Here is a 72,089-nt window from a genome sequence, read left to right on the forward strand (position 1 = left end):
AAACTATTCAATTGTTTTTACTACGAACTCCCTATACAAATGGGAGTTTTAGGTTAAAGACAATCCTCTGCACGTGTGTGGAAATGGTGGAACAAGTCAATGCAGGTTTTATGACTGACATTACATGAGCATGTGATCCTCACTCTACAACGTTTCAGTAAATAACCGGGTACAGCAAAAGCTGCGGTGTTAATTCATGCACCTTATATACAATAGCGTCCTCATCATCCATTGTAGGTCGTTCATTGTAGGTAGGTGCTGCCCGTGCACCACAATTAAATACCGTAATTAATGACTTTAGATAAGCATGGCCGCATATCCTTGACACACATGTTACAGCGAAACAGCATAGGGCACCCCGTATCTCAGGCAGGATCCAGGCCCCCCTCAGCAACCGAGCAGGATTATTCTCCAGACTTTGAACATCCCAGGTGAAACACAGGTGTTCTCATATCTACCCGACTGCAAAAGTCCAAGAGGACCCAGACAGTCCGCAAGGTGTATGAGGTTCTGATTGGGACCATGATACAATCAAATCCGTTTCTGTGACGTATATATTTAGAGTGATGATTTGTTTTTCAGTCTAGGCTACCTATTTTGAACGTACGGAAGAGGATTAGGGCCACCATGAAAATATTATTTGAATTCTGACTTTAATGTCAGAATTCTGACTTTTTTCTCAGAATTCTGAATTTAATCTCAGAATTCTGAGTTTGGAAAAAAAAGTCAGAATTCTGAGATTAAAGTCAGAATTCTGAGAAAAAAAATCAGAATTCTGACTTTAATCTCAGAATTCTGACTTTTTTCTCAGAATTCTGACTTTTTTTTTCTAAACTCAGAATTCTGAGATTAAAGTCAGAATTCAAATAATATTTTCATATTGGCCCTAATCCTCTTCCTTATGAACGCGTTAAGGTGTTTAAAAAGCTAGGATTTGTTTTATCTGGTTTTAACAAGCTGCCCTACATATGTTCATCATCATGGTGAATTCTGAAGGACATTTTGATCAAAATGCAATTTTTACCCATGGTCATTGTATCGTAGCTCACACGGTTTTTCTCAAGCAAAACATTTTGCTACTGACATGCTTGTCGCATGAACACATACAGATTTAAGTTCATAACAGGTTTAGATAGTCGTGGTTTTCATAAACAGTGAACAAAGCTAAGACGACCATTGAACTTTGCTAAGTATAGTACGTCATTAATAAAGCCATGCCGATGCATTGTATTGCATAATTTTATCTTTTGCCAGTGCCAGTTAGGAAAATAAAACTTCTTAAGGCATAACTCACATCATGAACTCCCAATACCTGGTGAAAGTTTCCCATTGGCCAGAAAAAGAATCTCCCTCTGAAGTTTAATTGGATGTTGTGGAGTTGACTGCTGGCTATATTAACCAATGAACATCTGAGCTTACAATTCGCTTTTACTGCTTTTTGGTTGCGTATGTAAGGGAGGGGTACCGAAAAAAAAGATTGGTGCGTGTGAGTGTGGTTAAACCGCCAAGGGAAAGTCTTTGGCTCTGGAAGCTTTAGGTTCATTTTCCTTCTTCTGTTTAACGGCTTCTGTCAGAAGCTGTAAATATCTCACTCGGCGGACGTGTCGGTAAGTTTTCCGCCCTTGAGGCTCGACTTTCGGTCCGGTGTGTGTGCTCTTGGGCGCCTCGCGCTCGGCGTCACGGACCGTGGCTCGGGCTCCGGTGTCACGCTGGTCCGCCTGAACCGGGCGCCTGTGCTCCGTGGCGGGCTCGGCCCGCTGGGAAACCGGCCGGCCGGGGTTTACTGACCGGGGGAAATCGCGCTGTATCGTGGGGGAGAACTTATAAATATGCGTATAGTGTGTGACTTAGTGGCAGAATTTTGATTTACCGCAAAAGGTCTAGTGTTTCACGGTGAGGTGCGTACCGGCAATAATAAAAGCACTCAATAAAGATAGCGATCAAGTTTTCATCATTACACCTACGGCCGTATCAGGCTACCTAGCCGGTTTAAGTTCAGTTAGTTAACCCAGCCGCCTAGTTTAGTTACTTATTTCACGTTGCTGAGAGCTATGCGGATGATAACAGGAAACGAGTGGCTTGCCATCCGTTAAAGTGGATTCACCAGCACAGTGGAATTGAGTCATTTGGGTATTTGAACGTCCTAGCCAGCCTGTTTATTTTTTTTCCCTTGAACCTCCTTGGCTTTCTTACAATAGCAGTTCTAAATGATTTTTTTTTTTTGCAGCCGATTCTGATCGTATTTGTGTATCGCCGCCGGTTGTCCGCCTACCGGGTGCTTCTTACTGGTGGGCATTTTGTCTCCCTAAATAGGGATATACGTGAACACACAGACTCACAGACGCAGATAACCTTAGATGCATCCTTCTATCTGTGGAACCCTTCCTCATGTGCTTGTTGGTGTGTGATGTTATGTGACCCCCCCTGTCCCCTCCCACCTATATGCTTTGTATGTTTAAATGTCAGAGTCCTTCGCAAAATAATCATCAACAGGGCGGCAGTGACTGGTCGTAAAATCTCTTGTTTTTTGTTTTAGTTTGTACTGTAATCCAGGCGATCCACGTAGGAATTTATGTGGCTGCTGCTGCCAGGGTTAGTCCAGAGCAGCTGTTCTTTCCCTCAAATCCCCCTGCCAGGGAACGGCTGCGGCCTACCAGTCCTGGGAACGTGATCGGCACGTTACCCTGGAGGCCCATCAGCAGGTTCAGGACAGGCGGGACAGTGTGTGTGTGTCCTGTTTTTTTAAATTGTCGCTTGGATGATGTAGACGGGCATAACCCATTGCAATCGCTGGCAGGTTGCACATGTTCCGAGTCTCAGAAGTCAGATGCTGTTGTTGATCCTCTGTTTTGGAATGCTGTCTTTGGCTGGGGAGGCAATTACAAGAACAGCTGAGCCTTTAATGGTGACAACCTCCCCCCCCCCCCATTCCATTTTTTCTTTTGTTTTAAAAGTAACCAACAAAGTTAGGGATTTCTTGCAGATGTATAGTTGTAATTATCTCCTTCTTGGTCAGACAAATTATTTTGGGAAAAACACGGACCGACTGTATCTAAGAAATCCAGGGATGTTTGCTGGTCCCGTTGTGATGACTGTAAACATTTGTGTTGAACTAGTTCCACGCAGAATGTAGCATAATGCATTGTATGTAGCATTCTCAAATTTTCTCATGGTTTTGGTTTTCATGAGAAAAAGGTAAAGTTGAGAAAATACAAGAATGTAATTTCTTTGTGAAGTGTAAACATGTAAATGTATGTGACGACTTGTTATACTGGTTGTCATGAACTCAGTGGCCTCTTGGCAAAGAAAAAATTAAATGTGGCCAATGCGATTGCATTGCTGTGTTTGAGGAAGACTGACTATGAAGTGGTGATGTATACATTTTACACAATGTTTTATTTTAGTTGAGCGCTTGCCATTTTAGAAAACTTAAACAAGGCATTATCTATTAAAAACTACATTTATTTTAAATGTACACTATGTAAGAAGCAATTCAGGATAAGTATGTCAGTGTGTGGGAAATAGCTTCTCATGGTTCAGTTAGTGATGAGTCTGTGTGTGCAGTGTTTTTCAGGGTTTTCTGTCTGGTCTCAGATTTATGTAGCATAACAGGATGTGACGTTACAAAAATGTGATGCCTGACAGTGATGTTTTCAGGCCACATCTGAACAGACGCTGGGTAGCAGCAGCACTCAACGGTTGCCTACAAAAGGCAATAACCTTGCAGAAAATCTGATATAACTTTTGATTCATATGTTGTGCTGTTGCATACAATGCACATATATGGTGTATTTCTGATAAGGATTTTCCAGAATTTTGTCCGTTCATTCATTCATTCATTCATTCATTCATTCCTCTTCCATAGCTCCTTATCCAGTACAGGGTCACAGTCAGCCTGGAGCCCAACGTTAATGGCACGTGTTATGAAAATGGCTTTTAACCTAGGCAAGTAAATGAAAGAGATGTTTCTGCAGCATACTATTTGGTTGTAGCATCACAGTACAGTACCATGCATCCGTGCCTTGCTGCAGTCTGACTCATTAAGGCATTAGTTCATCAGAGTGATGATTATTGAATCTGCCTCTCCCCATAGCTGGGCTAGGTTCTCTAGGGAACTGGATTTCCCATCCAGTCTTTTAAACTGAGCCACAGTAATACCAAAGACTCAAAGGTGGTAGCTGTGATGTGTTGAAACTGGTTAGGTGAATGGGATTGAGTAGATATGGGTGCTGTCTGTTATATGGAAATATGTTGGTTATGGGCTCAGAATATTCTTAGCAGCATTTTTGCCTGATATGTAGAATGGCTCTGGGTTTGTCTCATGCTTTCTGCCATCAGTTGCACTGAACAGAAGTGAAATTGTGAAGTTATTTGGTGGGAGAACTGCAGACCTGCCAGTCAAGCTGATAACTAGGACAGATGAGAGCCCTTACAGCTCAGATGGCTAAAGCCAACCCCAGTGCATGATGGTGTTTGCTGTGGCCGCCAACCAGAGCCATCTGGATGATGTTCTAATCCCCAGAGAGCTGTTTCATCGGAGTGTCAGTCCCATTTCCTGATTTCTTGTTTTTTTTTTATATATGGTGTGTGGTGCCACCCTTTGGTGTTCATTCCTCGAATAGTTTTACCTGTTCAGGTGGAAAAAACTTTCATTTCGGGAGGTTTTGCTTTAAACAACATCTGAGCTTGTCCTCAACTGGTAGGCATCCATAATCAGAACTGAACTTGCAGCGTTATCGGCTTCCCTTGAGTCAAGATTCATACAAGTTTATTAGTAGAGGTAAAAACAGAAATTAGATGAGACACATTGTCCGTAGATGGTGAACGGCCTTGCTCCTCTCTGTCATACTTCTCCTGTTTTTATTTCTGCCTGTAGATCATTCAGCGAGCTTCCTGTTTTGTGGTTAATTTTTTTTCTGTCTTTGGCCTCTGCAAATCTTTTGTGCTGAAATGTCAGGGTCAATAGTAGGGATGTGCCCATTGACATTTTTCAGTTCCGATCCGATTCCGATACAATAGCTCTTTTTACATTAAGATCTTATTATAATAAAAATCAATTTTACATTATGAATATCTTTTAAACTAGTAAATACAGATGAGAAAATGTATGCCAAAAAATCTTTAATTAGGCTACTAGAAACATGCATATCGTACTATTCCACCTCATTTGTACATCTTGATTTAAGCGTTTTTGAGGCAGCTTACGGTTCAATTTGAATATATTTTAGGAGAGTATACGTATACGTAAGAGGTGAATGCTTAAAATTTCCCAAAATGTTTCTCCCACTGGCAACAGCGTCACTTACACTTTGCTGTGATCGCAGCCCCTCGTGAATCACAAGCTGTAGTGAGTGCACAAAACAGCCCAACCTAGCGACTCCCAAATCATCCATTGCTTTATTCATAGCACTCATGTTGTCTCGCACAATTGCGTGTGCTTTGTTTAGTGGGATTTTCCACTAAACGCTACTCTCGCCCCTTTGTTTTTACAAAGATTACAAATCACCGTGCTGCTACTTGTTAAAAGCGTAAAATACTTCCAGATCATCACCCTCTTATCTGATGTTCTTAAGCTCCTCGTACTGCCAAGGGTTTGCGCATGACGTTGCTGCAGGCAGAAGTCACCGTGCTCACACCCAATGACTAGCAAATAATTAGCGTTCAGATTGAATGTCGCAAAAAACACAACTAAAATATGAAAAAGCTGTTGTGCGATTGATTGTACAAATAGCTCCCATTTCGTGTTAAATCTGTCTTTTTTGATCTGTCACGTATGGCTGATGCCCGTTCCGTCAAATAGGTCTGGATCGGCGCCGATATCAGTCCGAATATCGGATTGGTGCATCTCTAGCTAATAGAGTAGGAAATTAGTTTTGTACAGTGGGTATTTAATTTATTAGAATTTGAATTACATGCTGTTATAAAATACTTTATTTAGTATTGAAATGCCTTGAGCATTTCAGAATTTTATGTAGTGATAATTTATAAAGCTTTGGCTGATTTCCAGATTTCACGCATTCACTTAAGTTTTCTTTGAAGTTATTGTAATTCTAATATCTGTACAGGCTTTGAGCAGTGAATCTGTCTGGAGGCAGGGTTCTTCATCTCATGGCATTAATGCCTTCATCGGAACCACAGCCTTGGATTTGAGATTGTTTGAAAAGGGTTCCCACTGGCATTTGTGCGTCTGTCATCCTCCGTGCGACCATAGGCCTTGTGCACCCACGCCTGTGAAACAGAGCCCATTTTTATGTGAACAGTCGCCCTTTTTTTTTTTTTCCTTCTTTCTTTCTTTCTTTAAAGAGAACACTAGGTCATCCTGTGAAAAAATACCTCAGTTCTTCTTTTAAGGTGCTATCAAAATGGTTGTGAAAGTAATCTCTCTATGAAAACATCTCAGTTCTTTTTCAGTGCAGTAGTTGTGGAAATTAACAGTGTAGGCCTTTGTTCCCTTGTATATGATTTCCAGTCAACAACCCATTATTAATTTCTGTTCCCCAGAGCCTGCTTTGGCAGTTGAATAACACAATACAATCTGCCTTTGAGACATTTTACTTTATTTAGTGTGATTGAGCTGAAAATGGGCTCCCGTTCCTCATGTCAGCTTAGAAACTCCAGAATGGTCATGGTATAGTGGAGTTGACACGGGCCTAGTTTTACAGTCTTTTTAAACGATATGCACGCGTACTCGCACAGTCACACATGGCCCCTTTGTGCTGGCGTGTTTCTGAGGCCTTGAGTCCCCAGAACAGAAGCACTATTGAGGCCCATTGTGGAATGTGGGCGGAGTCTTTCAGCCAGGAGCGCGGGCACCGGCTGCAGGCCTGAGCACCAGGACAGAAGCCCTTCGCTGAATACCAGCACTTGCATATTCAAGTATTCTGCATGTGGATTTTTTATTTTTTTTCCACTGCATGCCTGCCCCCACTTTGACTCCCACCTCCAGCTTCATAACATTTGTAGGGGGTCTTTTTCCCTAGGAGGTAAAATTGTTTGTGGTCATGACTGGGAATAGTAATAAGTTCCAGCAAGTGTTTTTGGGGAGAGTGGGTTGGTGTAATGGCAGGCCAGTGATGGTGGAGAGTATTTAGGGGTTTGGCCATATTAGGAACAAACTCCGCCCATATATATGTTTGTCTGGATGCAATTACTATCAAGTTTCATGAAATGTGGAAGGGATTCTGCTTTTAACACTGTCTGTTGTGATTTTCAGCATCCCTCTAGTGAGGTCTTTTAAAAATACATGTTGTGTCACTGTGTTTGGCTGTGAGTTTTGCATAATGCGTGAATTGAATGCGCATTAACCAAATGGAACATTTAGGTAACCCATAACGCTTTTATGGAGGGCTGGTTACAAAACAGCCTGTGTGTTAACACGGAGTACCAATGAGGTTGCGTTTTGGTCACCATGCCAGGGTCGGCCTTGCTCTTGGCCTGCACCTGAACTTGTGGTCTTTTACAATCATAGCATTTCCCCAGGGTGACAAACTTGAGCCACACAGCGTTGCTCTTTCGTATGTCGTGCATATTTGAGCTGTGAAGTAACATGCTTCAGAGCCAGTGTGATTCACAATGGCCTGTGCTTCTCTAAAATATAAATTGCTTCAAACCGGTGTCCTGTAAGTGGAGGGTTTAGCTCAGGCTTTGCTTTTTCAGGAATAATTTCTTTGAACAAAGAGAACAAAATATCTGGCTAACAGCAGCTTTTTTGTCTCTGTAAAAAACGCATTAGGGTGGTTTTTTTTCCTCTTTCATTTTCTGTGAAATTACTACCAGTAAGCGTGAGGCAATCAGACAATGTTCACACAGGCCTTTTTGCACAGGCTGCTCTTGTAAAAAGATTCTTTATTGCATGGTTAGAATTAAATGGTAATTATTTCATAGAAAAATAGTTCTTTTTTTGGGGAAAAGCATCAGTTTATATTCTGTACTTGTTTTGAATAACTGAATGTGTGTTAATTGTAGTGACAGCTGTCCGCCCCCTGCTTTAGAGAGGACCTTGATGTGTTGTGTGTCCTGGGTTCAATTTCTAGGTATTGACTGGACACACTGGAGCTAATCAGTCCACTAGTACAGTATTTCCCAACCCAGTCCTCGGGGAACCCTGGACAGTCCACGTTTTTGCTCCCTCCCAGCTCCCAGCCAATCAGAAACACTGAATATCTGGTACAGGTGCGCTGGGAGCTGAGAGGAAGCAAAAACGTGGACTGGGTTGGGAAACACTGCACTAGTATATGCTATCAGTGTGCTAGGCTCTGCTAGTGGGCCTCAGATGGACATTCAGATTGGCTTTTGGGTGGTGTTTCTGTTAAGATCCTACCACATATCCGTATGTGTCATATTTCTCATCAAAGGTGCAACAAGTCCTTTGCTATGTACTTTGTCATCTGCTAGGAATAGTCTTTTCACTAAGATTAAAATGGGCTACCTTGTTCAGATATTTATGCTGGCCATCAGATGTACTACCCTAAGTTATCTTCAGTATAATTTTTATTGGCCTGTGTTTTTTTCCTCTGATGTGATTGTGTTTGTTTAGAAATGACAACTTGAAGTAATGTTTTAGTCAGAGAAATGACTGAATTCCCAATTATCGCGTTGGCTGTGAAAATCAGGTAACCAGATCTAAATTTTTATTTTTATTTTTTTTAGTTTGTGCACCAATGTAGAATCTTTGACTGATACCGATTTACAGGGATGGGCATTTCAGGTAGTATTACTAGTTGAATTTGTCCTGTGATAAATCAAATCAAAAAATAATTTGATTATCCCACAACCCACATGGAGCAATTTTGTGTATGGATCAAAATATTTATTTTTCCCTTGTGAAATAAAATTTGTTGCTGCTAAAGGATAATATAAAATATTCTGTATTTGACTTTAAAACCTCAAATATAAAATCGACTTAAATCCATATCCACCACCCAAGGCTGTTACACAACATTCCTACAATATACTTGTATCATACAGTACAGCTGAGTGGACAATAGACTCCCACCTGCAAAATTAAAAGCATCATTACATTTCGACAATGTTAGCCTAAATGTAACCAGGCTTGCCACTTTTGGAACCATTCCTTCATGCATTGCAATGGACTGCAGTCCCATGGTGACCCTACCATCCTCACTGTAGGTAATTGTATTGTCATAGGTGATTAGGCATATGATTGTGGTATCAAGAACTTTGATGATTGTGTTGAAGCCATGCGATTATTGCATGTAAAGCAGTAATAGGCTGGAGGTGTCTGGCCGTGCAATTACAAGTGAGCAGTAAGTCCAGACAATTTTGCATATGTGAACTCGTGTCTTCCTCATGCCATCTACAGGAATGGAGAAAATGGGGTTATGCAACACACTTGGAGCTTGCATTATAAAATGTTGGCATACTCACAGTGCACATAAGCATAGATTATGTCTGTGTGTAAACTTCCGATGGATGAAATTAAGTTGAATTCTGGATTGTAATTTGTGAGTCTGAATCCCCTGTTGCACTTGATGAGCATTATAATGGTTTTAAAGTTTTCAGCAATGTTGAATTTTGTATGCTTTATTAGAAAATATCTCTATTTTTTGTATTAAAAGTTATTTTATTTAACCATTTCTTGGGAGTTACTAGATACCCTGGGAATGGGTGGTGAACTTGGACCCTAGGTCAGACAACAAGGTACAATGCTTTGGTTTCTTAAAATTAGAGATGCGCCGATCCGATATTCGGACCTGTATTGGTGCCGATCCAGACCTATTTGACGGATCGGGTATCTGCCATCCGTGACATATGTCGTGACGTGACATATGACCGATACATACTTATTTAGGTTTTGGCAGTCTCTAAAAAGACAGCACCTATTTCATGTGTATATATAGTATATTTGTACAATCGATCGCATAACAGCTCTTTCACATTTTAGATGTGTGTTTTGCGGCATTCAAGCTGAACGCTAACGCTGCCCCTCAGCGGGTGTGAGCGCAGTGACTTCTGCCTGCTGTGACGTCATACCCTTCTCATTAGGGGGAACATAAGAGCATCACATAAGAGTGTATGTGATTGATCTGGAGGTATTTCACGCTTTTAACTGCAACTAGTAGCACAGCAATTTGCAGTGAGAGTAGCATTTAGTGGAAAATTCCACTAAACAAAGCACACGCAATTGTGCGCGACAATGAGAGTAATATGAACAAAGCAATGTATGATTTGACAGTCTAGCATGGGTTGTTCTGCGCACTCGCTGCAGCTTGTGATACATGAGGGGCTGTGATCACAGCGAAGTGTAAGTGATGCTGTTTCCAGTGGGAGAAACACTGGGGCATTTTAAGCATTCGCCACTTGCATATTCTAGCTTGGAAGATATTCAGATTTAACAGCAAATTTCTCAAACACTTAAATCAAGATGTACAAACGAGGGGGAGCAGTATGATATGAATGTTTCTAGTAGCATAATTAAAGATTTTTTTGGCATACATTTTTTCCATCCGTATATACTAGTTTTAAAATATTAATAATGTATAATTTATTTATTATATTAAAACTTTGAAGTAAAAAGAACTCTTGTATCGGTATCGGAATCAGATCGGAACTGAAAAAATGTGGATCAGCCCATCTTTCTTTAAAAGGAAAAGCACCAGAGATGTGGCACTACCCCACAAAGGAGAAATAATTTGCTATCCGTATCAATCATTGACACTGATGAGGGTCGCTTTATAATAAGAATACACTGGGATTCAACACCACAACTTCATGATGCAGCTCATAACCTTCTCCACTTTGAGATGGGCAGTCAGTCTTTATGTACCTCATCTGTTCTCGAGGCAACAGCTGGCTGCCCCCCCCCCCCCCAAAAAAAAAAAAAACACCCAGAACTGCCCTGAACAATAACTATGTTCTGGAATGTAAATGACCTGGACAATACACAGAGCCGTTTGAACGTTCTGAAAGGCTAGTTAGATGGGCAGCTATTCACAGGTTTTCAATGTGGCCCATTGTTTGACAGTCACAGGTTTGTTTGTCACCATCTATCTGGAGCTTTTTGCTACCTCAAGCGAATGAAAGCTGTGTTTCGACCTTTAGTTATGCTTGAGGTGACTTATTACATGTTTTAAGCAGAAGTTACTCTGATGATGTCATTACTGAAAGTTCTCTAAAGATAACTGACGGATTTTGCATATGTAGGATGACCCTAATATACCACTTGCCGAGTGTCATCTGGTATAGTGACAGGCCAATGGAAAGGTCTTTCATATCAGCCTCATTTGAAACTGTACTCGAGGCATTAAAATTAGAGCTTGCCTTTCTGCAAAGATGTCTAGTATAAGTTTAACATGGCTATACCAGCTAAGCAAAAGCAAGTAATTTAAAGAAATTTGCTCACCCTTGTAAAAGTGTGCTTGACAGCCCTCCCATACTTAATGTTAAATTTTAAATAAGGCCTCTTGTTGCCATAGAAACCACCAGCTATTCATAAGGTGGTTGTGTTTACAGAAACAGAACTGGGTTGGCCAGTCTCTCTCCCCACCCTCCCCACCCCCACCAAACTCACTGTCAACCAATCTGTTACACCAGGTGCACTTGGTCAGGTGACATACTCTGCAAATTAACAGCTTCTCTAAGTAGTTTGTGTATGAACTTCAGTATTGTACTTTTGATGCATTTTATTGCCCCTCTGTTAAAGATTTAATTAGTGTGCTGGTGGAGGCAGTTGCAAATAGTTTCATTTACTCTTCTTTTTAATTAGAATAAGGCAAAGAGAATAACTTATCTGCTTTCATCATGGGGAGTGCTGTGGTTGTGGTGATCCTTGTTTTAGCAGCTAGGTAGGTGAGTTACTGTGTGGCTTTCTAATATACACTCAGTGACAACTCAGGCGGAGTGGTGGGACTGAGATGAATCTGTATGTGGTGGAAGGTCATGTGACTATTGCAATGATTATAATATCTGATCAAACAAACAACAGAGTTGGCAGTATGAGCCCACTGCTGGTCCTATGTCAGTAGGTTGTGACATGCCCTCGGGCCTGGATAAGGTGAGGAAGGGAGTCATACAGCCGTTGTATCCTCTCCTGTGGCAATTCCGCCGACAGCTGTTGTAACTAGCCCTCAAGATCCTGCAGATTGGCAATGGGTCTGAGTTGACGTCTGAGCTGTTGCCACGCATGTTCGATTGGGGAAAGGTCAGGGGGCCTAGCTGGCCACAGGAGGACCTCAACATGACGCAGGCAGTCCATAGACCAGGGGTGCCCAACTCCAGTCCTGGAGGGCCGGAGCCCGGTGTAGGTTAGTTCTTTCCCTGTTCCACCATAAATGATTCAGCTCAAGAGCTGTGTGATAATTGGCACAAGGAGTTGAATCAGGTGTGTTAAATGCGGGGGAAACCCAAAAATGTGCAGGGCTCTGGCCCTCCAGGACTGGAGCTGGGCACCCCTGCCATAGACGGGCGTCGTCTTGTTGAAAGACTGTACCAGGGTGCTGTCTCAGGAGGCATGTGGACGCAGGATGTCACTGACGTAGTGCTGTGCAGTCAGAGTCCCCCGAATCACTGTCAGAGATGACCTGAAGTTGTACCCTATGGATCCTCACATGAAGATGCCAGGAGTGATGCCAGTGTGTCTCTCCACGGCATTGGTAGGATTGGTCCTCTCCCCTCGCCACTGCCATACGCGCACATGACAGTCATCCGTGGTAATGCAGCACCGAGATTCATTGCTGAACATGGTAGGACGCCACTCGTCATCAGCCCATGCCTCCCTGTTACGGCACCCCTCCAAACGCAGCCATCTCTACGCTGGTGTTAACGGCAGCATACGCATGGGACGGCGAACCCGTAGTCCGGTTGATGCCAGTTGTCGAGACACGGTGCGGGATGACACGGGGTGTTGTAGAGATTCCAATACCTGTGCCCGGATGGCAGGCGCAGATGTCATGGGGTTCTATAATGCTTGGCATACAATACGACGATCCTCCCTTGGTGTGGTCTGTCTTGGGCGACCAGAACCTTCACAATGTGTGTGGGTGCCCTCAGGTGCCCATTGGTTCCAACATCGGGTGACTGTGACATCTGCATACCTTACGTGCCGAGCAATTGCACGATACGACCACCTGGCCTCATGCAAACCCACAATGCGACCCATATCAAACTCTGTCAAGTACTGCTAATGCTGTCTAACGCCTCTAAGAGACGTCCTCTGTGTCTGGTGACTGGACGTGCCAGCTTCTTGCAAATTGAATCATTTACATACCCATCGTTGGTCTGCACATGTACCAAATTACATCCAAATCAGACCATTACTTCATTTTTTTTGTCACTGAGTATATAGAAGTAATGTGATGAGAGGCAATTAGTTAGCAGAAAATACTTTGTTTTAATAAGGGGAACGTTTTGCTTAAGTGCTGACTAGATTATTAACCAAAAACTGTTTATCCCAAAAAATCAGTTGCTCAGCATGTGAGGCATGCTGATGTCTGTCGCCTGATGTTGGAATCAATGGGCACGGGAGGGCACCCACACGCGTCGTGAAGGTTTATCCCATCATGTTGATGGACTCGTGTTTTTCTTTGGGATTTGAATTGGCAACCTTTTGATCCAGTTTCTTGACCACTGTTTTAGATGGTTCGTGTAGTGTGATGCGGGAGCTCTGACTGGCTGTAATGTCACCCAATAGAGAGGGACAATTCCATATAAGGAAGGTGCCCCACTAGCAGTGCTCTTGCAGGCCGGTTGCCACAAAATCCGTTTGCCGCCTTTGTTATTCTGTGGTGTGCTTTGGTGTCACGTGTGCTATAGTGAGAGTATAGTACTTCTCCATTTATAAATTGTGAGTGAAGGGAGGGAAGTGGAGGACTGCTTTATATTATAATGAAAAGATCAGCCTGTGTTGGAAACATCAGAATGCTTTGTATTTAAAACACTAAAAAGAATTACATGTCCCATCATGCTTTTTGGTGTCATAAGGATTTTATCTTGTGTATCAGTGGTGATAAACTTTCCACAGAGAATTGCCGTTTTGAGAAGATACCTACCTGAGAGACTATAAATCCAGTTACATAAATTGAAGGTGTGAAGATGGCTTTGGAAAACATGTCTGAGCAGCAGCAACAATAAGGAATTGTCTTGTAGCCCTGCTTGAACAGAAATACCAACATGGATTGTCTTGCTGCTTGTCAGTAGTTGTTGATGACACTTGATCAGTTTGTGCAGCTTGTCTGTTCAGCTCAACCTGCAGTGTTTTAATCAATCTTTGGTTTAGTTGAGCTGGCATATCCCTGTATCCCCTTCATTTATAATAGTCTATTTCAGAATGGAGCTGAAATCCTGCAGCTGAGGCTTGCTTGCCTAGTGATTGGTGGCATCATTGTACCGGCAAATATAGCTTTGAAAACTTCCTTGATCAGCTTTTGTCTGTAATGCAGTGGCTGTCACTGCTTTTTTTTTTTTTAACCTGTATTATTTCGTTTTGATAAATTTGGAACCAGAAAACATGCAGAAAGACTGCAGCACATCTAACCTTTCTGTTCCTTTTGAGATACCCAACACTACTGATGATAACCGTAAATCATGGTATCTGACACATTTTATGTTTGTGGGAAATCTCACTAGAAAATTGATTACAACCTGTGACTTTTGAAAGCCACTTGTGTTTTGTAACCATTAACTTCTGTTCAGTAGCCCCGACAGTCATTTGATATTTGGTATGTGGGTAGGCTCAACATAGCCTAAAGAGGACGTGTTTCTAATCATCTCCTTTTGTCGGCAAGGACAGCGATATCACTTACACCGCATTGAATAATTTAGCGATGTGTTTAACCCGGAGGGAAGGAAGTCAGAGGAACAGCACATTCTGGTGGATGCGTTCCAGGTTATAAATTATTCCAAGTGGTAATGACTGAATTAACAATTTAATGTGCACTAGTGTGTAATGCTGTTGCAGTGGAATAACTTTATTATTATTATTTTTTTGCAGTAAGACGGAGCGAGCGAATGATATAAAAGAGGACCAGTTTACCAGATAAGGTAATGCTCTTTTGTTGTATTTCTACAGTTTGCGTTAAAACATGGTATGGGGTTGATGATGATATTGTTATGCCACTTCTGGCATTCGTGCAACATGTGACCAGGATGAAAGTTATTCAGTGGTGACCAGAAGTCCATTGGCTTATCAGGTTCCTTACAGCTTGGAAATTGAATATTCAGTGTGAAACTTTATGAAGCCATGCACATTGGTGTGATGTGATTGGTGAGAATTTCTTTGAATGGCAAATTCAAAAGGGACTGCAAGTAAGTGATGTTATTCCCTTAAAAAGGGGGTCCACCGGTTCAGCTAACAGGTCATTATCAGGAGTTAACTCGTTCAACAAAGCCCTGATTAAATAAGGAATGCAAGCTGTTGTGCTCAGTGCATCTGCAGAAGTTGTTGAAGCGCAGGTTGAATGTGCCTCAACATTGCTGAGATCATAAGTGAATTGAGAAGATTGCAACTGTGTAAAATGTTTTGTTCCCAAAATTAAATGTGTACCTCCATAGTAGGGACATATGTGGCTTGTTTGTTTATGACATACCCCTGCCTTTTGAGCTAAATCAAACCCCATCAGGGTTGGGTAGAGTGCTTTTGTCACTTCTGAGTATTTATGAGTTATTGGGAAGGATTGGTGCTGTAACTTTTTTGGACAAACTAACTTTGCTCTTTCCAGAAAGGGTTGGGTGGTTTTTTTGCAACTGGGTGGATCCATGTTTCTTTGGTTAATGTGCCCTCATCACATCAATGGCTGTATATGCAATTTCTCTTAACAGCACAGCACATGGCAGTCCCACCAGTCTTTCCTCTCGTTTGCAAGGGCTCATCATGAATCATTTGGAAGAAGAGTAGGCTTCTTAACCCGGGTCGTTGTCCTGTCTTTCCATCTTGTGCCCTAGGCTTCTGTCAGCAGGTAGTCCTGCATTGTTTTAATTGGTATGCAAGACAGGAAGCCGTTGTGAATCTGCAGTACTCATCTAAGCCAACTTAACCACACGCAGACAAAATGCTGCTGTTTCCATTTCCCTTTCCTTTGTGCTTGCATTAGAGGCAGACTGGCACCAACTTTTCTCATGAGCTGATCCTGAGTGCAAAGCAGAGATGTGTAAAATCATTTAAGTCCTTTTAGGGCTTGGGGAAACATTTAATGTCTTTGTCATTCTATGTTTTTTTTTAATATCTGTAGGCTCATGGAACATGGAAGACTACTGTTTATTTAACAATTATTTAACTTGTTGTTTAACAATTGCATTGGCACTTGCTGTTTGGTGGAAGACTGCAGAGTACTTTTTGTGTGAAAATGCTGATGAACCTGCCTGTATTTTCTTCTGGAAACAGCCCTTGTGTAGAGTACAAGGCTACCTCCTGAAAAGGGTAGACTAACAGCCCTCGCAGACAAAATAGTTTTAGAATGTGTAATTTTGCGCGTATCTCCATCTGACCTCAAATTGAGCTAGGACTTTCGGCTTCCAGTGATCTCCATTGACTGATTCGGTTTAGACTACTGTTTTTCTACAGTTTATGGAATCTCAGCAGTGCCCTCTTGTGTCTATTCAGGAAAAAGAGTAACAGCCTTTAAAAATCTTGGAAGATACATATGGTTATCAGGCATTTTTCATTCGTGCTAGATTCTGAGATTGAGTTTCTGTAAGGTTTAGTAGGCTTACCTTTTTAATATTTGACAACACAAGTTACGTATTGTACAGTCAACCCTGTCATTTCATGGGGGTTAGGGGTCCAGGCCCCCCGTGATCTGGAAAAACTGTCTTAAATTCTTTGGTACCCTTGATCCCCTTGGCGAGTGAAGCAAAGGAAACGCAAGATACACAGATCACTGCGAGATATCACATGACAGTCTGCCATAAACACTCTTGGGTTGTGTCCGAAATCGTGCACTTGCGCACTTTTAGTGCACGATTTTAGGGCGTAGTGCGTTCACCCTGACAACTAAGCTAAAATTCAGTGCACTGGAAGTACCCGGATGGTGCACTGAAAACGGGCAGAAAACGCAGTGCAGAATGATGGACACTACTCGCACTAAACGGACGCCATTTTAACTACATAGTGGAAGGGGAGGGACTTTTGACAAGTTTTCAAAGTTGAATAATGGTGGACAACAACACAGACACGCAAGCCCAAGTGGAGTAATGTTAATAAAATTATTTTACTGATGTATACTGCGGTGTGTAGCCTGTCACTCTCTGACGACAGTTATAGATAATTTGTTTGAGTTAGGGTTAGGGTTTTATCGATTATATCGACTTAGAAGAGTTAGCACACGTAAATGCTAGCAGTTTTTTTAGCTGGTTAGGCGGTCGGAGGTTATACATGTTATAAATGTTCTATGTTGAAGTTTGTAAATGTTACTTACTCGTTGTTATTGAACCTCCAGAATCGCGATCAATGCTAGTCCGTCACTTCCGGTAAGTGCAAAACGTTAGTGTTCCATTTAGGACAGCACTTACCCATGGTAGTGTGCACTACAGAAGGAAGTGCGCAGTACGCACTACATCTCAGTGCACTGACGCAAGTGCGTGATTTCGGACACACACTTGGTGTCCTTCGAAACAGCACTGTACACATTTTATGCAATAGAGAGATACTCAACTTTGTATCTGCTGGCCTTTGTGTGTTGCCTGCAGCTTTTGCAGAACTCCCAAAAAATTCCCATTTGATTTGATGCCAAAATTGCGATGGGGAAAGTTTTGATACAGGAGGGTCAACTGTATCTGTATTTGGGTACTTCTAGGAAGATTTGGCAGTACTCTGAACTTTGAAATACAATATACTCCATTACATTTTCTCTCTGGGATTCAATGACAAGTGGAATTTGATAATGTGATTTCCTTAAATTTAGTTTTTGGGCTTTGTAATTACACTTAAGAGTTGCGTCAGAGCTATGTGGAACAGTTGGACAACTTGGGTGTGTTAGAACCAGGGCTGTGGAGTCGGAGTCGGAGACAATTTTGGGTACCTGGAGTCGGAGTTGGCAAAAAGTTAACCGACTCCGACTCCTACTAAATTTAAATGGGAATTAAAAAAGTAAGTTGAAATGTCCCAATTCACAAACGGTCATAACGAACTACTTCTCTGCTGTAAGAATAAAGCCCAATGCATGCAGTGCATAATGTTACCACAAAACGAACATGTCAAGTAACCATGAAGCATGCTTTTCATTGACTGTATGCGTCACTATATGGGATGTAATGCACAGGTAAGGTGCGGCACCGCTTTCCATTGTGTCGTGTTCCACTGTTACAGGGAACTGTGAACCTAGCCTAAAGCCCCCCCATACATTTACAGATGCACTGCCGATTTTTCGGCCGTTCAACGAGTCATCACGCGTCAAACGCCTGAAAAATCACCTGGTGTGTTCTCAGCTCCGTCGGCTCCCCTTCGCTATGCGCTACCCTTGAAACCTTGTTTTCATTGTGTTTGTCTTTAATCTGGCATTATAGTAGAGTGTTGGCTTCCTAGCCAGTAGTTCTGTGGTGAAATGACATGTATGTTGCCTTCCTTTCCTTCAATGGATGTAGAAAATACATTAGCATAGTATATACATACAGAGGAGTCGGAGTGGGGGAGTCGGAGTGGGGGAGTCGGAGTGGGGGAGTCGGAGTCGGAAGATTTTGAAACTGAGGAGTCGGAGTCGGAGCATTTATCTACCGACTCCACAGCCCTGGTTAGAACCTTGTGATTATTCTTCCCTTCTGAAGCTCGCACAGCTTATTCAATAAAGGAGAATTTTCAGGTGCACTAAGGAAGGTGTATTAGACATTTTCCTCTAATTTTCTTTCCTGTTGCTAAAATTGTACATCCAGTTTACACAAAGCTCTGACCTGTTATATACCTGTCAGTTGTACACATTTCAAACAACTTTAGGATGAGGGCATTGCATAAGGGTCCAAGAGTGGCTTCTGCAGTCATCTGGATTATGGCTTCTGTACCTTTGCTGTTTGTCTAGCCACTGTCCTGTTGCAGCTCAGGAAATCATTCTGATGCTCTGTCTTTCCTATATGATCAGTGGTAGGGATCCGTTTTTTTTTTTTCTTTCTTCTTTTTCATAATCGTCATATAAAATTTCCCACAAAGAATCAGGAATATATAGGGGTTAAATTCCTGAACCTAAATTTTAAGCCTGATGCTGTTGGATTAACAGGGACAAATTTTAAGTCTTAAGTAGCAAGTATATATTTAATGCACGAGTTGGAAATGACAGGATACGAATAAAGAAGGCTGCCTTTAGGTACCTGATGTGTAGTGAGAGAGCCGCTGGCTTCAGAAGTAGCTGTGGTAAGATTGGTGGCAGGTTGGAGTGGACTGAAGGTGCTTAACCGCATGAGTAAACGTACAGAGTAGAGGTCGACCGATATTGAATTTTACCGATACCGATAGCTAGGTTGGTCCGTACTTGCCGATAACCGATTAATTAACCGATAGTTTTTTAAATGGATACTGGATTTAAAAAAAAAAAAAAAAACTAAATTAAAACACAACACTACATGTAAAATAGTACTAAACTTTATTACAAAAACCAAACAAAAAAACAGTACTGAATCATGAAAATGTGCTATATGAAATAAATATGAATATATTAATAAATATTGAGGTAAATTAAAGACATGCTTTCAAACTGAAAGAAAAAGTAACACTCCAAATAAATAAATAAAGTTACATACAAAATGAATTATAATAATAATTATATAATTATATAATATTATAATTATATATAATATTAATTATATAAATGTATATTATATGTGTAGTCTCCCACTATATTTGCTTCTATTTTGAAAACTTTTTTCTCTCTCCATAGGCAGAGGTTGACCAAACTGTTTGTGTAATCTGTTAACAACGCTCATTATATACCCGTCTTTTTAGGCAAGAACCAGATAATGAGTGTCACGTCATGAAATGGTTTTAATACGAAGGGAGCTGTATTACGTGATAACAAATTTAATAAAAACATCGTAAGTTAGGCCTATAATAGTAATGATTTCATTTCAAACAACAAATATATTATATAGAGAAGGTGAGCAAAGTATCAACAGAGCTTTTTGAAACTCCGAATCAGTAAAACACTGCGTCGCAAAAAGATTCACTGTTTCGAAGCGCTCCAGTCGGATCCCCCCCATCCCCCCGGCAAATCGCACCCTGTGCCTGAAGATAAAAAGAACTGAAATCGAATGCATTCCTGATGGTAACAATCATGACATTAAACATTTGGGTCGGACTTGCGTGTATTTTTGCCACATTATTTTAACCGCTTGATGTACTGCTAATGTTAGCGTCCTCTCAGCCTTGTCGACAAACATACTGCTGTTCTTTCTCCAATGCAGAATCTAATCAACAAATGAATTACTTTATATTGAGATGAAAACATGTACTGTAGTGTACTGTATACATACCTTTTCGCTGTCTGTGTTTTAAACGTGCATTTGAAGTGTCAGCGTTGTCCGTGCACCGCGCTCTCTCCAGGCAGCTTGCGCTCTCCTTGCAACTAACAGTATCACGTGTCAAAACAAAAGCATGTGCTTTACAGCGATTTTCGCCTATAGAGGCGGCTCTTGCCATAGATATATATGTTGGCTCTCGCACTGTATAAGGACAACGGACCGTTCTCAGCCGCAACCCGGAAAAACTATCGGCGTGGATTTTTGCCGATAACCGATAGTTCCGGGAATCAACTATCGGTGCCGATTAATCGGCAAAACCGATACATCGGTCGACCTCTAGTACAGAGGATCTCAGTTTTTATATAAACTTAGAAATCATATGTCGTACTTCCTTCTCAGGCATATTATGCCCCAGAATGTCATTGAAAATGCCCTTGATGTGTAATTACGAGGTATGGCAATCGCTGCAATGTGGAAATGGGTACTGAGGAAATTGCAGCCACTCGTAACCTTTCTGGTGAGTCTTCAGGGCATCACTGTAGCATCATTGAACTGCACTTGGGAGCCTCAGTGGCAATCAAAACCAGTAACTTGGGGAATACCACCACCACCCCCCCCCCACCCCCATCTTTAGGATGAAGAAAATCGAAGAAAATCAAGCGGATGGTTTAGTCTTCTTCCTTTTAAAGTTTTCATTTCTTGAGGAAAGTTTGTGTGAGTGTGTGTGTGCAGGGGGGTTTCGGCACATGACAGGACTTGATGGTCTGACTCAGACTCTGACCAGCTGCTCTGTGGCAGAGTGGGGGGTGGCTGTAGTGTGCCAGGGCAGATCCAACACTAGGAGTTCTGCCAGGAGTGAGTCCAGGCCAGCAGCGACGCCAGCCGGCGGCTTGCTGGGGAGTCTGCTGTTGGCTCTGACCACCCGCTGAAGCTGTGAAGCGGGTCTTTGACAGGCGGCCTGATTGACCCAGCCCCCTCCCCAGGCCCCATTGCCCCACAATCATGTGAGTTAAGCGTGGGAGGGCTTTGTCTGCCAGCTTGACCCATTTCTATTTTAGCTCTAGGTAGCAATGCATACATACATTTTTCATTTTTTTTTAATTATTGCAAAATAGTCGTTGTAGGTTCTCAAAGTTTTTTCGATTTATTCATGCTTTCGCCTTTTTTCTGGTGATTTTCTTAAATCTTTGCTTAATAGAGCAGTTGTCATTTTTAAAGAATCCCTTCCTGTATCACATTCAGGAAGATTGTTTGTTTGTTTTTTTTTTGTGGGGTTTTTTGTTTTTTTATTTTATTTTAAAGTTGCTTCCCTGAAAAGCACTTCTTAGCACCTGTGGACTTTTAAGTTTCCAAAAAGATGTAAACTTCTGTGCCTGGCCACCAGAGGGCGAGATCAGGCAGCAAGTTGTATCACAGAGCAATCCCATGCAAATGGCATAGGATTTATATCTACCATCAACTACCTGGGAACATTTTGCTTAATATTTTAAATTGCTGCTGTTCACAAATCCTTATACGAGGCAATGTACTGTTACTCTGGCTCCTCAAAATATGAAAGCTTAGAATGTAATTTTTTTGTGGAGTGAAAATCAGTCAATCAATCAATTTATTTGTATAGCACATTTACAAAGACAAACGTGTTGACAATCACTATGAAGGATACATCAAGGCTAAAGAAAGATTGAACTATAAAAACAAATTTTGAAATTAAAACCCATAAAATCATAGCTCATTATTAAATGAACAAAAACACACAGATATTCAGTGTGAAATGGTCAAAGAGACAAACGTTATAAGGACCAACAACTCAAACAATTCAATCAATTAGTGCCTTATAAAAGGCGAAAACAAAAATTATATAAAAATAAAGATTAATCAACGTTTAAAAACGAATGGGGGGGGGAAAAAAGTTAGTTCTGAGAGTTAGGGGCAGATCGTTCCAATGTTTTGGTCCAACAGCAGCAAAAGCATGATTCTCAACAGTCTTTATATGGAATCAAGAATTGGCCAGTAGTTATTGGTTACTGGACCGGAGAGAGTGGCAGGGAACACATGGAATACGTATCTCAGAGATGAAAACAATCAAACTTTGTACTTGGTTAATATGACAAGATTATTTTTTGCCATGATAGACTTTTTCCTATATACATTATTGTTCCTTGGGTAGGCCACAGGCGAACAGCGATAAATGCATGGGGGAAGTGTTTAAATATGTATTAAGCATTTAACTGAATATAATGGGTTTCTCAGTTTTGGCTCATCAAAATATCCAAGATTTAATTCTAAAAATGTGCACGTAATGCACCAAGTTTCATATATTAAGCTTTTATTATGTGTGGTTATTCAAATTTGAGTGAAAAATACAGTGGTGAAGTGAAAAGGGGAAGGGAAGCCTGTTGCATTACTAAAAGATCCTGCAGGGGGCAGCGCTTTCCTTCTAGTAGGGGAGTCCCCCATGCCGCTTCAGACTAAATAGCCTAGGCTTGCGTTAAGTGACAAAGATGGCAAAAAAAAGAGAAGCTGCCGACAGCATAGGAAATCCAGAGAGCTGCACAGCGAGGTTGTCAAAACAAGCACACAATGTCCACCTTCACGCAAGCGTTCTGCCCCTGCCGTTTTGGCTGACAGTCCCCCGTGTTCGGCACACAATGCGGCTTCTGTGGACAGAGCGTCTCCCCCTAATGAAAACGGGGAGGCCGCAATCAACACAGCATGCCCGCGCCCTGTGATAAATCACTATGTAAATGCAATACGTGCTGTGTGGGATAGTTTAGGGGGGTTGCAGAGAGGGGTGCTGAATTTTGGCCTCGTGTCACGGCAGTACATACTGAGGTCTTCGTGTTTACTCTGAGCCCAGCTCTTGGGGTCCTTTCTGCTTTCAGGCCTTGCTCATTCATAAATGTCCCCATCTCCAAAAATGTGGGTGATCTCAGACGGCGCCTTCAAGCTCAAGCATGTGAAATGAACAAGGTGTCGTAAGGAATGGAGTGGTCCGTGTTTGTCGTTACAGACTTTTATCCAAAGACAGTTTGCCAAGCATCCCTCCCCCTTGGTTAATTATTATTATTAGAGCCATGACTTTTAATGAAGCCAGTCCGGTTAGGTATCTAGCGCCTAATAAAACTGATCTCCAAAGCCTATGTGCGAGCCTCCAAGGGGAGGCACTTAGATACATGGTAAACTGGTGGAACTACCATTCTCCATGGGTGAAGTCTTTGTTAGGATGATTTTAGCAAATGCTATTGTACCAAATGAATTGGCCAGCCGAAGGAGCACATAGGTTTGTCAATCTCCATTTGGTGATGTCTTCTGTTATGCTAATGTATTTACAGCCTTCGTATTAATCATAAGTTAAAACCTAAAATTTTAATTTCCGCAAAGGTCCAATGTTTGTACGTCTGAAATGCTAAGAGTTTGAATGTCACTCAGGCATTTTGCAAAGATGCATCTCCAGAGAAACAGATTTAGGTTTCTGTGTTTGCTTGGCTACCTTTGTCCGCGGGTGTGTGTGTTCTTGAACAGCTGTTATTACTATGAAAATTTTATTATGCTGTCTGTTGCCGTGTTTGTTTCTGCTATTGGACCCAGTGCTTCCTCCTCATGTTTCTGTTCTCGTCTCTCCCCCACTAGGTTTGCTGGGATGGGTAATCTTCTGAAAGTCCTAACAAGAGAAATAGAAAACTATCCTCATTTTTTCCTGGACTTTGAAAGTAAGTTTTCAGGAGGGACGTGTGCATGTCTGTACGTGTATGGGGGGGGGGAAAGTGGGACCTTGGGGTTCTTCCCATTCCTGGTCAGCATGTGGTCTGTATTTACGGCTTTCTGGAGGGCTACGCAGAGAGACCAGGCCGTGGACGGGATTTCCGAAAGACACTGCTGATTCGGGATGTGTGATTTGCATTCTCCTCCTCTCCGCTTCTTGTCTTTCAGAATCCAAATGGGGAATCTGTTAAAACTTCTCACTTGCACAGAGCTTCACCAGGGTCCAAACTTTTTCCTTGACTTTGAGAGTGAGCAGTGGGCCTATAGGCCTGACGTGTTTCTTTTGGTCGTCTGGTTCCCCACATCGCTACCCCCCCCCACCCCCCACCCAGCCCCAGTGCCTGTTAGATAGCAGAACTCAGTGCACCAATTGGCAAAACAATGTCCCTCCAGTTTCACTTTTCCCACTCGTTCCCATATTGTGTTAAAAATGGTGTACCATCTGTCAGTCTGTACCTGAGTTTCTATTATTGTCTAAGTACAGACTGCATATTGCTAAATTGGTATTAAATAGTTATTTTCTTATTTAATGAAAGTTGATTGTTTTGCCAATTCATAATGCATGATATCTTTAACATTTAAAATTCCACTAATGAACTGACATTTAGGGTGTAACTCGTAATGTGTCTGACATAATTAATTTTAACATTTTTCTGCATGCTTAATTATAGTCGTGTGTTTTGGAAGTTACAAAATTAACTGCAGCATTTGAAATACTGGAATGTGCTCTTTATGCTAACATGATAGCATATAGAATGTTAAAGTTTTCTTAGTTTGCCAGGTGGTTAATCTTGAGCTGCCCCCCCCCCCCACTTTAGAAAACTGTTAACAATGCTGTAAATGCTTCCTTAACACTGCAAATTATTTCCCTTGATGGGGGATCATGTGAATTGACAACGCAATCTCAATTTGCATAATTACCGCACTAACGTGGCTGTTCGCCCTGCCTGTCTTCGTATTGCGTACTGTGAAGATTACTGCCTTCCTCTCTGCTTCCATTCAGCAAGGGTTACCACTCAGGCAATTTCAGCATGATTTTTCAGATGCGTTTCCAAGGATCCCGATAGTGTTCCATCTTCACCGGCAACCTGACGGGAAATTAAAGTAATTTTGTGGATTCAGGTCTGCGGGGTTTTCGCACAAAACCACCTGAACGGCTTTGTTAACTTAATGTTTTCAGATGGAGCCGTAAACAGAGTGCCGAATGTTTAATCTGACGGTGCTCATTTTGTGCCTTTTGATGCACTCGTTCGCTTATGCGTTCTGCATGTGCATTTAAAGTAATTTGTGTCTCCCCTTGTTTACGTCTGCGATGACTGCAGTGCTTGGCTTTCTTCCTATACGCATCTCATCTTAGTGGTTCATGTTGACGAACTTCCCGAGGCCTTAGCAAGCTGCTAAATGTTCGCTAAACCGAAGTGCGTGTGACAAACCGGGACTTTAAGATTTGGCTTCCCCGAGCAGTGTGTGACTTAACAACTGCTGGTGTGTGAGTAGGGTCAATATCAGACCTCATTTCTGTTGTCAGGTTTTGTCGGCTCATATTAACGTCTTGCCCTAAAACTGGTGTCTTCCTGAATGTAGGGCTGTCTTTGCTGTTTCAGTGCTTTTTTGTGAATCTGTGGTAGTTAAAAGCATATTTCAATATTAAGCAATACTTCCTATATATGTACTTCCTATACTTTTCTATAAGTGGAAATGTAAGCAGGGAATATGAATAATAGATTAAAATGGCACCCAGTTTTCTGTGGTCCAAGATTTGTTTTGGTCTGCTTTTTTGCTGCGTAGTTTCTCTGTCTAATGGCTTCTGCTGTCACTGCCTACCCCAACCCCCCCACCCCCCTACTTCCCACCTTGGTCTGTCCTCGACCCCCTGGGTGACAGATGCACAGCCAACAGAGGGTGAGAAGGAAATATGGAACCAGGTCAACGCCGTGCTGCAAGACTCTGAGAACATCCTGTCAGGGCTGCAGGCATACAAGGGAGCGGGCCAGGAGATAAGGGAGGTATGTCAGGCTTAAGCACCATGCGTTCGTATAAAAAGGAGAGCACGGATGGGCACATGCACACGGACGCCGCTGTAGCGTGTGCATGCCGCACCTTGTGCCACTACGCCTGCATGCAGGTAGAAATGCATTTACCTACAGCCAGTCAGACTGTGGGAAATGTATGAGACCGCACAGTTTGAAAAGAGCAGCTGGTTTTTACATAATTGTAGCTGTTTTTGTTGATCAGATTTTAATTGCATTTCATAAATGTTTGCTGTTCATTTATGTTTCCTGTTAATAGGTATTATATTGTACTGGTCTGCGCTAGGGGTTTATTTTAGGCTGGTTTGTGTTTAAAGCAGTGATCATGCAGGGGTCTTTGGAGCTGTTTAACAATCTGATGTTGCTGTGTGGTACGGTTGTGTGGCTGTAGGGTTTAGGAGACCTGAGTGCTTGTGGGATCAGGTCCAAACGGCTTCTAGGCCACAGTTTGGCACTACCATGCTGTGATTCTGAAGCCTGCGCGGGTGTTTTTATGTGCTGTTAAAATGTGCACATGGCACAGTACATGAATGACGCCTAATCTGTGTTGCCTTGTAGCTTAAAAGCATCCTGCAATGTGCCAAATGAGAGCTAACCTGGTGTTGCATCTGGTCTTGGGCTGCAGTGTGTGTCATTCTCCTTAGGGGGCTGCTCCTCCTGACCTACAGTCGCCTGCGTCTGCGTGGAAATTCCCATGGTATTGATAGGGTCAGAGGGCACCTGATCTGAGATGCTTCCCCCCAGCCACTAGGATAGCTGCCATTCGGACTGAACAGGAATGCGGACGAAAAGTCCTTTTTGGGATGGCTGAGGTCCAGAAGTATACTTACGAACTGTTAGAGGGCATGGCGGACATGCAATGAACCAGCAAAGCGCCTCGGTAGCCTGTCGTCAGCTTGCAGACCTTTAAGCGGAACTCTGCGCCGGCCGGTCTTCCACACGTGTGCGGAGTGAGCAGGACGGCAGGAAGGTCTCCACAGCTGTCGTGTGGTATGGAGAATAGGCACAGCGTATGCATTTAGAAGCTGTGAGACGGAGCTCGTATGAAGCACACATGAAGGAAAAGGACAAGCTTCAGGAGTGCCGTGCTTTATGAGTGTTTGGAGCTGTGTGTGTGTGTGTGTGTGTGTGTGTGTGTGTGTGTGTGTGTGTGTGTGTGTGTGTGTGTGTGTGTTTAAGATGTATTTACTTCTACAGTTTTTCTTGCTGAATTATGTTACATTTTTTTCTGGGGTGTAAGATATAAGGAGGCCAGCCTTAACTATGGGGGGAAATGTCTGCTCAAGCAGAAAAATGTGGAAATAGAGGCGTGTAGAGAGGTCACGGCAAGGGCCCGTTTAGGTTTATACAGGCCTTCTGTCGTCTTGTAAAACGCTCCACTCTTCTTGTAAATTGGTTCAGGGGATGACACCAGAAACACCCTCTGTGTGAAACTTAAGAATGAATGGCGAGCAGAAGTGAACCATTTAACTGTAGGCGACCCCCAAAGCTTTATGCCCGCCTTCAGCACAGCGAACTTGACCCCAGCAGGAAGAAGGAAATATTCCAAGAAGGGAGCTTTTGTTTTAGGGGGTGTGTTTCGTGAATATTGCTCTTGACTGCCTCCTGCGGGTGAAAATGCAGTTTGACTACAGCCTTAACCTATTAATTGCGTTAAACCTGTTTCCTCCCACAGCATTGCTCTGAGTGTTTTTTTTTTTTTGTGCTTTTACCTATTTATAAAAAGCTTCTTCAAGATGTATCACCAGGCCTGCGTTTTCCTTTCTACAGAAAATAGCTAAATGTTTACCTTTGTGCTGCAGGCGATACAGAACCCGACCGACTCTCTGCTCCAGGAGCGAGCCTGGAGCTCTGTATGTCCACTGGTTATCCGGCTGAAGAAATTCTACAGCTTCTCTCTCAGACTGGGTATGTTTCGGCCAGGATGCCTGTTTGTCTTGTCTGGACTGGACTCTCTGTATCGTCTGCACTGACAGATGTATTTTTTTTGTCCCCACAAGGGAGAACTCAATTTCATAAAAAATTAGTGACTGCAACCAAAAAACTAAATATGCGAAAAGTGTTGTACAGTAAAACCTTGGATTGTGAGCATAATTCGTTCCGGAAATGTGCTCGTAATCGAAAGCACGCTAATATCAAAGCGAATTTTCCCATTAGAAATAATGGAAACTCGGATGATTTGTTCCACAACCCAAAAATATTCATATAAAATGATTAATACAAAAATGAAGTAAAAATACATAAAACAACCTGCACTTTACCTTTGAAAAGAATCGTGGATGGTGTGAGGGAGACCAGAGAGGAGAAGAGGAGGGTTATTTTGTGGGATGACTTTCACTATAACTAACGGAATCGCTGCTCACTGGAATCTTTTTATTTTTGTGGGACTTTAAGGAGGAACCTATCGAATGACTGCCGCTTTTGCCTCCTTTTTGATTTCGCGGAAATGTGGACATTGCATTGTCTTTAAACAGATTCATCGCTCGCACTCCTACTAAATTTTGTCTATACGAGTGAGGCACGCTGACTGAGACCGAGCATGGGAAATGATTACCCACAATCCTGCATTGAGAGAGAGAAGAACCATCGGCTCAGTTGTGATTACGTGACGCTAGGCAGACAAAGTGTATACGTAATACTTGTATTGCAAGACCTCGCTCGTTTATCAAGTTAAAATTCATTTTTAATTTTTGCTCATCTTACAAAACACTCGCAAACCAAGTTACTCGCAATTTGAGGTTTGACGGTACAACTCCAGATCGAATCCTAAAAAGTTGGAGTTCTGATCGAATTTTCCCCATTTGAAATAATGGAAAACCAACTAATTGGTTTCCAGCCCCAAAAAATTACACCTAAATGTTTTTTTTTTTTTTTTAAGCTTTCAAAAAAAAAAAATGAACCGGATAAAACGAGAAGAGCATATACTGTACTAAACACATCTAAGCACATTTATCAAAAGAGTAATTTGTAGAGTAAGACAATAAATGTATCCAAACAATGTGTAAAGTTTAAAAAAATAAATAAAAAATGTCCTGCCCCGATCGTCCGCTCGTTCCGTGTGCCACGCCCCCTCGTTAACCCCGTGTGGAATCCTTGTGTAATCAGCTGTTTCTGGTTGTTAAATTAAATGTATTAATGCTTTATTATTAATATTAAGATAATAAAATCTTTATTTTTACATATATTTTATTATATAATAATAATAATTAATATTACTGTCTGTCATTGTCTAAATGTATTTTTACTGTCTAAATATATGTATTCAGCTAGTGTAAACATGCATGATGCTATCACAGCGAATGCGAGGCTGAGACTGAAGCATTACCCTTTGTTTCTGCTGAGAGACGTGCCGTGTGACTCATTTCCCCGTGTGTACAAGTTATCTTAGGTTGGCGTTCACGGTTTGACTTCTGAGATTCGAATCGAGTTCTAGGTTTTTTTTTTTCGAACTTGTTGGTTCGACTTTTAAGAAATTCGAGTTCTAATAAGTTCGAGAACTGAGGTACCACTGTATTTTGTTTGGTTACTTATTGTTAAGGTTAGGGCTGGGTAGGGATTGGAAGGTTAACATAGTTGTGATTGTCCATAAACCATGGAGATTGTCCATGGAGAGTCCCAATAAAGATATAGATGTGTAATCTGCTTTTCTGTGTGTGTGTTTCGTGTCTCTTACTCACTTTTTGGGCATGATAATGATAACATCAAGTTGAGTTTGTCCAGTCTTTACCCAGATGTGCTTGGAGAGCTTGTACATCTTCTCAGCGGTCATTTTACTTCTCTCTTGCTGGGTTGCAGAGAAGGCCCTGCAGAGCCTGCTGCTGTCGCTGACGTGTCCCCCGTACACACCGACGCAGCACCTAGAGAAGGAGCAGGCCCTGGCCAAGCAGTTCGCTGAGATCCTTCACTTCACGCTTCGCTTCGATGAGCTCAAGGTCCGGCATCATTTTTCTTTGGAGATGCGTGCTTGAATCATAACCCCGTGAGCTCTTTGAGCATTATGGGAGATGTTCGTCATTTTGTTCGAGCACGAGCCTGTGAATTAGCCCAGAAAACAATTAACTTTATGATTGCTTGCATTTGGCTCATCTAGTTCTGTTGTTACCCGTCGTGTCTTCGCAGATGAGAAACCCAGCCATCCAAAACGACTTCAGCTATTACCGGCGGACGATCAGCCGGAATAGGCTGAACAACATGAACGTGAGTCAGAGTAGCAGGATGTACGCTTGCCGCTCTCACCGAGAATAGACCCCCCCTCCCTTTTTGGGAGCTGGGAATCATTTCAAGAATTCCCTCAACTCCCTGTTAACTGAGAGCAACTGTAATTGAACATAGCAGCAGTCCTTATTCTCCCTGTTTCTGTTTTGTTGCTCTTTTAACTCTTAAGCTGGACATTGAAAATGAAGTCAACAATGAGATGGCGAACAGGATGTCCTTGTTTTATGCTGAAGCCACACCAATGCTGAAAACTTTAAGTACCGCAACGACTAACTTTGTGACTGAGGTAAATGGAGCTGTAATTAACTTCCTCTATTTTGGCTAGTGTTCCCGCGGCGTGCTATGATCCGTCGTGATTGGCTGTATTGCCTGTGTACTGTTTTGTTGTATTTTTGTGCACGTTAGGTAATGCATCATGTATTGTGCATTCATCTCTCTCTGCATGCAGAACAAAACGTTGCCCCTGGAAAACACGACAGACTGCTTGAGTACAATGGCCAGCGTATGTAAAGTCATGCTGGAGACACCGTAAGTTCCGCTAAATTGGAATCGATTACCTGGCGGCCTAATGTGGAGCCCGCAGGTATGGCTTCGGATGCCGGGGACTGATGGCGCCGTTTCTGCCCCCCCAGGGAATACACGAGCAGATTCAGCAGTGAGGACACGCTGCTCTTCTGCATGCGGGTCATGGTGGGAGTCATCATCCTGTATGACCACGTGCACCCTGACGGTGCTTTTGTAAAAGCCTCAAAAATTGACGTAAGGCCCATTGCTTATTTTCTGGCTATCAATTCCATTTATTTGTTGAATTTTTCTTTATATATAATATTACACCCCCCCCATTTTCCAGATGAAAGGGTGCATAAAGGTTCTGAAGGATCAGCCAGCTGACAATGTTGAAGGTCTCCTGAATGCCCTCAAGTAGGTCATCTTATGCTGTTTTTATCGATTTTTAAGCGAGAGTGGGTGCACTTCCTGAATGAGCTTTGCCTGCGCTAAGCTTGATGCCGCTCTGCCATCCTGGGAATTCTGGGGTTTCGTCATGTTTGTGGATCTTCTTTCCATCTAAATAGAACAGAACATGCAATTCATATGCCCCCAGGGTATTGCCGTCAATGACTGTCGCTATTTTCTCGTCGCTATTTTCTCATTTGTCTTCATTATCATCTTCTCATAACTCTGGTCACTGAAGAGTCAAACATTCTGACTACTTCACAGGACTGTCAATTGTGGCAATATGTGGATAATCTGTATCCCTATGTAGGCCGTAAATAACATTAGAAAGGTTTAACATAAATGCCTTAGGTTAGTTCACATGCTTATTTGTGGACTGGGGACCAGAGCATTTTACAAGCTCATACTACTCCTCATCGGAACTGAGTGGCTTACGTAATCCTCTTTCCTTTCATCTGTAATCGTTAGAGCACATTTTACTTTACGTTTGGCAGGGTGCTTACCAGAGCTGTATCATAAAAACATGTAAAGCTAACAGCAATTAACATTTTCAGGTTCACCACAAAACATCTGAATGAAGAATCGACTCCGAAAAACATCAAAGCAATGCTTCAGTAATGCGTTCTGTATGAAGAGGATCGATGCAGTGACCTCAAGTTGTATATGTTTACATAATTTAAGGACTTGATGTTGATACTTGTCTGTATTTACAGTCATTCCTTCTGAAGTTACTGAAACCTATAAAAAAAATTCTTAGGGGGGGAAATATATTTGCTATACCACTGTTTATTGAAGCACAAATTAATGACAACTTTAGCCTTACAAACCTGAAACATGCAAAATGCTCGGCTTGTGTTATTTGAGGTTTACAGAAAGGGGCTAAAATCACTGGCTGTTTCATGCATTCAGGGAAGCATAGTGACTGACAGCGAAAGCATCTGTGCATTTTTTCATTTACATCATTTGTCATTAGAAGGAATTAACAGGAATTGCGGGATGTGCATGAATGCCAAATGTCTGTGTGTTTGGTTGTTTTTTTTTTAACTGTTATGGCGAGATTTCGGACATTGTGTGCATGTGCACGTTCCTGTTCAAATGGTTATTTGTAGTATGTATGCGTCTAACAAAAAGCTTTGCTGAAAATAGCTTTAAACTCAAATGTGATGTCAAGAATTTGCAAGGTGACAGTAAGTGGATGAGAAATGTCCTGTTCTAGTAAAGACCCCAAGGTAAATCTGGAGTTCAGACTGATGATTACCCACTGGCCCACCCAAGCCCACGTCAGCCCATGAAGTCCAATAGGGATAAAAGATTGGGCTGTTTTTTAGGACACACCTAATGTGTGGAGTAGAAAGATTTCTTCGGAAGAGGTTTGTGCTACTGACCTTGTTTTAAAAATGTCTAACATATAATTACCCCCCCCCCCCCACCCTGCGAATTTCAGCTGAGATTGTGAGACTGCAACTTTGCTGGGTTGGCTTTTGAAATAATGATATTCTCCTTTCTGCTGTTTTATTGGGGGCATCAATGTCCACCATTCTGATAAGGTGAAACAAAAAGTACTTTTATAATCATAAACTTGTATATAATTCTCCATGGCATTAAACAGATTAATGTGTGAAGATTTCACCTGTAGCTCACAGGGACGGTGTACATGAAGGGTGCTTTTCTGTTCTAATCTGTTCTGACCATTCTTTCTATGCTACTATATGCTTTTCTGAAATGTATCATGAGTCATTAAGGATGTTTAACTGCAACAGCTTTCTGGCTGAGTAAAATCATGGATGATTATTGTTTAACAATTTAACATGGTGAATTTAGTCCCCTTAAGTAAAAAGCCATATATTATGAGTGTCATGCTTATTTTGCCTGGTGTGTGTTTTTGTTTTTTTCTTTTTCCTTTTGGTATTGTAACATTGTACAGCAGTGTGATTGATACTGACGGTTAAGATTGCTCATTAACAATTTTGTTTCTCATACTATGTTATTTCCAGCTGAATCATACAATTGAGGCTTCAGCAGTCCTCTTCAGTACATTTGGGCTCCTAAGATCTTCAAATTGGAGAGTTATGTGGAATTGAGCCATTCTTAATTTTATTAGGCTGTATGTATTTAAAAAAAAAAAAAAAAAGTTGTCCAAAGTAAAAACAAAGCTTTGAAATTGAATTTAAATATATCAAATGTTTAAATCATTTATTTATTGAAAACAAAAGCCTAATCAGTTCGGGAAGTATTTCAACGTTAGAACATAATTTAGAAATCCCACCAGATAACCAAAATGCTTATGTGGGTTTTTCGCTTTTTATTGTTTAGTGAATGGGTGTCTGAACAGAGAATAAAGTTTGGAACAATGTTTCCTTCTGGAATGTTTTTTTAATGTGTTCAGCGTGCCCCTCCGTCTGTCGCACATGTGAAACGGATACCCCCCGTACAACATATGGGGAACAACAGGCAGTATGGAAAATCAATATGGCCGTAAGACAAGGTCCACGGGTACGGCTCAGGTTGCAGACTTCAAAAATCTCTGAATGGGCCCAGTATGTAATCGTTTGATAGCTAAGGGGTCACTTAGGGGTCTTAGTTTTGCTGCTGTTTCCCGTGGCCTGAAAGGCATTCGGGTAACTGCTCCATCACGAGCGTCCCGCGACGGCGGAGCTGCTTCATCGCTCCGTGGCGAGTGTGGAAATGAGTCGTCATCTTTGGAGGTCCGGTCAGGCCCCCTTGGGGCGGCCTCTCGCGAGTCTGACCCACCCACCCCCTGCAACACGGGTCCACCTTTGCCATCAATCGGGCTCGTTGCCATCTGTTTTATTCAACAGTCCGGCAGAAAGATTCTTTTCTGGGTCAGAGGTTATTTAGATGCCACATGGTCTGTACGCCCTCCTGAGAATGGCTGTCCAGAACCCCCTTTTTGGCCCTACTGGGTGAACTATTCAGTGCTGTTAATGGCTGTCCAGAATCCCCTTTTTGGCCCTACTGGGTGAAATATTCAGTGTTAATGGTGATGCGGTAAAAGGAAAAAGTGAGAAATTGTCCTTATAAATCGTGTGAGTCACTGGGTGCCTATAGTGTCGTGACCTGCTATTCTACTCAGAGGAAGTCTTAGTCTTTGGAAATAAGGATACCCTGGTGTCTCTTGGCTTTCTGGCTAGCGGATATTTGGTGTGTGTCGTCTTCCTGTCCTCAGCACCGCAGGGTTGGCGCGGTGGGTCCCGGTCTGCGGTCCCAGTCGATAGGCTAATGCTTGGGTCTGCTGCTTAGTCTCTTCAGTTACTCGCTCGAGCTGGAGTTGGAAATCAATCTGAGCACTAACCTTCTTGGTCTCTTCTAACATGATGTAAATAAGAGCCTTTGAACTGCCACATCACAAAATATCCAATTGCATAGTTTCAAATTTTTTATTTTTTTTTTATATACATTTTCCTCTTTTTGGTAGCGTCCGAAGAAGAATTAACAAGACATGAGTGGTCATGAACTTTCATGAGTTCACCTTGCCAGCATGCTTGTGTTGGCCAGCATGTCTGTGTGAAGCCTTCGGGGCACAGGACCACCTTGGACTCCGACATGAAGTGCTTGTGGAGCTGGGGGGGGGGGGGGGCGTCGTCTTTAGCCCCTGTCGTTCATCAGGTCCTGGCTCAGGTCCATCTGGAAGCATGGATCACATGAAGTCAAAACAAGGCCGTGTTTGGTTTCCGCCGCCGTGCACGCTTCGGTTCTCGTGGAAAAGCTTCTCCTTGGGGCTGATAATTTGTTGCCTTTGCCGCTCAAACTTTTTGTCGAACTGCAGAAAACAAAGAGGGCACAGTCTGCTTTATTTTTAAAACATTTAAAAAAAAAAAAATTTTCCTTTTTATTTTTTTATTTTTTATGAGTATTAACAATAACTGTGAGGTAATCACAAGATTTTTACAGTAGGCAGAAATACTCTGGAGGACTTATTTAGCACTGCATTGTTTATTTTTGTCAGTTGGCTGTAGCTAGTGTATGTGAATTTGCTGGTTTGTTTTGAGTTTGCTGGCTCATCTGAATGTGGGAATCCTTGCTTCTGTGCACCGGCTGATTTTTTTTATTTATTTTTTTAACGATATTTTTTCCCCTCTGAGCATTAATCTCGATAAAAGCCCCGCCGTTGCCCAAATTTGTCTGATGTCCAAGTGCTGACAGCTTCAGCCTTAAATCCGTCTGTACAACATGTGCTACCTGTACGTTCCTTTTTTTATATTTCAAACAGAGCTTATGCCCTCTGCACCCCCGTTGAGGGGAAACTACAATCCATTAATCATCAAGTCAGGCCCAGACTGCTTTTGTTTGATATGCCAAAACAGTGATGCAGTCAGGGTAGCCTCACTCGACATGAAAGTGAAATTATAATAGGACGTGAGACGTTTTGCCCGTTCAGGAAGCTGGTGACGCTTCCTTGATGTGAGACCCTGGAGCTCTTCCAAGGATAATGGGTATTTTTAATTCTGCTCTTTTACATCAGGACCCTGGAATTCCCTCCTGCGGCTCTTCTGCTTTCCATTACTTTTATTTGAAATTCGGATCTATATTTACTTATCAAAAACACATGTCTGTGTCGGCACAGGAAACTGCAGGGCCGGCCGTAAAGTGGAGCGGAGGCATTTTATTAAGATACCGAGGTGAGGAGTTACTAGAAGGAGTTCAAATATGGCGTTAGCAGTTGTCTGGGCTGTTCTTGGTTGCCATTTTGATCCGGTCACGCCACTGAGACCAGTACAAACATTTGATCTTTGTCCCCTGCTGGAGCCTCGGCAACTCTGTCATCCGTTGAGATGCGCTTCGATCGAGCGCCATCAGCATGCACGTTTGTATAACTTGCTCACGGCGGTGGTAGAGAGAGCTGAATTTCTCAAGAATCCATTAGTGGCCACAGAGCATGATAATGGCTAATCGACCACCCGGCCACTCTGACATACGCCAGTAGTCTTGGTAGGTCTTTTTCTTGGATTCTCTTGGCAAAAAAGACAAACATGCCGGGTGCGTAGTCTCTGGGTGTTCAGGTGCTTTGGTAAGGATTTGGAGGTCCTGAGAAAGACACTGGTGTCCGAACTCCTTCCCTAAGCATGTTCACAGTGGAATGCCGTGGCCAGAGGAGGGTGTGTCTGGTGATGTTAAGCCCATGCTCAGCAATACGTATTTGCATGGTGCAGTTATTTTTTTTCCCCTCACAGAAAGTGTCATTTTTATCCCGTAATTTCCCACTTTCATCATGGCCTTCGCAGTTTGCTCAACTCATTGTTTCCTTAAACCCCCCCCGGCCCAGGATTTTTTTTTTTTTTAAAGCTGTGAATAGAAAGGGGGTCTTACTGTGATGTGGGAACATTCTGGAGATGGATCAGTCATATTCTCACATGACGACCTCATGGAGTCGTACGGAATGCTAATCACCATGACAACTGCCTTGGGATGTCTCTCCGCTGATCAGTCGGGGCATGTTTCCAGGCGAAACCAACGCCAAGTTTCGAGGCGTAATTGTACAACTACTTCTCTAAGAATGATTTTATAATAAAAGGTCGACTGAAATAAATGTGATTTAGAAGCCTACTGACTCATACAAACCCGTCTCGGAGAGGGTTAAACTTTGCATATCTTTGTTGCCCTGTTTAAAAGTCAGGAGTGCGATTAAGCAAAGAATGGATTACAGCTATATGATTGTTTGATTACTCATAAGTTTTTTTTTTTTCCTCTTTTTTTTTCCCCTTTTTTCCTCTTTCTGTGCTTAAGGGTCTGCACCCAAAGAGAGGTACAATTAGCGACCTATTGCACTTTCTGACAGCTTTGTTTAAGGCACCAGGCAGGATGTGCTGTGATCACTTTCTTTAGAAACAGCTGCTGGGTTTGGGGTTTGGGGTGGTGGCTTGAATAAGTCTGGACTTCATCTGCATTGTATTATTTTGCCATTTTTTTACTACTTTTTTAATCCAACATCGAGAATTTTACAGGTTTTTTTTTTCTTCCCCCTTTTGTTAAATGGGACACGTTCACCGCGCACATAAATATCAGGGTTTCCGAAATCACTCGTGTGTCCAAGCAGGAGGAAGAAGCTTTTATAGAGAACGTCCCATTGTCAACATCCCTGATTTAAAGGTTGACCCTTCGCCATAAATAAACTGACTGGGATTTATTTAAAGTTTTTACGGCTCAGTCAGCTGGCTGCATCAATGTCTCAATGTGGTACAATTCTTTCAGTGACAGAATTTGAGAACCATTCTCCAAAGAAGGATATCTTAAAATATTTCTATTTATTAATATCCCAATCAACCCAATTGTCAAAAAGTTTCTTTGTATATTGTCTTGTTTTTTCCTGTCCACAGTTATTTTCGTTTTAAATTTCATTGGTCTTCCGACCACCTGCACTCCTGCCCTAACCTTCACCACCTTGACCTTTGAAATCACCCATGTGATGGGCTGTTGGGGAGGTACTGGGAACCCTGGGCGTGTCTCACACTCACTCTCACCTTCCTGTGATACAGATCTGCCTTATGCGTTATTTAATTTTACTCATCAGTTGTGATGTGCAGCATCCTTTTCCAGTGGGAAGGACCCAAATTTTAAGATCGATTTCAGAAGGAAAAAAAAGAGATGATTGCTTGTTCAAGAATGAATGCATACATTTCAAAATGTCTGGTCGCCTTTTTAAATTCTTTTTTTTTCCCCCATTTTTAATATAGAAAATCCTGTTGTGGTGTTTATTTAATGCATGCAGAAAACTGCAAGCATCCATGACATTTTATAGGCTTGCTCATTAAAGGGGATTTTAAGAGTTATGAAATGGAAAGAACAAAAGCGCCACGAATGACGCGTGACAGAAGCGCGGTAAACAAAACGAGAGATGCGGCTAGAGTGACCGGCTGGTTTATCAGCTGAGTGCAGACCGAAAGGACCACTCGAAAGGAAAGCAACCTCTGGAGCAGCAGACCTGCTAGTCTGTGAACGTCTTGATTGTAGCTGTCTGCATTGTCTGCCCTTTACATTCTCTCATGCTAGATTAACCACCCCCCCCCCCCCCCCCCCATTCCCTGTTTTCTTAGATATTTCCCCCAGTCTATGTGGGAACTCTGTTTTATGCTGTGGATTAATATAAATGTGCTCTTTGTTGCCCCTCTCCCCCCCCAACGATGATCACACTTCTTGGACCCTGGATCACAAGGGGTTTTTGACTTTTCTCTGCTGCTAAATACTATTGTTTCCCCTGAAACGACACTCGGGGTTGATTTAATTGTTGGTTATTGATATCAAAGAAGCGCCTTTTCCTCACATCGTCGTCTCATAATAAAAGGGGGCATCGCTAGACCCGGCTGTGCATGCTAACCTCAGAGAGCAGAGTGAGCAGCCTCTGTTCTACTCACATGGAGTTTGCGCCTCAGAGAATCTTCGTGGTGCGGCGTGATAGTAAACGGAGTCTGGGACAGAGTCCAGGTGGGGGGGGGGGGGTTAGTGGGTAGGGTGGTCCAGCATTTCCATCCCTCCTTTTGACACTGGGGAGATTTTATAACAAGGTGCCCTAACCCTGTGGGGCTGGGTGATCTGAGCAGATGAGTTGTGACAGTTGCTTCCCCCACCGCAGCTGCTGGCTGCCCCCAGTGCGCAGAGCCCCGTCGCCCGTGGCCGACTGTCCCAACCCCGCCTCTCCATCCTGGATCCCACATATAGGGTTTCCACACTTCCTAACCAGAAGCCTCTCTTTGGGGCCGGGGAGTGCTGGTGCCCTAAGGAGGCACCTTGGAGATTTTTTAGTTTTTTTTTTCTTCTTCTTCAGACTCTGAAATATTTTTTTTTTCTCCAGACTCTGGGGAAATAAAATTTTAAAATTTCAAAAATTGCACAAAAGGAGACGGAAAAGGGGAGAGCGATGTTCCCATCTGATGCAGACCCTTCATTAGGCAACGATAGGGTGACTGGGCAGAACGTAGGGAAACCCCAACACCCATTGGCTGTCCACGCCATGCTCTTATCCTAAGTGCTTTATGTAGCTCAACCTCTGGATGTTTTGCCTATTTATACAGCTGGACATTTCACTGACTCTAAGTATTTAAAAATTTGGCAATAAACTCTCTCAAAATAAATGTATCTCTGGGCACCGGGGCTGCCGTTATCAGAGCCCAACCCAGTGATGGAAGGCAATCGACCGAGAAATGGCATGACTGAATACCTCAGTGCCGTGAAAAAGTGTGTCTACGGGGGCCGGGGGCACCGGTGCTGCCCCTCTGGTGGACAATACCATTGTTCCTCTCTAGCCCTCTGGAGTAATTGGAATTGTAGGTGGGGCTGCCACCCGTCACTCTCGATTCCGGCCGAACCCCAACGTTTCCTGCGGCGACGCAGGACGCCGCATCCACGCCGCTCGTGTTTATTGTGGCCACGCTAATGGCTTGTCATGTGGGATTAGGCCGCTGTCGTGGTAATAGAAAGGGGGTTACATTCCTCTCGACAGAGCCGGACAAGTAAGGACACCGTTTGCGCGCTAATGATGTGGGAACCTCGGTAACTTTCAACAAAGCGTCTCCTTTAAAGACCCTTAAAGACCCCACATGCTGTGCTGCCCGAAATGCCGGAACCCGAATGCGTCCCAGTATGACAATGCGTAAAGTGAACACCTTCTGTTGGACCCTAGTTTGCCATTTTGCTGTATTTACCTATCCTGCATGCAAAGTTTGCCAGCGTTACTTGCCAATGATAAAGACTAAATAAATAGATCCTATTGACTACTTCAATGCATAATTGCTATATATTTTTTTTTAAATGACGTGTATATATATATTTCTTTTGACTAGTAAAATGAATGCTTTTCTCAATGGAAAAGTGGGTTTACTGGCAGAAATATTTTTCATTTTAAAAATGGGATTTAAAATGATATGCATTCATCTGAGAAGTCAGACGGGCACAGACAGACGCGTGCACCAACATTGATGAAGCAGCTAGAGGTGTCAGATTCCCCAACCACCCCTGGCATTCACAAACGCACACGCAGATATTATAGGTGATCCCAGTCCTCTTCTCTTTAAGTGGAAACATTAACCACTCCAATAAAAACCAATGATTCCTTAGGATGCTTGTCTCCATGGCAACTACATTTTCTATTGGGAAGAGAACACCCCATCTTTAGTTAAAAAGATACTGCTGCAAATGTGCTGAAATGTGTTTGTTTCTTCAATAGATGTTTACATTTATAGAAAGAACTCCATTTAACTAATGACACCCCCCGCCCCCCCCCACCTCATAGCCCTGAACATCGACCCGCTACTGTAATGGCTTCTTTGCCTGCTGTAAGTGCGATATGGCAGTGATCTCATCCAGCCAGCCATTACTGAAATATAGCCAGGATTTCATCATCCTCCTCTCTGGTCCCCCACCCCCCCAGCCCATCCCAAAAACAATCCTGCTGTAACGATACTCTCTTGCAACCTCTAGGTGGCAGCAACAGTCTTTATGCGGATCTCCATGCATATGTCCCCGGTTCTTGGAACTGGCTGGCACCAGCTGAAACAGCCGGCGGGGGGGGTCGCAATTTTGAGAGGCACAAGCGCCACAAGCACAGGCTCGGCGCAGACAAAAGAAATGCAGAGAGCAGCAACGCAACGGGCCAGCCACTCGCAGTTAGCGTCCGCGGCTAATCTACTGCGGCCGATTCATTTGCAATGCAGATCCTATCAATTTTCCTGCTGTGACAGCAGCTGGCTACACGCTGATTAAGGCCGTTCGGGGTGTGTGCGTGTGTGGTGGTGATGGGGGGGGGGCCTTAGCCCAGGGGGTCGCGGGGGCCGTCCGACGGGAAGCGTCGGCGGTGGACGAGTGAAACGCAGGATTAGGGGGAAAGCCAGAGAGAAGGGCAAAACATAATAGAGGCTGTGTGCCCGAATAATGTACCGTAAAGCCGCGTAAAAGGACGCAAGGAAGTCAAGACCGTCGCTAAGTCAGCACCTGTCGTGAGGTGGGGGTCCAGCACGACCCCGGGGCACCGAGGAATGCCACTATGCTGCTGGCCAGTGATGTCAGGCGATGCCCCCTGGGGGTGTGACAGTGTCACACCGCAGTACGTAAAACGTTCCTTCAGCACCCCTTCGGCATGGGAATCTCGAAATTCAAACGTGACACCAGACCCCATTGTGCATGCACAACTGCCTCCAGCTGTTCGCTCGCTTCTCCATCGGTGTCGTCATTTCAGTAGGCGGATCCCTTCTGGTTTATCTATTTCTATGCCCCTGCTTTACTTGGGTCTCCCATGCACATGTAGATCCAGGTTTTGAATGATTTCTTTTAAAGCTGCGTCTGCCTGGACCCCCACCCTATTTGTTTTCTACTTTTGGGCGGGTGTGTGATTGTGTAGGGGGTCAGGCAGGTGGCATGATGTCCAGCATAGGCACCGTACATTTATGCACTCTTTCCTTGATTGGCTGCTCTCCAGTGGGTCAGAGGTGGAGGATCAGCATCCTATCCAGTACACAAACAGCTCTGTCACAACAAAAGGTAAAGAGTGTGAAGGTTTTCAATAAATATTTAATCTCTGGTCCCTGAATCTCATTAGCAGACCAATGTAATTGATTGAAGCGACACAGATAATAGAACTGTCAGAGACGGAGTTCGCTTACACAGTTAAATAGTACAGCAGCTCTTGCACAAACTGCTTCTGTCGTCACTCAGCTGAATTTGCTAACAGAAACATGAATGGGGTGCAGATTGTGTCGATTGTCATTTAATCTAAGTATACAGCTTTACTAGCTGTGGTGACCCTTGACAAATGCCACATATGTAAGGGTTCAGTCAGTTTGAATGGCAAGTTGACAGTATCACCCAGGTAAGCTTACCGCTAGGTCCTGTGCCCTGTCTGTTTAAATGCACTGGAACCGTCTGCATGGAAGTTACTGGTGGATAATCAACTGATAAATGATTAAATAAAGCAGATTTTTAGGAGCCGTGACTCTTCTGCCTCTGGGAGAGTGTCAAGCCACAGCAGGGTGATTTTGATATTCGGTTAAAGCCCTTGGGATGGCTTCAGGCTTCACTGGGACGACTGAGCCGTCAGCCGGTTCTTCCCAAATCTTCTGCCACAGTCTCCTGACTTGCTTCCGGAAACTTTGCATGGGTGTGCGCTATAAGACAGGGCAAGGCGATGGATGCGGCTAACTGGGGCACGAAGGGGAACGTCCAAGGTCGATTACTTTATTGCCTGGGAAAGGCCTGTTTCGCTGTCGAGTGAAATAAAATGAAGGAGACCCATGTAAAATTCAAAGGATTTAACAAGGCAACTATCTTGATTGAATCTCAATCACCTGTGCCAGTCTTTGTCCTGGTTTTCTTTGTTTTGTATGAGGTTTCTTTTCAAAATCCCTTAAGTTATTACAAAATTAATTACTGCCCCAGGGAGGCGGGGACAGGGGGTGGGGGGGTGTATGGTTTTCATTGCATGTGTTGACTGCATAAAAGGCTTGCAGAATGGCACTTGTGACAATGAGGATCTGTGGTCAATTCAGATGGGTTTGATGGACTGACCTTATATGGGGGGGTGTTGGACAATCTTGTTCCGGGCCGGTTCTGTTTGAGGTTCATGGAGGTGTGCGGTTAGCAACAGTAGCCTCAGTCTCGACCCAGCAGTAATGTTCTGTTTATGAATCCATTTTCAGTAAAAGGCATGACATCATGAGGTTTAATATTGACAGAAATAACGATCACTGCTTTTGCAAGGCTTACAAGAGTTTTTGTGGCCAGTGGCAGAATATATAATTAGTCACACTCATCACACATCATTTCACACTCGGAATTTTTTAAAAATAAGAATAAACCATGTTTGGCTTCCTGCTGTGATTTCTCCTTGTCTGTCACTGCGGCATCCAACAACAGGACCGTTTCTTTTTTAACATTCCTTATTATTACCTCATCTGTTGTAGAGAATACAGTAGGTGGAAGTCCCTCTAGTTCTTTTTTTTAAGCTCATTTTCCCAGTTTTGTCATAAAAAAGGGATGTTGTTGAAAAGGACTTGTGATACATCTCAAAAACATTGTCAAATTTGAATATATTTCTGGTAATATTAGCTTTAAATACAGGAATCTGGTGCCATTATGTGTAATTATATTGTACCTCTTTTTGAGACATGGGGCAATTAGACTTTTAATTAGGCTCAGGCAATAACTGTCCCTGTCTTGGAGAATAGCGTTTCTTTTGTATGCCTCTGTTGTCATTTTGGTTTCAGGCTTTTTGTTCAAATCCCATTTCAGACTTTGTGCACGAGAATAATATCAGCAATTGTTCTACACGGAAGATCACAGAAGAGATGCATTTTTGTTTCATGAATTAATGCTGACGAATGGTTAAATGTCTACTTTGTTTTAACTAATGTCTGCGTCCCGCAATTTATCTTCTACTGCCAGTGGCTTCGGTGAAGAGCGCATCGGTGGTGGTCGGGGGTGAGGTTGTGTTTCGGGCAGAATGATGGACGACTGTTGTATTCAAATGAAGATATAACATACAAACTAATTAATCAGATAGGAAAGCATTAATCAGCCTGGCCTTCTTTGTGCACTCGTCACTTTTGTGGAGCAGGGACGTTTGGTGTGTCCGTGGTGAGGAGACTGGCCATGGATATGATTAGAAAGAGCGATGAGGGCAGGGAGATGATGGGAATAAAGGGAGCTGAGGAAAGGAAGGTAAAAGAAGAGATTGTTTTGAGATGGCCATTTGAGTATCACTCATGTTTATTAATGTGTATTTGTCTAAGCAGTGTGAGGCCCTCTCAGCAGTACAAGGGACAAGTACACTTCAACCCACAGGAGGTTCATGGCTAGACTCATTGAAGGTCTACAGGGACAATGGTGATTTGGATGCTACGAACGTACTGGAGAGCCTACATATGTATGCAATAGTCACGACAGAGATCAGGAACTCGTCTCCACATCTGGCCCTACTTCCCTGGTTTGGAGTGTTAGCCTACTGAACTTCCGGGACCAGAATGGATCTGTTCTTGGGAATCCAAACCTTGATGTCACTATTGTAGCGCAGTGAGCATCGTCACATGGGTGAGTGACGGTTACATGAAATATTGTAGAAGCACAGGAAACAGGTTTATAGGAATCTTTTGGTTTTTATGCACCTCATCTTGCTCTCATATGATGGCGACGTTTAAGGTCAAAGTGTACGGTCAGTCCCTGCAACGCTTTGCTCGATGGCCCAACAGTGATACGATTGCTCTACCAGCCACGGGATTCGAACCAGCAACCTTCCGGCCGGAAGCACAGACTCCAACCCCCATGAGCATTTATCAAAATGTTGATCTGAGTGAATAAATCAACATGCAGATACAACACAACAGTTATCAAAAGGCTGATCTCATTATAATTATGATTTAAATTAGTTAAAATACCAGAGCCAGTGGCTCTGCAGCTGTGTCACATTTACATCTTAAAGAGAGAAAACTGGGCTGTGTCAGAACTGTAAAGTGGAACAAAGAAAGTAACGCAAGGTTTGTCCACATTTTCTTTCGGACAAACAGTGGACATCTCATTAGCATAATTCTAGGTAAAGCATTGTTTGTATGAATACAGAGGTAATTAATGATTACTATTTACAGTTTTTTTTTTTTACTCCATGGCTGTTTATCTCCAAAGTACCAGAATCATAAATTAATCACCACCGCACCTTCCGTAAATAATTGTGCTTCGCGGTGCAAAGTTATGGCATGAAAAAAAAACAGTCGCTGCTAAAAAATACCTTAAATCGTCAGTGCACCTACCTACCGACCACCTAGATGGGAGCGAAATTTCCCTCCTCTCTTCATTTTGTGATGTGGATGGATGTGGTTAAATCTACTCTGGCTCTTTTCTGTGTGTGTTTTCTGATGTGCGCTCAAGCATCACCTGCCTGCTCCCACAGAAAGCCTTAATGAATACTTAAAAGGGTGCTCACTCAGCATAAGATCTTTGATGGAATTAAGATGTGACTGGTTTCTTATTTTTCGTAGGAAGCAAGAGGAGTGATTGTTTAACTCATAAAAGATCTGAGAACTTGTGTTTTTATCCTTTCCTAACAAAAACAAATATCCATCCATCCATCTTTTAAACCTCTTGGTCACAGTATCAAGGCAAAAAACAAATATATGCATGTTTATTTAAAATGCCTGCTTAAAGAAATGTTCCCCAGACAATTGTAAAGAAGGTGAGGTGTTAGATTTCGGAGAGAAGCTAAGCATGGATCGTTCTCTATGGTGTATAAATGTGTTGCTGTCAAACAAAAAAAAATACATTAGAAATGTGTGTCAGACATTCCTCTACATTCCAGTACATAATTCTGTAGCAACCGATGAACAAATACCTCAAGGGAAATCCCTCAAAACATGCATAAAATGACATATACAAAGGTCACATAAAAACAATAATTAAAATTACAAAAGGTATGTTGCGTCCTTTTTCATGAAAGTACACACGCTTCCATTGTGTTCTTTGTTTAAACATGCCTATAAATACACTGTATATGTAAAATGTCCCCTCTAGCATGGACAAAAGCCGCAGCCGTGGGCGTATCATAAACTTGGACGCCGTTTCAAAGGGACGCGGTTTACAAACTCGAGCCGACGCGCGGCCGGCGGCCCGGATCGAACGGGGACCGGCCTCCCGCCGAAGCTGGGAGCTTCCTGTCGAGCACGTCCGTTTGATAATTCGGCTCAGCGGTGGGTGGGCCGTGGGGGAGAGCTGTCACAACAATCGAGGCTCATCGCCTCCGTGAAAAGACACTCCATGAAACAAAACTTAAAGGAAAAAAAAACGAACTCCAGCATGGACTGAAGGAAGATACCAAGTGTTTGTTTATTCTTTGGCATGGGGGGAATACAGGAAATGGCGGAAACACACAATGCTGATGTTAATTTTACTATTAATGTACTAACCTCAAGTCACATGGGGAACAGTGTTTTAGGTCTCTTTGTACTTCTAATCTGTTTTCATGCCATCAAGTCCATCCGCTTTAATATCCTTCATGTGTAATTTACACACAATAACATATCCCAGTGCATCCTCACAATAACAAATGAGTGCAAGGCTCCCAGCTCAAGAATCTCATTGGTAGACAAAGATTTAAATCCAGAAGCTGGAGGTTCAAGTCCTTTTAAAGTTCTTTAGGATAGATCCCTTCGTGACAAAGAACGCTAATTGCACATGACTTTGCACAGCAAATTCTGATGTGAGCCATTTTCAGTTGACTTCAGTGTGTGGAAATCCCACAGCAGCAAGCATGAGCAAGAGTCACTGGAAACTGCGAGCGCCCGAATGAATCGATGGTCATCATATCACACATGCAGGTCAGAAGGCTAGGCCTGCTACAATAGCATTACAAATTTCCTCGCAGCCAGGGAATGTTGAAAGAAGTCCTATTCACTAGACTTTCTATTCACAAAAAAAATACATATAGAGAAACCAAAAAAACTTCAAAGAATCATGTACAAACTTCTCGTCAATGGCCCTCATCCCAGGGAGGTATTTTAATGTAAATGTTAGAGTGTTAGAAATAGAGTATGGCGCCGCCCTAGGGGCCACTTTAGCCGTATCTTCCAGCTGTTCCACATGAATGCAGACCTGACAGTTGGCAGGAGGCCACAATCCACACAAGGTCCTGTGTTTCCGAGCCCCTGCCATCCTCGGCCACGGTCCAGCCCTGCCGCATGTTGTCCTGCACATTCCTGGGGCCTGGATGTTTAACTTTAATCCCATAATAAGATGCTCAGCTGTCCAGGAAAAAAAAAAGAGATTTTTTTTTCCCTGGTAAGTTCTTTTTTCTTTTTAACCTCATAACTGCAAGGAAGATGACACTTACCCCATTTGGCCTGAAGCCTTTTTCATTCTCAGAATATGATTTATTTATTTATTTTTATCCTCCTGAGATGGTTGACTTAGGATGGAGAGAGATCCTTTTGGGGGCACCGGGGAGAGTTTGCTGCAATTGTGTGCTAAAAGCCATTTGTTGAGTAAGAAAACCCCTGACTTAGGAGAGATGGACAAATGCATGGCTGGAAGACATAGCCTTTTGCAGTAAAATTACATTTAGCAACTAGATATTGAAAGGGCAAACTGATGAGTCATTTTTAATGATTTGGATTAAAAATAAAAGAGCCACTTTGTAAATCTCATGCCGATTATGGTACCCTGACGTTTCAGTTCAGCAAAATGCTCAACAGGAACAATTAGTAAAAAGTTTGGTGTTTTTAAGATGGGAATCTGCTGAATAGCTCCTTACATTGTTCACATCTTTCCATCGCTTTGTAGTTTGAGACGTGTGTACTTCGTATGGCAGGAACGTGAGGTGAAGTTACTCGATAAGTTATTTGTTGCCGGGGTAGGGGTGTGGTCGGGGGGGGCTCAATACCACCCCCCTCCACCCCCTCTAAACCGCAGTAGCCAGAAGGGTCAAACTTCCTCTGTGAAACTCAAGCTGAGCAGCGCTGAGACGCTGGGTCCTCTTTGACAGGCAGATGCTGTTGTGTAACAAGCGGCAGTGAAGATCGACAGCTGAGGCCTTGCTGACGAAAAAAGTTAAAAGGTTAAACATCAGTGCTGGAAAAGGAACGCCTAAATTGCTGGGTTCCCCCTCAAAATCCAATGTAGTCAAGGTAGCTGCATCTGCGGACGTGAAAGATGGCAGGACCAATGAGCCTGAAGTTCAAAGTGTAAGTGAGGGCAAAAGTGCCAGGTAATCCTGCTTGTGACTTAGCAGGCTAAGTTTAGATTTAGTTTAAACTACTTGCATCACTTGTACGTTGCTTTGGAGAAAAGCATGTGCTAAATAATAGATACATTAAAATTAATGAGTTTTTGAGTAATTGTGCACTTATTGGAATGTCTGCCCTCTATAGATATATGACAGTATTGCAAATAATGAAGAGAATCAGAGGTCTGCAGCTGTAAGCGCCCCCATCACTCCTGATCATTCCCCTGATCGTTCTCCTGCATTCATCTTTTGGGGGCTCCTTCAGCCTGGCCATGCAACGCCACCCCGATCCACCCAGCCAGGCTGTGCTGAGCCGGTTCTCAGTCGTGTGGGTTCCTCCTCTTGGCATCACGGTCCCTACCCAGAACATCACTTCCTGTTGTTAGCATGTGGACCCCTGACTCACACACGCTTGTGGAAGTGTGCTGCGCCGGGCATCTGTCACCTTCTCAGAAGATGGGGCTCATACAGTGACCCACATAAAGTGACCTTCACGGACCAGAAGGACACAAATATAAAGTGACAAAACGGGCATATTGAACTTTCTGCTTAGTTCTGGAAAGAACATCAATTACCACCAATTTAACACAAAAGAAGTTTTTGTCCATGTTGAGATTAGGATGGTCCAGAGTGACACTGCCAGACTCTTGTACTGAGATACCGTAAAGCTGCCTCATCCTATAGATCCTGTACAAAAGGCTTGTAAGCAGACGATTCATTCATTCAGAAACTCATATGCCGCATTTCCTGTTTATTTTCCAAGTCCTGCTTCCCCCATCTTACTATGTCCCATTTCCTTGTATATACACCCAGAACAATGGCTTATAAACATTGTCACATGACCCTAAAATGGCACGTATATAAAAGCACACTGTCACAAAGCGTTGCCCCCCCCCCCCCCCCAACAAAGGATGGAAGAATTTCCTGACAGATCGTACAGGACCGGCACCTGCTGCCTAAGGGCTCGACGGCCCTGGGGAGAGAGTGGCAGCAGGATCACAGGATCGCAGGGCGAGGGGGGCAAGGAGGGGGGTTGGGGGCAACGGAACCACAGCCCCTCTGGCTACGTGCTGGAACATCTGTGTTCTTATGCATAAAACACACATTCCAGAGCCCGCTTCCAAAGCGGGTTTTTTACCGCTCCAGTTAATTAGGCACGGGACACAGTACCCAGGCAAAAATTCTTTGCTTTGGGGTGATAATTGGTTTTAATAGACTAGTGCTTTTGGACTCATGGTGGAACGTCATGCTATAGAATCTGGTTTATAGACACCTTGTTATTATTCTGTCACGCTGTATAATGCAGAAGCTGTGGTTTTCAGATACTGACCCGGGGAAAACATTCCCAGCCAAAATAAATTCTGCGGTAGGCGTTTATTCACAACATGTGTTATTGAGATTTTAACACGGGTCCTCCTGTGAGCGCACTTTTACAAGTGATTCTGAAAAAGACAAGCCCAAAGCCATACATCTGAGTGACTCAGTGGCTCAGGCTACTGTTAGTGTCTGATTTGTTCTTCAGTCGTCCTTTCTTCACTTCCCCCCCCCCCCCCCCCCAGGAAATTCAGAGACTCAAAGTACCTGCTACACAAGACATATGTTGTCTTCCATGACAAAAAACAACTCAGATTGAACCCCCCCCCCCCTCCCCCAACAATAAAACGGTCATCTTCTGGGTAAAGGCTATTTGTCAGCACACCCTCTTCCATTCCACTGGGGATCCGGTCCTCGGGGACCTGCAGACAGTCCACATTTTTTCTCCCTTGCAGCTGGGAGGGAGCAAAAACGTGGACCGTCTGTGTGTGCTTGAGGACCGGGTTGGACCGGGTTGGACCGGGTTGGGAAAGACTGCTCTGGGGAATGTTTGCCACACAACAAAACAGCAGATGGAGAGTCTGATGCCTTTGACCCAGATTTTATGGGAGTAAAATCCATCCCTCCACTGCTGGAATTTCAGCTCCATTAAAAGGGTGCTGGTTTGTGAGTTTGGGGTGGGGGGTGAGTGTAGGGAACTTGCCTATTCCCATCCCTTTGCCGGGTGGGACATGCCTCTTGGGCAGACCAAACAATGACCTTTTAGACAGGGTGCTTGACCAATTGACCCCTCATCACAGCTAATAGTGGCCATGACATTGACGGTGATGACAAATTGTGACCCCCTCCCCCCCTCACCAGCAGCACCACCACCGCCCATAGCTGGTGGATCATTAAGGAGTAAGCCTATGAAACCAGGTCATCCTTGGGATTAGCCCCCCCCCCCCCAGCAACCATGCACTGGCTCCCACCTGACCCAGAAGAAGAATCTGCCCTGAATATGGGCAGCCTGACCAGGTTTGAGAGGATTGTCCTTGTAAATTAGTTTATTAGGAATCCCTAATTACAAGCTACTAATCTGTCTCCTTGTGTAGCTGCTTATCTCTATCGCCAACTGTTTGATTTGGGGAGGGGGGGGTTATGGGGGGCAACTGCGTCAGCGCTAAGAAGGCGCTGCTGTGCCGATGCTGCCATAGGAGCTGGGGGGGGGGGGGGGGGGGGGCTATACACAAGTGTGCTATAAATTGAAGGAGAATTTAGGTCCAGCGCGTTGCAATATCACCACTGGCGTTTTCAGGTCTGCAGAAGAGGCCGCGAGGCAGGGCTGAACCAGGATGACAGGTCTTCACCTCTTTAAATGGCTGTGGAGATCCTGCTTGCGGCAGTACTCACACACCCCAGCAAGCCTGAGTACTCCTCAGGCAAGTGTGTGCGTGTGTGTCTCGGCCAGTGTGTGTGTGGTCTAGATACACCTTACCCTGTGGGGAGACTCGGTCCCCACAATGTGATGAATACCTGTTTTCTTTACCTTATGGGGACCAATTTCCAAAACTGAATTTTTTTTTGATGCGCGACTGCACTCAAAAAACTAAAAATGCAAAACCTTTTCTGTTTTCTTTGGTTGCTTATGGTTGTGATTAGGGCTGGGTAGGGGTTAGGGTCGTCGTATTGGGATTAGATTTTTCCCCATAGAAATGAATGGAGAGTCCCCACAAAGATATAACTACAAAGCTGTGTTTGTGTGTGTGTGTTTTTTCTTCCCTGTGTCCTTCAGTTCGTGACATGCAGAGTAATCCTCACCGCAGGGTTTGTGCAAACAATTATGGCGCAGAGCCGGGGGTCAGCAGAGAAGGTGGCATAACAGGAAGGTGGGGGCATGTATCTATCAGACAGGATGGTTTTATTACCGCTGCCGGAGTCAGGGGGCGGCCGTCTGGTGGGCTGCTCACATGGTACGGAGTAAACTGCAGCCCGGATAGAGGTGACATGAAGATCCCTGGATCTCTGACGGTTCATATTCCCATATGAACAGTCCGAAGGTGAAATAAACACAAAGAGAGATGAACCCAAGGGTCCAGAGATAAAGGGGACCTCTAGTAGCAATGAGAAAATGTCTTACAGTGGGGGGGGAGGGGGGTCAGCAAATTTTTTCAAGAGCCCCTCTTGATAACAGCAAATCATGCAAAATTCGTGATAATTTACAGAGACCCCCCCCCCCCCGCGCCAACCCCCTGGTTTAAGACGTTCCCCTAACCCCCCCGTGACATATCTCCCTCCACCCCTGACCAACCCCACTGTCATTGCGATCTAGGGTTGTGTCATTCCATCATTTTTAAAGCTCGTGAAGTTCAGCGGGTTCCGGTCCTGGGAGTAACTGGATGAGCAGTGACCTAATCGGGGTCGATCCCACACAGGGCACGAGGCTGTGGTACATCCTGAATGAGATTTTATTTATATAGCGTCACCCAGTGTGGGCAGTGCAAAAGCCACTTCCACCATGTGGCACTGTGTGGTCGCTCGCCCGCTGCTTTCTTGTGGTGGCCGTCCGTGGGGCCCAGGGGGTTGGGGAGGGGGTCCATCTTTCCGTTCGGCTGACCGGGAAACAACACAGCCAGGTCCCAGCGGCCAGGGAGCCTCTCTCTCCAGTGGCAGCCCAGTGCTCAGATTTATTTGGTCAGCAGGCGTGTGCTTCCACCCAGACTGATTCTCCCTGCGGCTGGCATGCTTTAATTAGTAATAGTAAAAAGGTTAACCGCAACATGTACCCACCCAGTTAATATAACCATAACAGACATTTAAAAACAAAAGACACAGGCAGACTGTAGCATCTGCTAACACATCTAAGCAGGAATACAGGACATTTAACATATGTCTAGGCAATGGACCCAAATACAACAAAAACTGCAAAAATCACAGGGCAGTCAGGGTTAAGAATTGAAATTGTTTGGTGACAGGGCTCCTTCAGGCAGTGTGTACAAAACAGCAGCCGCTTCAGAGATTTCCATTTCCAGAGTGACATCATCTGTCTGAGCCGAGACCTCAGAGTTCTCCACATTTGCACAGAAAAAGCAGGTAACTCTGCTGCTGGGGTCCCCAAAGGGGGGGGGGGGGGGGATGTTTCACTCTGAGTGAGTGAGACGCCTTGAAAGGACAGCTAATGAAAGCAGAATCCCGTAATTCAACTAGGGGCTTACGGCCGCAAACCCGTGTAACCTATCTCAGTAATTGTCTTGGCCTGACACTCTGTTAAGCTCTGTGTCTAGTTTCGGAGGAGTATTGTTTTTTTTTAACTTTTTTTCTTAAAGGCTACAGGAGATATCTCTTTTGAATAATTGATTTACATTAGTCCAGTGAGAATCATTTAGATGTGCTGCACAAATGCCCTGTTTCCTCTTAGCACTGTCTTTTACATTCAGAGCGTTTAAAAAAATAAAAAATAAAAAATCCAGTCTGAATCCCTATAATCTGGCAGGGTGTAATTAAAGTAATCAGAAAGTGCGCCAGACGACATGTGGGGACGACAGGAGCTAAAGATGCACACGACAGACACGCAGTAATTGCACAAATTAAAATCTCCGGGCCGGTGTCTTTCCTCGCATCCGAGCTTGAGGTTCTCGTTCCGCATGAGGCTTGGACCTCCCTCTCGTAGGTTCTGTGCTTCTTATCCATCGGGCCGTGACCTGATAAAGCACCCTTCTCAATCCGTCAGGTGATGCAGGTTGGCCGAACGAGCCCTCGATTGACCTAGAACCGTCGTATCTGCTTACTGTACCCACATCCAACCCCACAAGCGGGGTTCTGAATTTTTAATTTTTTTTCCTGGGATACTTCTTAAAAAAGACTGAGTCGCCACCCAGGCAAACAAAGAGGGCGAATAATTCATAAAATGCGAGTCCGTAAAATATGAATTATAAATGACACGTCCTGAGAGCAGCGACAGTCCTGACGTCTCGCCGGCATCTTCGGGGCTAAATCATTCATAGACCCCGTTCCTGTCGCTTCACGCCTCCTACGCCGTGACCGCCTGGGCCACTTATCTGCTGAGCTTCTGGGTTTGCCTGGAACCCCCCCCCCGTCCCACCACCACCATGCACCCACTGCTTACATCTCTATGGAAACGCGCAGACCCCACTCGGAAGAGGAAACCAGTGCCGTGGCAGATTAGGAGCACGACGGCTTTATCAGCGACAGCCACGTTACTGCTGATCCCTGCTGCCTGGGCTGGGACCGGTACCACCTCTGAGCTTGTAGCAGTTAATCACGTTTAAGGACAGCTGGCCATCAGAACCAGCGGTTTCCTGCTGGGGACCACCATCCGCAGTGTGCAGCTGGCCCAGTTTCTGCTGGTCTGGGCTGCGGTCTGACACGGACTCTTCTTGCTGGAACGGCTGAGAGTTTTGATTATTAGGCCTAGGGTTAGTGTAGTCACACACGGCCAGAAGAGAGAGAAATCATACAGGGACTCACACACCTTTACTTAAAAAGTTCTAGATGACTTCTTGAAAACACAGAAGGCATATAAGACCAAGATATTACATCATCCTACAGCAATCGCATATATAATTATGCCTGTTCAAATATATAGCTTTAGTCTGCATTTAATTTTTGAATAATAATGATAATTACAATGAGATATCTCAGTGCCTTGAAACTGTATTATGTTAAGGAACAATATTTTGTATTACAAGTAATAAATCGGACCCACAGTCACAATGATTTATGGTTTTTTTTTGTTTGTTTAGTGTTTGAAAACGCATTAGACTGTGACCTGAAGTAGCAGTGAATTTGGTGTTTTTGCCAGTGACTCGGTCATTTAGCCCTAACAGGGTTGGGCTGTGCTGTTATTTAATAACTTCGTGCCGCTCCTGTCAGATGTGTGAGTGTTTTGAAGTGGGGGGGCCCTGCGTTAATCATCTGGCAGTCCCTTCTCCCCAAGAGGGACCGTCGGGGGCCCACGGCTTACTGGCAAGACAGGTCAGCCCCTGCCTCGCCGGATGAGAAATCAATGACAGCGAGCCGTCGCTTGGCATGGGCCATTTAGTGTGCGCCCAGGCGCGACGCTCCGCTCAAAGTCGGGCCGTAATCCGCTGTAGCGATAAGGGCAGGCAAAGGCAGCGCTCAGGTATTTAATCGTCTTCCGCACCACCCTCCAGCGGCACGGGACAGAGCCGTAAAAGTCCCCTCAAAGCAACAGGGGATTACAGCAGTCACTCATATCCAATTTAGCACAGCGGCGGAGCGGAGGGGGGGGCTGCTCCGCCAGCGAAGACAGCTGAATTACCGGTGATTAGAGGTAGCGTCCACGCACGCCTGGGAATTCCTCGCCTTTTCACGCCGGTGGCGGTCTCTCGTAAGGGTTGACGTCCCAGTTTCCCCTCCGATACCTTCGCTGCTTTGAGATGATGATTGGGGTCATTTCAGGTCATTTCATCAACATGCACGTATCATAACAATGAAATATACAGGTTTTTTTTTTTTTTGGGGGGGGGGGGGTGGTTGCTGATGCAAAAACTCTGGTCATTTTCTGTTCTGCGCAAAACCATTTTGTATGTAGTATGTAGTTCCTTCAACACAAGAAGGCCCTATTCCTGTATTCGTTATGCGTTCATGCATTTTGATTCGCTTATTCAAAACAAGCGCAGAACTCAAAGATATGCCGGGAGTGCGGTCATGATAGCTATCTGCACTGCAAAACTTTTATTTTGAAAAAATTATACATTAAATTGCGTTTTATACTGATATTTAGCTGTAAACCTAAATAACGTGATTTAGAATAACGATGCGCATGGCTCGTCTTTTTAGCTATTTCCTTGTTAAACCCATATTAAGGGGGAAAAGAGTTTGGTGTCTGTAAGAGAGGCTGGTCACTTCCCCACTAGGCTTCTATAGTGAGATACTTATGGTCACACCCCAGCCAAGACCATCTGGGAGTAGCTGAGTCTAAATATAGCGTAAGCCCAGATATCTTGGTCCTAAGTAGGTCTCCTGCCTTTATCACCATCAGTATTTATCCCCTATTTCCTTATGCGGCTTGTCCCATGGTTCGAGGCGTTTGCGTCATCCAGTTACACTCAGATCATTGAATGGATGGCCAGGGCCGTAGGACCCAGGAGAATGTGCACCCTCCAAAATTTAATTGGGATTCACTGACCCCCAATAAACAGACCCTTAAATCTTAAATTATTAAACTGTGCTGCCTCCAGTATCACCAATGTCTCCTACGTCGTTGCAAATCATTTATGGAAAACAGCAACAGACACAAAAGTGTGTCTCTGTGTTGTCCCCCTTCCCGGCACCGACGCTTTTCCAGCCCTTTTGTCAAACATCAAACTGGTCCTTACATTGTCTCCATCTTAGCCCCCCCCCCCGCCCCCAGCACCACCTCCTTGTCCCAGTCCAGGGCTGTCACCACGAAGGTGTGCTCACGCGAGCACGTCGAGGTCACCTCTGCTAGAGCTGGCCGCAGGCGGCGTATTAAACGTGGACTGCAGAGACCACAGAGAACAGAGCAGAAACACCAATGCCATGTCTGCTGAGGGAGAGGGCCCTCGGCAAAGAGTCCCGGCTGGGTCATGCTGTCGTACCCTAGTATCAGAAAAAAATGTACAGCTGTATAAACAAATGTAAACCTGCTCTAGATAAAAGCATATGATGAAAAGCAGAAGTGCATGTCTGAGCTCTTCATATACAGTATTTGCAATTTTTGTATTAAAAAACAATCATCAATATCAATCATTATTTTATCAATATCAATCATGCACTCCATTACACAAACATATACAAAGATATAACATGAAATAAATTAAACTGAGTATGATGTAATAGCTGTTAGAGTGGAATATAATTTATTTGTTTGCTTCTCTGCCCTCCTTCCCTAATACATTTTTAATACCGTAACCAAGTCAGTGCGTATCTTCTAATCAGGCTTAATAAGCTCATAAATTAGGGATTACGCACCGTTTAGGAGCGCGTTAAGACAGGATAACAGTGGCAATTCGATCAGCCAGGGCGTGGTCCATGAAAGCCGAGCACATATAGCGCAAGGGAGCCCGCTCCCCGTCGCCACGGCGACACCAGTGGACAAACGGCGCCGCGTCCGGTCTCCTTGGTAAGGTGGCACTCAATATGCACCTTCGGCCCGCCATTTGATTAGGGGCTGGGGGGGGTGCTCTACTATTCCACTATCTAGCGCCTCAAAGAAACTCCGTCTGTAATAATAATAATCAGAATCAGAATAATTTTATTATCCTGGAGGAAATTGTTCGTAATTACCGACTCCACAGTAAACAACCACACAAAAGGACTGAAATAGTCAATAAACAGCACCACATCCAACAGCTGTTAACTAAAAATAAATTAATGTAACATAGAGAGATGGTATTAAGTGGGTGAACAGAAACACAAGTCCAATAATAATAATAATAATAATAATAATAATAAAAACAATAAGGCTCCATAGCACTACGTGCTTTGAACCCTTAATAATAATAATAATAATAATAATATGGCTAAATATAGTCAAGTATCCTAACCTCAAGTCAAACAAAACAGCCCGAGAGGTTGTCAATAGAGAGAACGGACAACAATAAAGACAAAAACGAGGGAAGCCAAGATGAAGCGTATCGGATGTTACAGGCGTCCCTGTGAATCCAGGTGTTACAGGGCCGTCTTGTTAAAGCCTGGCTCTTCCCCGGGAGCGAGAGCACCGAGGTCAGCCGTTCCCTCGTCACGTCTGACAGGAGTCCGCTGCACATTAAAGGATTTCCGACGGCTCCCTTCGGGTTACGGGGCTCCATGGATTTGCCACCAGGGCAAAGAAGAAAACATCTGAGCTGAACCGAGGGAATTTTCTTTCCAGGAGATTCCAAGCATCCCTCAAATGACAGAGAGACAGGGTTTCACAAGATGTAGTGACTCGTGGGGCAGGGGGTCATGGGCAATATACACAGACTTTGGACTTCAGTAACCTTGTGAAACAGGATTAAAACCAAGCATGCAAAAGTGAGCCATGATCCTTCACAGCGATTGGACGTCACTGGAGGTCGGCATTAATAAAACATGGACAAGAGTATAGTAGAGAAGCCTCCATTGAGCTGTTACTGCTTGTGCAAAATTCACTGGTTTAATAAAGTGATCTTGGTCATTTCATAAAGTATACCAAAGTGCATGCGAGGACCGAGAACATCAGTTAAGACCTGAAGATTATTAATTACATTTTAATAGGATAGAAACAGCGTATTTTTTTGTGGCTATTCAATTTGCTTTTCATTGCTTTGAAAGTCACTGCATTCCACTGATCATATTACACATTTACAAGACGATTTGTTTACTCAGCAAGTCTGCAGTTTCATCTTGACATTCTTAGGCTTTTCAGGTTCCATTACAAGTTTACAATGCAAGTTATTTACTCAGCAAATTTACAGTTTTACACGTTTATACATCATTAAAGGTGCTGAAGTTTAAGTTCCTTTGTCTGATAAGTTCAAAAGGACCGGTGCGGCCCCCCCCAGCTAAAGGGTGCGTTAAGTGCAATTTCATATTGTATTACACAAATGAAACAGCAATACAATGACACATGAAGTCACCGATTTGTCTGTGAAATGTTACATTATTCAGAATATGGGTCGTCTGCTAAGCATTGTTACGGGCATTAACTGGTCCCAATTACCCATTCATGAAGTGTGATGGATGTTTTTTATGGAGTGTTTAAGCGCCGTTAAGTTGCTTATGGTTACAGCACCATCCTGCCCGCAAGGATCCAGCTCCTTAAACACTGCACCACCTGCTGCCCATAAACAGGCAGGCTTTCAGTTCCTGGGGCCACTCCTCCCCCAGGATCCGAGCCACATCCATCGCAGTTGTCGCACATCCTTGCCAAGGCCCAAGCTATGGCTGGAATGCTGCTTTTTCGCAGAAGACAGCTCTGGTGTCACCTCCCAACCCCCCCCCCCCACACCCCACCCGAGTAGTACTTTGTGACCATGCTGACAGCCGTTTTCTTTTTTATGGGGGGCAGGCGGCATTTGGGATGGAGATGCTGCCAGAGCTTGAAAGCCACACGGGCCCCCAAGTCGTGCCCAATTGGAACGCCTTCACACTGGTGTGCGTGACCCCCCCCCCCCGCCCCTGGCACCACACAGAACGACCACACTGTAAGGCTGAAAGCTGCACTGGACTTACCGCTAATCATTTTCCAGCGATTTCTTTACGGTGCCATCTGGTTTTCAGCAGCTGTTCCCCTCCATTAGAGGGCCACCCACCTGTTGGCGTTTGTAAAAAAACGTCCAGTTTGGGACAGCGCTGCACTTCCTCGGAGACACAGGCCTCTTGCCCCAGCTAATGCCTGTATTATGTTACCTTATTACCTTATTCGTTGTCCTGCCGCGCTTTTTTATCAAAAAAAACTTTTAAACATTTTTTCTTACATTCAGACAGCTGGATGCTTTGTTGGATGAATGTTTAGGTCCTGGCTGAAGGGTACAATGATGAGGCCTTTGCTGAATACTCTGCTTCCAGGACCTGACCTTAAGTATAATGAAACTGTTCTCACACACTTTGGTGTCATGCTACTGTTATCAACCCAAAAATAGACTTTTTTAAACTAGAAAATAGGGTGACTGACACCCACCACTCTTTTTTGGTGAAGGCAATAATTTCTAAATGTTTAAAGTTGTATGTAAAGGAGCAGAAAATACTATGTGACATAACAAACTCAAGTTAGAGGCACTGTATCCAGCAGTTGTTTCGTGTTTTTTTTTTTTTAATGCCCCCTCTTTCTCTCAGAAACACAAAGCAGGGGGCACTGCTGGTTCATTCTAAGAATGGAAAGGCAGACCCGAGTGTCACATGACCACAGAGCCCACTGACCATTGGCTAAAGTGTGTTTGTGGTTTTCAGAGAAAACGCTACAAAGGTGATGCTGTATCAGGCAAGGATTCCGAGAGAGTGTGTCTGTGTGCAGGGTAACGGGGTGCAGAAGGAGTGCTGGGTCCCAAACCAGATGTGTGGATGAACAGGGCGAATGCAGAGTACACCCGGCCTGTATTCTGCAGTTTCCCCATCCAGTGAAGGAACTTCACAGCCATCAGTAATTAACGTATCCCATCAAGAAATGCAACTTCTTCGTTTTTCTTATACAGTAGTTGCCTCTTATGGGAAAAAGGCACATAGAAATCCTGACTAATTGTCTAAATTTATAACAGAAAACCAGATTCTCTTAATATGCATGACACTTTAAAAAAACATAAGTATATAGAGAACAAATGGACATTTTGCTCAGTGAAATGGCCGTGTGTTAACTACTGGCTACTTAATACATTTTGAATTGATGTGCCGTTCGAAACTATTCTCTTTTTCTGCGGTGCCCAGCTGCAGGGAATTGTATTTTCATCCTGATTGTCTTGGTTAGAAGTGGCACAGATGTATAATTTAATGTGGAAAAGAAGGGGAATGAGCAGTCATGAGTGCCGTAATGAGCTGACGCTGCGTTGGGCCGGGCAGCCTCCCCTCGCTGCTCTTTGATGTGACTGGCTTGGCCCCGTTCCCCAGCTCCTGTTGCGTAACGATCTCTGGGAAACTCCCCGTGTGAGGGTGGCCTCTCCGTCGCCTCGGTGCGCCAGACACAGGGCCTGAGAGCGGGCGAACGGGAGGGTAGCGAGATCCTCCGAGTGCATGTGCGTCCATCAGAAGTGCTTTCGAGCACGGTGCAGAAAACGCACAAGGACGCTGCAGCCACGTGGCTGGGAAACCGGACGTGTTGTACCTCTGGGGACTGACTTGTACCAGCACAATGTAATCCCACTTTGGCTCAGCTGTGTAACAAGTCATAAGACCCATTTAAACCCTCGATTAATGCTGCCACACCTGGTTGCCCCACAGTAAGTCAGCCAGCCTTGCTTCAAGGGAATATTTCCATTTGCTTATCTCTGGAATGTGGCCGCGCTCTGAAACTCATTAACCTGATTGGAAGCAAAACTCTGGAGTTTTTCTAATTAAGGCATTTAAAGTAAATCTGTCCAAATAACATACCGGCTTACTGTCAACGCAGTGGAGAGCAATCTTATCAGATAATTAGTTGTAGACCTCACTTGACTGCCTTGAGATGTTTATTTACTTGTTTCTTGGGCATGTCAGCTGATACCCTTCCACTGATTTTAAGCAGCCGAGATGGACTTTTGCTGATAAAGACATTATTGGGTGTTCATCACTCTTATCGTCTGTTAATTGTTCCATGTTGACCATTGGGATAAAAGAACGAAAGCTTTAAGAGGACAGATAACTTAAAGACAGATGACTTTGCATGTTACACCCCACTGGAGTTATGGCTTCATGTTTAAATCTAAGGGTGCTTTCACACCAAAGTTATGGAACCTGGTTCCTGGTTCTAAGTTCTTGGGAGACGAAAAATGGTCGTAGGTTAAACATAATTTCATGGGAAACTACACCGCCATCCTAAGACAATGGAAGATGAAATTGTTTTGTTAGTTATATGTTAGCTATTGGGGAATCAATCGTGATAAAAATGGGACACAGCTGTTAATTTATTTATACGACCTGCGACATGTTTATACTTTATTATTAAATCTAACAAATATTTCGGAAAAAAAAACAATGTAGCACTCTTTTTCTAATAAACGCTGGCAAATTTCTTTGCTGGGTGGTATGGTGGTGCAGTGGTTAGTGCTGTTGCCTCCCATCTCTGGGACCTGGGTTCCATGTGTGGAGTTAAGCATGTTCACCCCGTGTTGTTGTGCGGCTTCCTCCAAGTACTCTAGGGTCTCTTCCCCCCCCCCGCCCCCCCCCCCCGCCACAGTCTAGAAGCATGCAAAGGTTAATTGGAGTTACCAAATTGTCCATAGCTGTACTAGGGTGACTGACTGAATGGTGTGTGAGTGTGGTCTGTAATGGGTTGACCCCCCATCCTGGGTCACTCCCTACCTTGTGCCCATAGGCTCTGGACCCCCCTGCAACCCTGAATAGGACAAGCAGTTACAGACGATGGATGGAAATTATGCTGCTGGAACCGGCAATTTTAGACCAAAGTATATTGGTTATCGATCACATTTTTCAGTGCATAAATATGGAGCAAAAAGATATTCAGTAATGCATTAAATGTCAACAAGGTACACAAAGAATTCCATCTACTCATTTTTGGCTCTGCTACATCTCTTTTCTTGCACTGCCGTGTAACTTCTATGTTAGTGCCGGTGCTTGTGGTCAATCAATTGCAAATTATCGCTGTAAGCGCCTCCCCAGTAGTTTGTGTTTGAACAAAAAGGACCTAATCTGGAGTAGGGATTAAGAAGGGGTTCCGGAACTGCCTCAGAGGAACTACAATCAGGCTGAGTTCCTGGAAGACGGGAAAAACTCCTGGTTCCGGAAAAAGGCTCTGATTCCTGAAAAAGTTCCAGAGTTCATGTCAAGCAAGAATAACTTCAAAGATAGAAAAGACATATAGCATAATATTATACTGTGATTATTACTACACACAATCAAACCTTTCTGGAAACTAAATAATCTGTTAATTTTGAGAATTAATTTTCCTATTACCACTTTTCTAGGTTTATGATAATCCTGGAGTCACGGCGCATTCTGACAGTGGTAGGGACCAAATCAGCCCCAAACCCCCCCCCAAACACACAGGGTACTCCCACAACATTGGTAGAGAGATCTCCTTACTGTCCTATAGAAACCCATAGAAAGACGCGGAGAGTCAGGCTCAGAATGAAGCCCCCAGATGTCCACAACGCTCCTCCCACCACGTTACCCCCATATTTTCTAGTAAAATCTTTGAACTTCCTTCTACCAAACATGAAGTTCAATGAAAATTTAGAGTCCAAACTCACCACCATCCATATACCCACTGCCACCGGTCCATGTACCTAACACAAAGGAAAGTGAAGTGCCTTTTGATGTGTGTTTCTGCATTAAAGTGAAACATTATAGCCATGACACACACGGCCTTTGAAGTATTATGGCGAAACTTCTTAGGTATATAACAACTGCATTATGGGAATTCTTGCTGATGCATGTAAACACAGTTCAAGGTGCGATTAAAACCCAGTAAGAGGTTCCCCTGCAAGCAGAATGGTATCTCTGGCAGTACCTCTGGGGCCCGCTAAGCTCGTAAGCCATGTCCGCTTTGATCACCATGGGAGCACATCATGTAGAAACAAACCCCCAGAATGACTCGATCATTCGTGTTGATTCATGTCAGCCAGATCACGCTCAGATTAGGGGTTCTGCTAAAAGGGTTACGAGTAGCCTACACTGCTGGCAACATCTGTTACTTCTGCAACTCCCATGCTTTATAGCGGTCTGCCTTTTTAGAGTAACATCAGCTAACAGCACATGACCCAGACTTCCGTACCACCTCTTCACACTGGATCTACCACAGAGCTGCCTTCGGGTAACATTCCTCTACATGGTAACACCAGTGTTGGTTTAGACTGTCTGTTTGAGTAAGAGATACTGCCGTTTGGAGCACAAGCATCTCCGACATTATTGCTCATGAACGATGTTAAAGATTGGCACCTTGAACAAGGGACTTTGAGCAACGTGCTACTTTCAGCTTTTGCCGCTGGCTAGCAATTTAAAAAGCAAATTTCTGAATATCTGTATCAGTTTTATAGGTAATATGATTATTATTTCTTTTTTGAGTGTGAGACATGGTTATGTTTTACTTATGTCCAAGTCTTTTTGGAATTGTGTCTAAAATTGTGATATATACTACTATACACAAGCCCAGTTAGAAACAACTTAACATTCATTATAATTACAGCTTTGAAAACTTATTATTTAACCTCTGCCAGTTATGGAATTTAATTTAAACAGAAGCAGATTTCACAAAGAGATCCCTAAACGCAAACCAGACCGCCGGTCACCTGTCCATTGCTGTGAGAAAATGTAGCTCCTAATGACATTCGGAGCGGGCAGCGGGAAGGGTCACGAGGACTAATGACCTGACAAACTAACACTTCAGCTCCTTCCAATTAGGAGGCTGGGCCACATCAAAAGATGGAGTCCTTATCTCAGCGTGTAGGCTTGTGAAAGGAGTGAGACACAAGCGGATTTTTACCAGGCTTGTCCTTAAGGAGCAGGGTCCCCGCAATGCGCTTTAATAAGTTGACGGAGGTCACTGGGCTTCGCTCTCTGACTGTGAGCCCCAGCAAACGGCAATGGGGTTTCAATCCGTGTGGCAATTGGAATCCAGTTGGAATCCAGGAACCCCTTCCTCCAATACTACAATAGGGTTACAAGCACAAATGCTGAGAAAAAAGAACTAATACACAGCTGATATTTCTTCGCAGTTGCAGAGATCCTGTGCGTGGCTGGTATTCAGACTTCGGAGATGCCTGAAATGAGGTGAACAGAAGGTACGAAAAGCTTGCTGTCACGTGCCATGCTCTAAGTTTTGTGAAAATACGGATGTATCTTCCTCCTGATTAGATGGGGGTGGGGTGAAACCCTCCTCCTACGCAGTATAATTTGACACTCTTTCTGGGGAGACGTGTCACTGCCTTAACTCTAAGGTCTAACTCCACTGTCATGCATGACCAGAAGGTAGATCGTGTATCCTGTTACACACCATGTCTCTACGTATAAAAGAAACCACTGCCTGAAAACTGACCAACCAGAGGATTAAAAACAGCGCACTGCAACACAATCGTTGGCGAGCTGTTCATTTTCTTATTAAGCCTATTATACTTGATCTATAGTCATTATTTTGCATTCTGGGACAGCTGCGTTTTTAATGACGCTACGTGAGAGGTAAGCACAATGCTTGGTGGCGTTTCTATGAATACCTCACTGCTTAAATTTCTCGCATACATCTTTACGACCTTGTCAACCGACACAGCCTGAAGGACTGTGAGGGGTTACGGCAAGATTCCTCTTGGCGGCTGCTAGTACATCGATGCACCTTCGGGGAGCGCTACACTCATGGAAAACACCCTTAGCTAGCAACCTGTTTGTAGATCATGCCGAGGGTTGCAAGAATCGAGTGGCTTTTGGAGGATAGCTTGTAGAAGTCCTTGTCTATTTTGTATGCTCTTACTTTTTTGTCTTTAAAGCAGGACACTGGGCCCGCTGAGACGTCTCGCAAATGCACACTTGGTTTCCAACCAAAACTTCCTAATTAACCCCCAGGACAGACAGCCGCGGGAGTGGGCAGCAGGCCCTGGACAGTGCAGCGGCCTGACATATGGCATGCATCTGAGAACAAACATTTGCAAAGCATAAAATTTAATCTACATATAAATGCATAAATGCCACAGTCATTGAGTTGCGTCATAGACCACCCGTAACACACTCTGCGCAGGAAGAGCCCAGCCTCAGCATACCTCATTATCATTAACTGATGCAGAGGCTAATGAGTCATAGTCTCTACAAAAGACTTTGCACTAACAAAAGGGAATCATAATACATTTTTGCGTCGCGTTTATTATTAAATGTGGCCAGTTAAACTTACACTATCAAATGACCGTAATCAAATGTTTGTTTTTTAGGGGGGAGGAGTGTTTTTGCTTATATATTTTCTTGCCTGTGTACTGGTCAGGAATCATTTAGGCATTGTAATGCACCCTTTTGAAAAATACTAACGGCGGTGTGGCATCCTGCAGGAACTGTAGCTAGACAGTCAAGGTCCCCTGACAAAATGGCACCTTGGTCAGGTTTGCAGGAGGGTAGAAAAATACAGGACAAATTGAATATGTTGTTATGTATTGAAGGGCTCCTGGTAAGTGTTGCCCCACCTGAATCTGCCCGGGTATCCATGCCTATTCCCCAGCCTGCTCCTAGAACCCTCTACTGAGTGATGATACTAGAGGTGTTCTGGGGCTCCACAACCTTTTCGTTTTAAAAAAATAAATAAAATTACCCAGAAAAGGAGGCGATCTTGCATTAACTGCTCCTGGAAGTGCATGCCACTGCTGATAAAGGCTTGGCTTTGCTCCACATTCCCACTTACTGCCTGCAATAATGCTCATGTCCAAAGGCTAGACAACCTCGACAGAGTCACGGCAACATGCTGAATCCCAAGACGTTTATGGCTAATGTCATGTTAGCGTGTTAGCGTGTTAGCGTGGTCCTCTCACTCGCAAGCCAAGCCAAGGTTTAATCCAAGCCCCCTTTGGGATTCTCTTGAAAACCCGAGCTCCCTATCACACATGTCCGTTAAGAGTCAGCAGTTCAGCTGCAGAGCATGTCATCAGGAGCAGTACCAGGAGGACGGTCACTAATATTTGTGAAAAGCACACTCTATACCTCATGGAGCCAGATTCCATCGTGCAAACCTACAGCCTAGCAAGAAGGTGAACAGCCTCTCACCAAAACAGTTCTTCAAATTAAATGCAATAAAAATAATTAAGCAACAAATAAATTCATTAACTGTGCAGTTCTGTGTCAGATTAAGGCTAGATTTTTATGCATATACCTATTTGGTTCAATATGTTTCCAGCCCCCCTATAATAATACAAGTGCATGGTTAGGAAACAACAGTTAACTATTTTCTATTCCCACAGCGAAGACTGCGGGCAGAGCCTGTGTTGCAGTTTGTTCGTGGCGCAATTTCCCATCGCGGCACTTAAACTAATTTCACAGATTCTGACAAGGCGACGGAAACCTGTTATATGACCTTTCAAACGTGTGATTCACGACAAGCTGCAAAAAAAAGCAACACTCTTTACACCTCAAGGCATCTGATGTGCCGGTGCTTGCTAGTGCCGTGGGAGAGGTATTAGAGCCGGCGGGGGGCGTAAATCAGGTATGTGATGACAGGGGGCTGGGAGGCCAAGTATTCTAACAAAAGAGCGCACCTACGGGTGGGCGGATCGGTGGGCGTGGCGGGGGCGGGGCGGGGCGGGGCGGCGCCGTGATGTGAAGGCGGTAGTTGAAAGTTCTCCTTGTTCGTTCATTGATTGAAGTTTGAAACCTGAGAGAAAATACATTCAATCGAGGTGCCGATCGTGTTGTTAACGACATGTGAGTCTTAAAAGCAAAGTCTAGACACGCATGCGTTATGTTCATTTATTGCTTTTAGACTGAAACCGTAGAATTAATCATCCGCTTTTCCCACAGGAAAAGCGAGTTAACAGATTTTCAAACTGGAAGTGAGATTGATTTAAAACACATTTGTCTTAGAAATCTTGGGTTAAGTTTTGAATTACTTCATGTTGACTGTGAGGCAATTTTATTTAAAGTTGCGGCGCATACTTGGTTAAATAATTGAGGGGCGCTAAGGGAATCAACGGTGTTAGAAATGAAAGCCAGGAGGAATGACGCAGAAATAAACAATAGACTATAAACAAATAAACAACAGAAATTAAAAAACGAAGTAATCCACAAACCACAAAAAGTTGCGGTCAAGCAAAAAGTAGGACGTTACCCTTTTAAAAAGCGAAATAAGTATTAACTACTCTTAGCGTTTTATTTATATGTAACTCTTTTAAAATATGGTTATTGTTATAAATTGTTCGCATTGCCGTGGCCAGATTTATTTATTTATTTATTTGGCTGTGAAAACGACTTTAAATGCCAGAATTTGATTCTGAGTGAAATGCTTTGAATATACAACGCAGCCTTTGTGCGCATACAGCGTCACCTAGGCACACAGCAAACTGATCTTCCCGTATGAGGGTAGCGGCCAGTGGTTAGGCAGCTTGAGACCAAGATACAACATGTTCACCTCAGCCATTATCCTGGTCAAGTCAGGTCCTGGGTAATTGCTGAATGTTGCGTCAGGATATTGGGTGGGGTGAGACAATGGGTGAAAGATTAAGAAGCTTGGATGTGCGCTTGTGAAAAGTAAGTGCTGTGAGCAGCATTGTCCAAATCTGTACCCCGCGAGTTCAAATTGCAGGCGGGAAGCTTCTGCGCTGTCGTATCTTATAATGGGCCACTATGGTTGGTGTGATGTGCATTTTCAAAGAGTAACACATCCACTTGGGTGGCAGGTACTGTGGTGGACGGATTCTAGGCTCAATTGTTGCTTCTCCATTGCCCAGCCGTGCCAGAATGTACCGTGACGCTCTGTTTTTATCGCCATTTTTTTGTGTGACAGCCCGTGACAAACGAAGATGGATTTGGCCCTGCTCCATTCTTGGTCCCATCAGGACTACACACTGCCCTCAGCTGGGTCATCTTGATTCTGTGTTGGCCCATGATTGATTAAACACTGTGTCATCATGTAGTTGATGAGTGTTGTAAATAAATGTTTTACACAATCCTGTTTGGAGGCTATGTGCTTTTTTAGGCTAATTTAAATCAGACGAAGTAGCTGTGCATTTTCGCATATTGATACGGTTAAGTTTTGTTTCTTTTGGGTGTTATTTGAATGCTGTGCCATGAGATTAGGTAGCATTACAAAATATTGTGATTTTTAATTAGTCAAGCCTTATAATTAATTTAACCTCCATAATTTTATAGACAGCCCAGATACCAATTTTATTTTTAATGGGAAAAAATAAACCCTAGCGCTGCCTTGTTCTTGCTTGTCATGATAATGGAAACCTTCTGATGGACCATCTTCCAGTATTACTGGGACCGATATCCTGGAGAGGAGCCCAGTCTGAATCAGGGATCTCTGGTCCTGGGTAACTTTTTCTAATCTGGTTTTCCACCCACCTTCACTCATATGGGCTGATTTGATATAATTAATTCCAAGTGACTTAAGCATCATTCACTACCAGAAGTTATTAGACCTTTTCACCATTATAAACAAGATCACTCATGTTACCAAAAAGCTACTGTACCGGACTGTTGCTCACTGGTTATGTCAGCCCCAGACACTATCTGTATTTTAAGTTGTACCCTATATGGACAAAAGGATTGGAACACCTATGGCCTGTACTACGAAGCGGGGTTACTGGCTTATCGGGGTAACTTGTCGGACTTAAGGTAGACTGGGCAAACTGTAAGTGAATGAATATGGAAGTCCATTTAAACTGTGGTACCTTAAATCCGACAAGTTACCCCGATAAGCCAGTACAGGCCACTGGCCATTACACCCACAGGAAGTTTTCTGACATCCCATTCTAAATCCATAGGCTGTTGTGGCACAGCATGGTACAGGCAGGAAGAGGGTGACGATCCACTTGCGGCTCCAAGATAAAAAGGGGCTTATTGAAGAAACAGAACACACCGCAAAACAAGAGGAGCGCGAGGGGTCAAAACAAACAAAACAAGGATTAACAAACTAAAGAATCAATAACTTAACTAGGAAGCAGGACTAGGGGACCAAGCTGACTGAGACACACACAGTGGTCCAAGGACAATGAATTAAGGTAAGAACTTAAATGTACAAACCAGACTGCGCTAACGAGGACGCAGGAGTGACGTATTAACCTACCTACCAATCAAACAGAACACAATACAGGCAACAGGTGAAACTAATGAACAGGGAGCAGTCACAGAACTAGGAAGGTCAGCCAACTAGGAAACACGAATCAAACATTGGAAATACAAGACTGATGCAAGTACAAAAATCCAAAACCTAACATGAGGAGGGTGGGCCATGGATGGCAGAGCAACGACAAAAAGTAAACGCTAGGAAAAACTAAAACTATAAACACTGAGGACAAAAGTCAAAGAAAATAAGGGAACAGGCAAGGCTGGGCGATCCCCAGGTTTGCAGACTGAGCTGCACACAGCCCACGACGCTGTGTGGCGGTCTGGGGAACAGGGAAAACACACTATGGAAGACTAGGAACTAAGATAGAGAGGAGAAATGGCGGAATGGCCAGTAATGCCTGCTGGCTAAATGTGCAATGGTCACAGAAGGTGAGGTGGGATGGTGCAGACTCTGACATAGGCATCAGAATGCAGTTAGTAACTGAAGTACAAAAATTATTCCATCTGCTCATTTCTTGTTTGGCTACTTCTATCTTTTTTTCTGCACTTCCATGTAACTTCCATGTTAGCGCCAGTGCTTGTGGTTGACCAATCAGCAAGCTGTTGCTCGTTTGAACGAAAAGCACCTAGTCTGGAGTAGGTACCAGAACTGCCTCCAAGGAACTTGAGTCAGCCTGAGTTTCTGTGGGTTGAACACGACAAAAGGTCCTGGATCTGGACAAAGGTTCTGATTCCACAAAAAGGTTCCTGCAGTATGAAAATGCCTTTTATGGACCTTGTTTTGTGCACAGGGGCACAGTCATGCTGGAACAGAAAAGGGCCTTCCCCAAACTGTTCCCACAAATTTGGAAGCGTAGAATTGTCCAAAATGTCTCGTTGTGCTGAAGCATTCAGAGTTCCCTTCACTGGAATTATGGGGTCTAGCCCAACCCCTGAAAAACAACCCCATACCATTATCCCTCCTCCACCAAATATTACAGTTGGCACAATGCAGTCAGGCAGGTAAAGTTCTCTTTGCATCCACCAAACCCAGACTCATCTATTAGGCTGCCAGATAGGGATGTGAGGCTTGCATGTAGCTGCTCGGCCATGGAAGCCCATTCTATGAAGCTCCCGGTGCACAGTTTTTGTGCTGTGGTTAATAGAATAGAATAGAATAGCCACTTTTATTGTCATTCAGAATAGTGCACATCAGAACGAAATTTTGTTGTATTTTTTTGCTCACCATCGGCCTGGCAGAGTGTGTTAAAAAAAAAAAGATTATAAATAGAAAAACAGAATATAATTGGAACTAACATACAGATATATTAACCGAAGTATAGCAGCAAAAAACCAGCGTACATCACCATGCCATTGGAAGTTTGGGACTTTGGCGCCTGTTAAGCACTATGTGCTTCAACACTCTGTTACTTTACGTGGCCTGACACATCGGGACCGAGTCTGTTGTTCCAAAACGCTTCGTCATAATACCACTTATAGTTGACTGTAGAATATCTACTAAGGATCAGATTTTGCAAACTGACTTATTGCAAAGGCGGCATCCTATGACGGTACCACTGTTGAATTCACTGAGCTCTAAAGAAACGACCCATTCATTTACAAATGTTTGTAAACCTGACTGAATGGTTCGGTGCTTGATTCTATACACCAGTGGCAATGGGTCTGAATGAAACACCTGAATTCAATGATTGAGAGGTGTGTCCCAATACTTTGGTCCATATAGTCTGCATATATCTACAGTTTATAGTTTTATAGTATTTACAGTAATTTCATGCTGTCTTTCATGCACATTACTTTGCACTTGTGCTACTACAGTACTACCTCAACTGGCAAATAAAAAATTACAGTGACTTTTTATTGATTAGCATTCCTACTATTTTACTTATTATTATTATTATTAATTTTGTTACTGTCATTTTTCTTATGATTATTTTGCATAGTGGTCATTTTGTATGTGTTTGCTACTAGATGCCTAAATTTCCCTCAGGATCGATAAATCAAATACGATCAATCTGTCTGTCTGTCTATTTGTCTGTCTGTGTGTGTCTTTGTGGCAAAATCCCACCCTTGGTGGATTAAATGTAGACCTCCATACATGAATAGGGCAACCATGAAAGTACAGACTCAGCATACCTAAGGTACATAGAGACCATCGGTGGATTAAATGTAGACCTCTGTTCATGAACAGGGCAGCCATGAAAGTACAGACTCAGCATACTTAGGGTACATAGAGACCCTCGGTGGATTAAATGTAGACCTCTGTACATGAATAGGGCAGCATGAAAGTACAGACTCAGCATGTTTATTTTTAGATTATTTTTGTTTGGCTGCTTCAGGACAAGGACACCATACGAGCCACAATGCAGGTGCTGCCCAGAAATGGGGCAGAATTCTGCTGACTGCGACGGTCTGCGCAGGGCTCGCCTCTCCCAAAGCCCAGCTCCGTGTGGAGGCTTTCAGCTGCGACGCAGGTAAAGTGCAGCTGCAGCAGTCGCTAATGCAAATGCACTGCGGCGCTCTGCGCTCAGGTTAATAGAGAAGCAATGTCGTTTGTTCATAACTGTCAGTGTTTTATGCATTTTTAACCACTTACCAGAGACAACATCCCTGCTACCAACTGGGCACTTGTATCTTTTTGCAAACGTTAGTTGAATTTCAATTATGTTATGAAATTAAGCATTTTTTTGGGTTTTGGCGTGAATCTTATATGAGCGGTCACAGAACAATTGAATCTTGTCGCCCCCGGATATTCCCAGTAATAAAATAACTAAAATATCACACACAATACCATCTTTAAAAAGCTCTCATTCATTCCAACCTGGCAGCAAGACAATCTCATAGACACTTAACCAAATGGACGCATAAATACTTTTGTTTTGCTTGTGTAAATAAAGTTCTCAAACAAATACTTATTTTTCCTGATTTGTCAGATAAATTCTTACCACCAACACTGCACAACCTAAAATAATTCGTTTTTAAATAAAAGTTACAGCATCCTTATGAAAGCAATTATATCTCTGCATAAAATCACTATATGCGCTTACGATTTTGTGCTTTGAATTATTTTGAGTTTATTTTTTAATTTCGTGTCGTTCTGCACGGCAAATTGATTTTTTCCCTCATGTTATTTGTTTGGTAAAAACGAGCATACTACTTTGTGTGCTTGAGATAACTGGCTCGCAGACATGCAGACCACTGTAATGTTTTTTCAGTGGGAGTGAGGTATTTGTGCAGCCTTCGGAGAAGCAGGTCGAGGGCGCCCCCCCGGAGGCCTCTGAAATATCGCTGCACTCGTTCCGGAGCCTGAACTTCACCTGCTCACCATTAATGCGGTTTCTGGGTTCGTCCGAGGCGGGAGATTGCTG

The 72,089-nt window shown here is 43.6% G+C and overlaps 1 protein-coding gene and 1 long non-coding RNA gene across 3 annotated transcripts; both read left to right on the forward strand.

Annotated features, from left to right (window-relative positions):
• Nucleotides 1-1,439: 1,439 nt before the first annotated feature.
• On the forward strand, nucleotides 1,440-33,708 carry fam49a (family with sequence similarity 49 member A). 2 transcript variants are annotated; one of them, XM_023836821.2, is made up of 13 exons: nucleotides 1,440-1,607; nucleotides 14,948-14,997; nucleotides 24,025-24,104; nucleotides 24,325-24,404; nucleotides 26,041-26,162; nucleotides 27,989-28,094; nucleotides 29,982-30,118; nucleotides 30,306-30,383; nucleotides 30,571-30,687; nucleotides 30,850-30,929; nucleotides 31,034-31,160; nucleotides 31,252-31,322; nucleotides 31,910-33,708. In XM_023836821.2, the coding sequence occupies exons 4-13, from the start codon at nucleotides 24,332-24,334 to the stop codon at nucleotides 31,971-31,973; spliced, it is 975 nt and encodes a 324-aa protein (XP_023692589.1). In that variant the 5' UTR covers nucleotides 1,440-1,607; nucleotides 14,948-14,997; nucleotides 24,025-24,104; nucleotides 24,325-24,331; the 3' UTR covers nucleotides 31,974-33,708. The 2 variants fall into 2 exon arrangements, with proteins under 2 accessions (XP_023692589.1, XP_023692598.1); XM_023836830.2 differs by lacking the exon at nucleotides 24,325-24,404.
• Nucleotides 33,709-66,531: 32,823 nt separating this feature from the next.
• Nucleotides 66,532-67,598, forward strand: LOC111856307 (uncharacterized). The gene is made up of 2 exons (XR_002841097.2): nucleotides 66,532-67,179; nucleotides 67,436-67,598. It is a non-coding gene; the product is annotated as an uncharacterized lncRNA (long non-coding RNA).
• The last annotated feature ends 4,491 nt before the right edge of the window (nucleotides 67,599-72,089 follow it).

Source organism: Paramormyrops kingsleyae, chromosome 19 (genome assembly GCF_048594095.1).
Source record: "Paramormyrops kingsleyae isolate MSU_618 chromosome 19, PKINGS_0.4, whole genome shotgun sequence".
Lineage (NCBI taxonomy): Eukaryota > Metazoa > Chordata > Actinopteri > Osteoglossiformes > Mormyridae > Paramormyrops > Paramormyrops kingsleyae.

What these genes read in the sequence shown, in the direction of transcription:
- fam49a (XM_023836821.2), top strand. Translation starts at nt 24,332, where the DNA reads ATGGGGAATCTGTTAAAACTTCTCACTTGCACAGAGCTTCACCAGGGT. An exon ending in CAGCTTCTCTCTCAGACTGG is followed by an intron (nt 28,095 to 29,981) that starts GTATGTTTCGGC and finishes GCTGGGTTGCAG; the next exon opens with AGAAGGCCCTGCAGAGCCTG. An exon ending in CGACTAACTTTGTGACTGAG is followed by an intron (nt 30,688 to 30,849) that starts GTAAATGGAGCT and finishes CTCTGCATGCAG; the next exon opens with AACAAAACGTTGCCCCTGGA.